The sequence below is a fragment of the Piliocolobus tephrosceles genome, chromosome 2, assembly GCF_002776525.5.
Source record: "Piliocolobus tephrosceles isolate RC106 chromosome 2, ASM277652v3, whole genome shotgun sequence".
In the NCBI taxonomy this organism is placed as follows: Eukaryota; Metazoa; Chordata; class Mammalia; order Primates; family Cercopithecidae; genus Piliocolobus; species Piliocolobus tephrosceles.
In genome coordinates, this window is record NC_045435.1 from 192,339,868 (window position 1) to 192,411,956 (window position 72,089).

General features: G+C 43.1%; 2 protein-coding genes across 4 annotated transcripts; one reads left to right on the forward strand and one right to left on the reverse strand.

Annotated features, from left to right (window-relative positions):
- Positions 1-6,652: 6,652 nt before the first annotated feature.
- Positions 6,653-27,367, reverse strand: FBXO45 (F-box protein 45). The gene is made up of 3 exons (XM_023214817.2): positions 26,726-27,367; positions 16,430-16,786; positions 6,653-9,784 (listed from the first exon to the last, which is right to left on the reverse strand). Exons 1-3 carry the CDS (start codon positions 27,032-27,034, stop codon positions 9,599-9,601), a joined length of 852 nt encoding a protein of 283 aa, XP_023070585.1. The 5' UTR covers positions 27,035-27,367; the 3' UTR covers positions 6,653-9,598.
- WDR53 (WD repeat domain 53) lies at positions 27,342-42,108 on the forward strand. Of its 3 annotated transcripts, XM_023214814.2 has the most exons (3): positions 27,342-27,497; positions 34,811-35,306; positions 41,478-42,108. In XM_023214814.2, exons 2-3 carry the CDS (start codon positions 34,827-34,829, stop codon positions 42,072-42,074), a joined length of 1,077 nt encoding a protein of 358 aa, XP_023070582.2. In that variant the 5' UTR covers positions 27,342-27,497; positions 34,811-34,826; the 3' UTR covers positions 42,075-42,108. The 3 variants fall into 3 exon arrangements, with proteins under 3 accessions (XP_023070582.2, XP_023070583.2, XP_023070584.1); XM_023214815.2 differs by lacking the exon at positions 34,811-35,306 and having other exon boundaries at positions 27,348-27,497; XM_023214816.3 differs by lacking the exon at positions 41,478-42,108 and having other exon boundaries at positions 27,442-27,497; positions 34,811-35,852.
- The last annotated feature ends 29,981 nt before the right edge of the window (positions 42,109-72,089 follow it).

The following is a 72,089-nucleotide window of genomic DNA, read 5'->3' on the forward strand; positions in this document are numbered from 1 at the left end:
TCTTTTAAATGACTGCCTCACTTGAGCTCGCTCAGGGCATAGAAAGACTCACAGACAGACAGTCGCCTCAGGTGCTCACTCTGGCGCTGCCATCATCTTGCTTTTGGTCTCTAGAGCTAGAGCTCTTTTTTCTCATACAATTTTCCTGGTTATAAACCAGAGATTTTTGCCTGGCACGGTGGCTCACGCCTGTCATCCCAGCACTTTGGGAGGCCTAGGCGGGTGGATCATAAGGTCAGGAGTTCGAGACCAACCTGACCAACATGGTGAACTCCTGTCTCTACTAAAAACACAAAAATTAGCCAGGCGTAGTGGTGGGTGCCTGTAATCCCAACCATTCAGGAGGCTGAGGCAGGAGAATCGCTTGCACCCAGGAGGCAAAGGTTCCAGTGAGCCGAGATCGTGCCACTGCATTCCAACCTAGGCGACAGAGTGAGACTCCATCTTGAAATGAAATGAAACGAAACGAAACGAAATGAACCAGAGATTTTTGCCTCCACTTGAGGCTGCTCAAATGTCACTCCTGAATGGTGGTCTCCTAGTTCAGGGGAGAAGTACCTGGAGACTTAAAAACAAACAAAAGGCCAGGCACGGTGGCTCACGCCTATAATCCCAGCACTTTGGGAGGCCGAGGCAGGCAGATCATGAGGTCAGGAGATCGAGACCATCCTGGCTAACATGGTGAAACCCCGTCTCTACTAAAAATACAAAAAATTAGCTGGGCGTGGTGGTGGCGCCTGTAGTCCCAGCTACTCGGGAGGCTGAGGCAGGAGAATGGCGTGAACCCGGGAGGCGGAGGTTGCAGTGAGTCAAGATCGCGCCACTGCACTCCAGCCTGGGCGACAGGGTGAGACTCTGTCTCAAAAAAAACCAAAAACAAACAAACAAACAAAACTCCACTCTACTACCCCATGGAATTTAATTCGCCAGGGCATCTTATTTATTTATTTATTTTGAGATGGAGTTTCGCTCTTGTTGCCCAGGCTGGAGTGCAATGGTGTGATCTCGGCTCACTGCAACCTCCGCCTCCCGGGTTCAAGTGATTCTCCTGCCTGAGCCTCCCAAGTAGGTGGGATTACAGGCACGCACCACCACGCTCGGTTAATTTTTGTATTTTTAGTAGAGACGGGGTTTCTCCATGTTGGTCAGGCTGGTCTCGAACTCCCAACCTCAGGTGATTCACCCGCCTTGGCCTCCCAAAGTGCTGAGATTACAGGTATGAGCCACTGCGCCCGGCTGCATCTTATCTTTTAAAAGCTTCCCAGATATAGGTTATCTTGACTGTGATGGATATATACATACATCAAAGCTTATCAAATTGTGTACTGTAAATATGTATAGCTTACTTGATGTCAGTTATTATCTCAAGAAAGCTGACTTAAAGAAGTAAAAAGCTCCCCAGGTGATTCTAGTGGGCAGCCCAAAATGGGAATCACTGAGCTAGGTCAGCCTCAGAACAGCCCCAGAAAGGAAGACATCTGCTCAGGAATCATGTCCCACCCAGCAGCCCCAGCAGGACTTAGAACGCACGAGTCCTGCACTACTGATCCAGTGGTCTCGCCTCAAGACCAAAATGATAGAACGTTGCTGAGCTTCTCTCAAAATTAAAAAGAGGCACCTAAAATTTTTGAACTGTGGCCGGGCGCGGTGACTCACGCCTGTAATCCCAGCACTTTGTGAGGCCGAGGTGGGCGGATCACGAAGTCAAGAGATCAAGACCATCCTGGCTAACACGGTGAAATTCCATCTCTACTAAAAATACAAAAATTAGCCAGGCGTCGTGGTGGCGCCTGTAGTCCCAGCTACTCAAGAGGCTGAGGCAGGAGAATGGCTGGAACCCGGGAGGTGGAGGTTGCAGTGAGCTGAGATTGCGCCACTGCACTCCAGCCTGGGCGACAGAGCAAGACCCTGTCTCCAAAAAAAAAAAAAAAGAAAAAAGAAAACATTGAACTGCTAGGATTGTTATTCAGAGGTGTAGGGTGAGAAAAAAAAAAATCCCCAAACAACAAAACAAACACCCCAGCAGCCTTCAGTTGGTGGAGTCATGGTTTAGAAGGCGGCTGGTTGTCCTTTCAGGGTACTGCAGGCCCACCTCCCCTCACTCTGCCTGCTGGATTGTGGAGCCTGCACAGCCAGGGAGGAAAGCGACACACCAGCAGCTCTCTTGCTTGTCAAGCTGGCTGCCAATCTCCGTAACTCCAAACTCACTAGTTCCAACTGCCTGTTCAGTGCTTCCACCTCCAATTCAACATGTTCAAAACTGAACTCATTACGCTCACTCCCCATTTTTTTTTTTTACTTTTTATCTTTTTTTTTTTTTTTTTTCAGACAAGAGTCTCACTCTGTCACCCAGGTTGGAGTGCAGCAGCGCAATTTCGGCTCACTGCAACATCCGCCTCCCAGGCTCAAGTGATCCTCCTGTCTCAGCCTCCCAAGTAGCTAGGATTACAGGCACCCGCCACCACAACCAGCTGATTTTTGTATTTTTAGTAGTGGGGGGGGGGGGGGGTTCACCATGTTGGCCAGGCTGGTCTCGAACTCCTGGCCTCAGGTGATCTGCCCACCTCAGCCTCCCAAAGTGTTGGGATTACAGGCGTGAGCCACCACGCCCGGCCCCTCACCTCCCAATCTGTTATTGTTTTTTTTTTTTTTGAGACAGTCTCACTCTGTCGCCCAGGCTGGAGTGCAGTGGCGCGATCTCAGCTCACTCCTTTTCAGTGCCCTTTCTTAGTAACAGCACCATTATTCTCTCAAATGTCTGCACCAAAGTGTCTTACTCTTGACATACAAATGGTGTCCAAATGTCCTCCTGAATTATCTTAAATACATTCCACCTCCATCTTTAGTCACCTTAGTTTAGGTTCTCATCATTTTCTGCCTAGATCTCCTGACTCCCACCTTTCAGATATTGCTTTTTGTAGCTAATCATGCCCTTGCTGAAAACCTTTGAATGGCTTCCCCATGAAAAAACAGACAAAACCCAAACGATTTAGTATGGCAATTATAATCCAGACGCAATTTCCCTGTTCCATGCCCTCCCCCACCTCTCGTCCAGCATGGTTCCAGACACAGCGGACCTATCTGTGCCTCTGTATCACAGCACATCCTATTCCACTTGCCTGGAACAGTGGATTTATCTTCATTAGCTCCCACCTACTTATCTTCTAAGCTCAGCTTAAACATCGCCCCAGGTGAACTGCTCCCTCTCTGCGCCACCCTGGACCTCACCTGTAATTTCATTGAAGTCGTTAACCCAGTTTCCCCGGCAGTGTTTCCACATTTGCTTTCACAGAAGCTTGTCAGCAACTTCGTTTTTTCCTTCTTATCTTTCCATCTCTAGTACCTGGTAAAAGCCTGGTGGTATATGATGGATGTTAGAAAATAATTTGATAAATTATCTTTCCTGCCTTTTTCATTCTTTCTACATTACCAATGGATGACTAGTAGCTGGGTGGGCAGGAAGATCTTTCAAAATTTCAGAAGCTCAGCTATGGCCACATAAAACCAAGAGTGGCCTGCGGGGTCACTGTTAGCTCCACGGCTCCATCAGCACTGAAGTTCCCGTAGGCTGTGCTCAGAAGGGCCTGCGCTGGGCTTTGCCACGTCTCTGCCCAGAGCAGCGTCTTTACGGCCAACACGTCTTTTGTGATAAAAGTGTCCATGCTGTCCTGGGCAATTCGATCAACTATACCACTCTTGGCCTATCGAGGGGTTAGCGATGTCATCGACAAATCATTCCAACCTTAAGCCTCCTTTCCTTCAAAGGGGAGGAGGACCAACAAAGGGGCACAGATGAATCATATGCCCTTTAAACATGGGTTGGGAACAGCGAGCAAGTTAGCTCCATTAAATAAACAAAGGTATCTGGTCTATTCCCACTACAATAGGCCTCTAATGAATCTAACTTGAGACACTAGAATTTTAATACAGTATTTCAGGGAGACTTTCTCAGGGGAGCTATGACCTCAAAACCATTACTTGATTTTATCCCCATTTTATTTCTAGAGCAAAGAGGGCACAAATATAATACGGTGTACAAGTATCATATCATATCCTAGACAGGACTTGACCTCCCTAATCTTTTCTTAATGTTTTCCTGCCTTAAAAGAAACAGAAATTAAGTACTATCAACAGGGTGACCTAAGGAAACTCCCTAAATGATTCCTACTTCTTGAGCCACTCATCATGAAATCCTACATACAAAAGCTGAATTCACAATCTTGCATCTTAAAGGGCTACTTCTTTCAGCAAACTATATTCTGAAGACTAGAGAACATGTTGCTCTCAACGGTATTTTAAAGAACACATTAAATAAGCAGCAAACAGTTCGGGGGAGGATCCAAAAAAGAAATCAGGACAACAGACTGGTAGAGCTGTCTCCGGCGTCTCTTTCCACTAAACAAAGAGGCAAATACAGAACATTGACACCTATTTTTCTTTTACAAAATTTAAATGCTTTGGGTCGGGCACGGTGGCTCACGTCTGTAATCCCAGTGCTTTAGGAGGCTGAGGCACACGGATCACCTGAGGCGGAGGCTGCAGTGAGCCGAGATCACATCAACTGCTTTCCAGCCTGGGTAATAGAGCAAGACATTGTTTCAAAAAAAAAAAAAAAAAAAAAAAAATTAAAATGCTTTGTATGAACTTTAACATATTAGGCAAACTTTTAGCAACATAATCAACTGATTCTCTTTTAAGCTTTTGGATCACAGGAGCCATTTATTCAGCCAGTTCAGGAACAGCATGCCTGTCTCTTATAATTCTTGGCGAACAACTGCATTATCCAACAAATGTCAGCAGGGGGGTGGGGTGGGGGGGGGCGGTAGAAGCAATTGGGAAATAAGACCCTAGTGAATTACTGTTCCCTGTCCACTTTCCATTCTAAACATGGGGAATGTGGATTCTATTATCAGAGCCATGGAATTTATAGATAAATTCCATCACCACCTTTGGCTATTAAGGCACACCCCAATTTTTCTTTCTGACCAATGTGTGACAAATTTCTTTAAATGTAAGCAATCACAGGTGGTTAATGTTTAACTTTTTATTAAGAAACTAAGGCAAAACAACAGAATTCCAAAAAAATAAAGATACAGAATTCTATTTTAAATTCTAAACAAATATCAAAATCAGAGTTTACCAGTATTTTCGAGTAGAGGGAATGGCTAAATACATTCGCAGTAATTACTTCTTCCTTACTAGCCTCAAGTTTGCACCCCTTTCCTTCCTGCTTCACTGGGACTAGAACATGGAATTTCTCATTCATCTTTCGCTACTGTAATTTTTGCTTCTATAGTCTAAAACTTCAGAGGAGCTTTTGTCTCTCTCTGTAGTTCTTTCTCTGTTTCTTCAGCAAATATGTGAGCACCTGCCTATTGGGCTTACGTGTTGTGGGTACAAAGATGAGTACGTCAGAGATCCTGTCCCAGTTTAGGGGTGATATGACACCAATAAATAATCAATAAATAATTTTAAACAATGTATAAATAAATACAGCACGAGTCAACTATAGATATATAAAACGAGGGAAATTTCAAGGAGAGATTACATTCAGCTAGAGAAACGGAGGAATGTTTTTGAGGACAGCATTTGGGTGGGGTGTGGCCTGTCCCTAATAAAGGCTTCGACGTGGTCCTGATTATCTACCACAATCCCAATTGTGGAACTGTGGTGGTCTCCATTTCTGGAAAGTAATCTTTTCAATGCTAACCTTTAAAACTCCTTAAATTTCTGGCCCGGCACGGTGGCTTACGATTGTAATCCCAGCACTTTGGGAGGCGAGGCGGGTGGATGGCTTGAGGCCAGGAGTTCAAGACCAGCCTGGCCAACATAGCAAAACCCCCTCTACTAAAAATACAAAGATTAGGGCCAGGCGCAGTGGCTCACACCTGTAATCCCAGCACTTTGGGAGGCTTAGGCGGGTGGATCACAAGGTCAGGAGTTCGAGACCAGCCTGGCCTACCTGGTGAAACCCCATCTCTACTAAAAACACAAAAATTAGCCAGGCGTGGTGCTGGGTGCCTATAATCCCAGCTACTCGGGAGGCTGAGGCGGGAGAATCGCTGGAACCCGGGAGACAGAGGTTGCAGTGAGCCAAGGTCGTGCACTCCAGCCTGAGTGACTCTGTCTCCAAAAAAGAAACACACACACCACTCCCTTTCTATCTCTTCAAACTACTCACTTCTTCAAAATAACAACAAAAATTAATAATAATATTAATATGACAATCTACAGAGTTTGGGGGCTTAAAAGTTAAAGCTGGGTGCGGTGGCATACACCTGTAATCCCAGCTACTTGGGAGGCTGAGGCAGGAAGATTGCTTGAGCCCAGGAGTTCAAGACCAGCCTAGGCAACAGAGTGAGACCCTGTCTCCAAAAACAAACAAAAGTTCATTACACAATACTTTCTTTAAGGTTTAGAGATCTGCTATTTTCGAAACTCTTTCTCCAGTCAAATCATTCTAAAAGGCAGAAAATGCCTGATCACTGAACAATGATTTCAAATATTAACTGGGTAAATCTTACTTTCTTTAGGTGTCTTACCGAATCCGTATCTACACTTTATGTGAATGAGGCAGATGAAATAAATGGCTTAACATTCAAGTCAAATAATGAAAAAATAATGGCAACTATGAAATGACATTAACCACAAATTCCTTGTATGAAAAGATTTAATGAATTATGAGCCATTGACCATTACAAACTTTAAGCCTTAATATTTCTTCTTTCCTATGTAAAACCAGGTAATTAAAACAGCCTGTCTCAAGTATGACAGAATAGTAGGAATAATAGTAACATCTGCTTCCACATTTGCATGCTTCGTTCATGAACCAAAGAAAGTGCTCCATGTTTCCCAAGTCAACAAAGTCCAGTCAGTTACACCCTCCCTGATCACACTATGAACTGAAATAGAACACTCCTTTGACTTTTAACAGCACTTTCCATCCACAGCACAAGCACCTGCCCATTATTTACTCCTTTACCCTCAATATCCTTGTGAGGTAGTGAAGGGAGGGAGCAAGGATTTTTTTTTTCTATTTTGCAGATAAGAAAACTCAAGGTGAATTTTAGAACAATGGTTCTCAACCTTGGCAGCATATCGAAATGACCAGAAAGTTATAAAAATCCTTATGACCAGCTCATATTCCAGACCAACATCAGAATCTTGGCATATGGAACCCAAAGCATCGACACGTCTTCAAACACTCCAAAGTGACTGCAAAGTGTATACAGCCAACGTTGAGAACCACTGGTTTGAATGATTTATACTCAATCTTCAGGCACAACTGTCTTCTACCTAAATGCTCTTCTCAGCACCAATGACAAAGACATTCCATTTCCTTGAACATTGTAGCAGTTTAATATTTTGTAGAGCTACTACTGGTTTTTAGTGACAAATTTACATAAATGAAGGCTCTTCATTACGCAGATGCTCATGCTATTAACCTCAATTGCATGTGATTTGCAAATGGGATATTCTGGAATTTAAACCTTTGAGACAAGAATGGCTTGTTGTTAAATATTGAGGCAATTATTTCATTCTAGGTCCAATATGCAATAACCATGTGTTTCGGTTTTCCACTCAGCACCTTCAAAACTGTTGCAAATGAATGTTTACCAAGACAAAAGAGACAATTATAAACCAAACTCTCAACAAAAGCTCTTGGAATGGCCACATCACAACCTGAAAAAGAAACAAGTACTTAAAGGACTTGATCACTTTCTAACAAGTCCATCTTCATCCTGAACCACTTCTCATTTAATCAAATTTTAAACTTTGCTGAACTGAGTTGTTCTACACTAAGAAAAATAAATTTCTATACCATCTATATTCTCTAATACGTTTAACATATAATTCCACTCAATACAAGGAGGTTTCTTCTTAACCTGGACATCAAAAAGAATCTTTAACAGATTTCTTCTTTTCAAGCAATGTATCAAATACACAATAAATACTTGTAAACTTTTCTGGTGGCAACAATCAATCTTTGTTCTATGGCTGAGATCCTTTGCTTCATAGGAGTATTGACAATCTTAACTCCCAAGGAGCAACCCAAGAATCCCGGCCAGCTGCCTGGTGTCCCTAATTGATTTAAAACAAAATACACATACAGCAAGAACTCAGAAGTACAGAGATTTTGCTTGCCTTTGCCAATTCCTATGTATCTAAAACCATACAATTTATACTTTCATACAGAAAGATGTCTGTTTCTTTTCTAACAAAAGAAAAACTCTCAGCTCATGTGGGTTGGATTATTAATTCAAAAGCATTTTAGTGATGAGAAAAAAGATTTGTAAGTCAAAATAGGAGTTAATGTTAAACTCTTCTACAGTGAAACCTTCAAATATTGCCAACCTGAAGTTTTCAGCACAAGGTGTCATATTTCAAGTCCCATGGGGGCAATTATCTATGAGATTAAGAATATTCTTAACCTGTTTCAGGTGGGTAAGTAAACATTTTCTTTATAGCCCCAATAACGAGTTTGAGGCTTAGATTAGTTGCATGATGTAAACAATATGAAATTAATTTTTTTGATAATATCTACAGCATTTATAAGGCTACAAAATAAAAGGACCATTAATCAATTCTTTTTTTCTAGGCTCTAGGACAAATATTTGTGGCCAACAAGAGCAAATGACAATGTTATGAGACACTTTCTTAGAAGGCCAGAAATAAAACTGGATACCAAAAGATACACATTACTATTATGTTGAGATCATCCTTACTGACATATGTATAATTAGAAATAGATTTGCCTTCCTTCAATCTTTAGCCAGGAGATTGAGAGATCTTTACGATAATTTTGATAGTAAAAACAAAAACAAACCAGACTCTAACAGCTATGGGAACTGGAAGCCAAAAATAATACAAATGAGTCAATACAACACATCTCCTCTTAAAATCCTCTTCTTTGTAGTTAACCTAGCTGTCCCCAAATGTTATTCCAATTTTGTAACCATGTAGTGGTTTTTAAGAAATTAGAACTAGAACAAAGCAACCTGTTTGTCCTTTTTGTTTTTTTTACAGTTTTTTTTTACACACATATTGTATATACAACTTTTAAAATAGCTGCACAATTTTATATCTCACTTTTAGAGAAGTGCAGTCCAGGCAGACCATGCTTCTCAATATATTAAAAATATTAAATAAAACCCAACCAGTTTCATACTTTTCTAATAGTCAAGCTGGCCAGAAAAAAAGGGACTGGAGAAAGAACAGGCAGTTGTAAAATGGGATCAGTCTTCACAAACACACTACTTAAAAATCTTGCTATTTCCTTATCTTATCCCTTTGACAGCATCTCTACAATCTCACCTTTCAAGTTGGAAATAACACATTGCTAACTTGGAGACAACATCGGTTGCAACATGCATATGTCAACTGCCCACTCAACCAACTGCAACCCTGAGGATTTTTCTGGCCCAGTAGAAAGAGGAAACACGAAGATAATCTCTGCTGTAGAGCTGCTTCTCCAGTTTACAACAACTTCATGTGTTTTCAGGATGTTTCTTGGACATGCACGTATGACAGCCACTTCATGGTTCTACTTCCCATAAGCAGATCTCTCCTCCATTCTGTCATCACAAGAAAGCCACTGTCATCCGTCCAGAGGTTTTCCAAGGTAAACCAAAGTCACTTCTGTGTTGCCATATACAGCAGAAACTGCTGGGTATAAGCAGACCTTTGGAAGTCCTCTAAAGGCAACCCCCAGGAACTCATATCCACGTTCAAAAGCTAAAGTCTTATCTTCCATGTCCAAGATGACTCGAATTCTTTCTCCTATCTGCAAACAGACATCAAAAGGTTAGAAGAAACTCTGCCAAGGGCATACCTAGAAGACACAAGACACAAATCAAGAATTTGAAAATATTAAGAATATTATCCTGAAAGCTATCTAGAAAAATCACAAGGGAAGCTTTCTAGTCAGGGAGAAACATCTACAAAAAAAGGACACACATCTGGTCAGGCATGGTGGCTCATGCTTGTAATCCCAGCACTTCGGGAGGCGGAGGCGGGAGGATTGCTTGAGCCCAGGAGTTCAAGACCAGCCTGGAAAACATGCTGAAAACCCATCTTTACTAAAAATACAAAAATTAGCTGGGTGTGGTGGCGCAAAGCCGGTATTACACCACTGCCCACTACACTCCAGCCTGGGTAACAAATCACAAATGCTTACTTTGATAGTTTTGTTTTTAAGACTCACATGGAATCTACATTTAATTACTAACAATTTCAATGTTCCACCTGAACACTCTCTAGATTGATTTTATTCACTTTGTTTAAAGGTTTTTCTTAAGGTGAACACTAAAATCTATAACTTGGCATATTTTATCAGAAAGAACAATCTGAATCAGCCTCTCAAATTACTATACTATACATACAATGAATTTTTTTTTTTTTGAGACCGAGTCTCGCTCTGTCACCCAGGCTGGGGTGCAGTGGCGTGATCTTGGCTCACTGCAAGCTCCGCCTCCCGGGTTTACGCCATTCTCCTGCCTCAGCCTCCCCAGTAGCTGGGACTACAGGTGCCCGCCACCACGCCCGGCTAATTTTTTGTATTTTTAGTAGAGATGGGGTTTCACCGTGTTAGCCAGGATGGTCTCGATCTCCTGACCTCGTGATCTGCCCGCCTCAGCCTCCCAAAGTGCTGGGATTACAGACGTGAGCCACCGTGCCCAGCCATACAATGCAATATCATTCAGCCATAAACAGAAATGAAATTTTGATATATGCTACAACATAGATCCTGAAAATATTATGCTAAGTGAAATGAGCCAGACGCAAAAGGCTAAATGGTATGATTCTATTTACATAAAGTATTTAGAACAGTCAAATACACATAGTTGTAGAATAGAGTTTACCAGGGATGGGGAATGAAGGAAACAGGGAATGAACATAATAGAGATTACAATGGGGTGAGGAAAAAGTTTTGGGTATAGATAGAGGTGATGGTTACACAACGTGTGAATGTATTTAATGCCACTGAATTGTATACTTACAAATGGTTAAAATAATAAATATGTATGCTTCACCACAATTTTAAGAATCACCATAGTAAGACACATAGTTTTTATTTTATTTTTTTAATTTTGAGACAGAGTCTCGCTGTCTCCCAGGCTGGAGTGCAGTGGCGTGATCTCGGCTCACTGCAAGCTCCACCTCCCGGGTTCACGCCATTCTCCTGCCTCAGCCTCCCGAGTAGCTGGGACTACAGGCGCCAGCCACCTCGCCCAGCTAGTTTTTTTGTATTTTTAGTAGAGACGGGGTTTCACTGCGTTAGCCAGAGTGGTCTCGATTTCCTGACCTCATGATCCGCCCACCTCAGCCTCCCAAAGTGCTGGGATTACAGGCATGAGCCACCACGCCCAGCCTGACACAGCTTTTAAAGTTTACAGAGCAGTTCCACATATAATGTGGAATCACGAATAATCCAATCTGGCTACAAATTCTAACGCAGCATATAGAATAGGCTTATTAAATAGTCAATTTGTGGGTCCCAACTCTGAAACACCTGTTATAAAAACAGCAGCACTGATTATTAAACGCAACTGGAAGCAGAATATATCCAGATTTTTCCCATTTGGAAAAGTAAGCAAAAAAAAAAAAAAAAAAAGATGTTTCATTTTTATAGTTTGCATTTATAAAAGGATGTTGCATCTACAAAATTGCAAAGAGAAAGTCCTAATGTTTGCAATCAAAATTTAATTCTTCCTGATTATGATAACCCCTGCTACTGTCATTTACTTTCCTTCACTGTGTTTCCTGTTAACAGTAACTGACAACATCTGCTTTTTTCCTCCCTTTGCCCACCTCACAGATTAATCCATTTTATGGATCTAAGAACCTCCAAATCATCATCACCACCACCACCACGCATACCAACAAAATATTAACAACAAAGTAGAAATGAAAAGCTCATTCTGTTGGGTATTTGTTTTGTGTCTTATTTGTATTATCCCATTTAATCCTCACACTAATCCTAGGAATAAACCCTATTTTACAGAAGTTGAAACTAAGTAACAATTACTCCTGGTGAAATTTGCAAATTTGCTTCACCTTTGAGCATAGAGCATACACGAAGCACAGGGTGGAGAAAGCAGAAGTCTTACCATCTTTAGGTGTCAGGGGTGAATCTTGGGAGATAGCAGAGCAGCTGGAAACTTAAGAGGAGGAACTCCAGAAGCAACAGAACCACAGAAAGGATGAACCCCAAAATCTGAGAATTAACTGCCCAAATCCCCGAGTGACCACTATATTACAAAGGCACAAGGTAAACCCCCAGGACTGAAAAAGCAGCAAAGCTGAAAAAACGGAGCAGACATTAGCTGCTACACATCACAAAAGACGGAGTTTATAGTTTGAGTAGAGGCAAGTTAACTGCCTATTAAATCAAGAAAACCTACACTTTTCCGAATAAAGCAGTCTCTAGAAGCAAAACGTTCAGGAGTCACTGCTACATGTTATCTACACGTCTAGGTTTCAATAAAAAAAATTACTAGATATGAAAAGAAACAGGAAAGTGTGAGTCACATTTAGGGGGAAAAAGAGCAATCAATAGAAGCTGAACCCAAGTGGGCCTAAGTGTTGGATTTGGCAAAGACTTCAAAGCAGCTATTATAAATATGTCCAAATAATTTTTTAAAAATATAATATAAATAAACAAGGAATCTCTATAGAGAAAAGGAAATTTGCTCTAAAAAAGAACCAGGCCGGGTGCAGTGGCTCACACCTGTAATCCCAGCACTTTCACTTTGGGAGGCCGAGGCGGGCGGATCACGAGGTCAAGAGATCGAGACCATCCTGGCCAACATGGTGAAACCCCGTCTCTACCAAAAATACAAAAATTAGCTGGGCATGGTGGCACGTGCTTGTAATCCCAGCTACTCGGGTGGCTGAGGCAGAATCGCTTGAACCCGGGAGTCGGCGGTGGCAGTGATCCCAGACTGTGCCACTGTACTCCAGTCTGGCACCAGAGCGAGACTCTGTCTCAAAAAAAAAAAAAGAAAAAGAAAAAAAAAAAAAAAAGAAATTCTAAAGCTGAAGTGTACAATAAGCAAAATTTACTAGCCCAGCTCAATAGCAGAGGTGAGATGGCAAAAGAAAAAAATTTATAACCTTGAATACAGAACAACACAAATTATCTAACTTAGGTCAAGCACAGTGGTTCACACCTGTAATCTCAGCACTTTGGGAGGCTGAGGCAGGCAGCTGCTTGAGCTCAAGAGTTTGAGACCAGCCTGGGCAAAATGGCAAAACCCTGTCTCTACAAAAATACAAATATTAGTCGGGCATTGGTGGGGAGCACCTGTAGTCCCAGCTACTCTGGAGGCTGAAGTGGGAGGATCGCTTGAGCCTGGGAGGCAGGTTTCAGTGAGCGAAGATCATCGCGCCACTGCACCACTGCACCACTCCAGCCGGGGTGTCAGGGCAAGACCCTATCTCAAAAAAAAAAAAAAAAAAAAGAAAAGAAAAGAAATTATCTAATGCAAAGATTAGAGAGAAACAAGGTTGGGGAAAAAAAAGAACACAGCTTCAGAGGCAGAATAAGGACAACATCAAGCAGTCCAACACTTACATTAAAGGTAAATGAACTAAACACTTAAAAGTCAGAGACCGAAGCCGGGCACAGTAGCTCACGCCTGTAATCCCAGCACTTTGGGAGGTCGAGGCGGGTGGATCACTTGAGGTCGGGAGTTTGAGACCAGCCTGACCAACATGGAGAAACCCCGTCTCACTGGGCACGGTGGTTCATGCTTGTAATCCCAGGACTTTGGGAGGCTGAGGTGGGCGGATCACGAGGTCAGGAGTTCGAGACCAGTCTGGCCAACATGATGACACCCTGTCTCTACTAAAAATACAAAAATTAGCTGGGTGAGGTGGCGCATGCCTGTAATCCCAGCTACCCAGGCGGCTGAGGCGGGAGAACTGCTTGAACCGGGACTCGGGAGGCAGAGGTTGCGGTGAGCCAAGATCACGCCATTGCACTCCAGCCTGGGCAATAAGAGTGAAACTCTGTCTCAAAAAAAAGAAACCCCATCCTCTACTAAAAAATATAAAATATAAAATTAGCCAGATGTGGTGGACATGCCTCTAATCCCAGCTACTCGGGAGGCTGAGGCAGGAGAATCACTTGAACCTGGGAGGCGGAGGTTGCAGTAAGCCAAGATTGTGCCATTGCACTCCAGCCTGGGAACAAGAGTGAAACTCCGTCTCAAAAAAAAAAAGTCAGAGACAGAGACTGGGTTAGATAAAAATCAAGATCCAACTATATGCTGTGTAGGAGCTCCACTTTAAATACAGACAGATTGACAGAGGATTACTAGAGTCAAAGGAGGTCATTTCATAATAAAAGAATAAATCAGGCAGGGAGATATAACAATTAGAAATGTATATGCACCAGTAGTAACAGAGCTCCAAAATACATGAAGCAAACACTGACAGAACTAAAAGAGGAAAGAGACAAATTAGTAAGCATAGATGGAGATTTCAATACTCCTCTCAGTAATGATAGAAGGGGTAAAAACAATCAGTAACACCATATAAGACTTAAATATTATCAGTCGACTTCACCTAATTCTCATTTACAGAATATTCCATTCAACAAAATATACATTTTTTCAAGCACACATGGGACACTCATCAAGAAAGACCACATATTAGAATAAAACAAATCTCAATAAATTTAAAAGGACTGAAACCACAGAGCATGTTCTCTGAAAAACACAGACTTAAGTAAGGACTTTCACTTACAAAATCATTACAAGGGTAAGTGATAGGACTTTCTTTTTAGTGATAAAGTCTATACACCCTTCTTATAGTATCTGCAGAGCCTAAAAGGATAGTGAGGAAACATTCTATGAAAAAAAAATCCTTCCAGCTTTTATACCTCAGGAAATGGGATGTATTTTTGGTTCTTCTGGTTTAGTATGCCTGACTTGAGGTCATTACTGAGGCTGGAACTTTCATGCCACATGTGGCTCTGAAATATGCAGCCTATAGTTCTTTAAAGACTTCCAGTTTCTTATCAGATTATTGTATATTACACCCTGCTGAGTCTATAGTAATAAATATGGCTTTTACAAATAGGAACTATAATTTTAACTTGAGTCAAATGAGTATGCCTTAAGCCTAAGATGAAAAGAATAAAAAATACAGCAGTTTGCCTGAATCTGCCTGTCTCTACAGAAATCACTGATGCCTCCAGGGGCTCTGAATCCGCAGACAGAGGGTATGTGTGCATGTGCATGCACAGAGATGTATCTACTGGGGTAAGGAGCCTAGAAAAAGATTTGGAAGTGCCATGATACAGGAAAGATGACCATCTAGAGCAGGGGTATTCTATCTTTTGGCTTCCCTGGACCACACTGGAAGAATTGTTTTGGACCACACATAAAGTATACTAACACTAAAGATAGCCAGTCAGCTTTAAAAAAAAAAAAAATCGCAAAAAACTCTCATAATGTTTTAAGAAAGTTTATGAATTTGCATTGGGTGGCAATCAAAGCCATCGTGACTACATGCAGGCTGTGGGTTGGACAAGCTTGATACAGAGCATGAACCGGCAAACTACGGCCCCTGGACCAAATCTGTCCTGCAGCCCATAAACAAGGTCTGTGGAATACAGCCACGTTCATTCATTTACATATTATCGATGACTCCTTTTGTACATAGAGTTGCAAGTTGTGACAGATCCTTACCTTGAAAATGACATCAAAAAAAAAAAAAAAAAAGTTGTGACAGAGACCATATGGACTGCAAAGACGAAAATATTTACTACCTGGCCCTTACCAAAAGGTTTGCCAACCCCTGATCTGGAGCAAAGATAGGCTGCTTAACTTGTATTAGGAAACAAATATTGAGATAGATCATTTACATATTTATTTAAAAACGGTCAAAAAAATCTCCTTGAGGCCAGGCGTGGTGGCTCACGCCTGTAATTCCAGCACTTTGGGAGGCTAAGGCGGGTGAATCACGAGGTCAGGAGTTCAAGACCAGTCTGGCCAGGATGGTTAAACCCCATCTCTATGAAAAATACAAAAATTAGCCAGGCATGATGGCAGGTGCCTGTAATCTCAACTACTCGGGAGGCTGAGGCAGAGAATTGCTTGAACCTGGGAGGCAGAGGTTGTAGTGAGCTGAGGTCATGCCACTGCACTCCAGCCTGGGCGACAGAGCGAGATTCTTTAAAAAAAAAAAAAGAGTATTTTCCCGCATAGCCAAAATCAAAATATAACACCCAACAAAATTAACTATAACCTCCTAACATTAAAAACAAAACAAAACTTGAAGTCTTGGTATTTGAAAAAATAAAAAAATAATAAAAATGAAAAAAAGACAAATAAAACTGCTATACGAAAATTTGAAAATGTAAAACAAATTAAGGCATGATTTGACAAAGGCCCATACTTGAGAAAAGCCCGTTTCTCACCTGATATTTCGGTGCATTGTTGCACTGTGGAAAACTGCCATTGACTTCTCCATTATGTAGGAGATTATTGTCCACCAGATTCCAGCCCCAGCTCTGGTCATCACTGCCCAGCAATGCCACGTAACCTTGGCACTGCATGGGGGCCCGTTTCGTGGCAATTCCAATCACTGCCACAGTGCCCAGAGGGCCCTCCCACCACACCTCCCATGCATGGCGGCCCTCACTGAAACCAATCTTGGTCCTTGCACCATCAGTGCTCTGAGCAATGGGGTTTCGATGTAAAGTGAAGCCATTCTTCTTAATGTAGACATTCCTGGAGCAGTCATTAGTGCTGAAGGCATGTTGAAAAGCACGTATCTAAAAAGATGAAAAACAGACCAAATAAATAACAATGTTATTTTTCTTAAATATTAAAAACTTCAGGCTGTATGTTTTTAAATAATGAAGTTACATATTTTAAAATAACACAAGTATTTCCAAATAATGGCTAAAGTTTCAGGATGGGATACTAACAGAATAAATAACATTAAAAGTAACTGCCAAACGTTTCATCACTGACCAAAATTTTAAATTGTAGTATTTCCTCAAACAGACTTCTTAAAACATCAAAAGATACCAAAAAAAAAAAAAAACAAAAACAAAAACAAAAAAAACCTTATATCTTAGAGATAATACTGAAACGTTTACGGATAAAATAATGATATCTGGGGGAATTGCTTTGAAATATCCAGAGATAGAGTGGTAAAGTGTGCAGTATAAACATGAAACTAGACTGGCCATAAATTAATCATTGGCAAAGCTTGGTGATGGGTAAAAGGAAGTTCATCAAACTATTTTCTCTACTTCTGTTTATATTTGATATTTTTATATCAAAAAGTTGAGACGTACAGTTTTCTTTTTTTTTTTTTTTTTTTTTTGAGACGGAGTCTCGCTCTGTCACCCAGGCTGGAGTGCTGTGGCCGGATCCCAGCTCACTGCAAGCTCCGCCTCCCGGGTTCACGCCATTCTCCTGCCTCAGCCTCCCAGGTAGCTGGGACTACAGGCGCCGCCACCTCACCCGGCTAGTTTTTTGTAGTTTTTAGTAGAGACGGGGTTTCACTGTGTTAGCCAGGATGGTCTCGATCTCCTGACCTCGTGATCCGCCCGTCTCGGCCTCCCAAAGTGCTGGGATTACAGGTTTGAGCCACCACGCCCGGCCGAGACGTACAGTTTTCATATGGGCAAAGATGTCATCAAAAATAATTATATTTTACATAAAATAGAAACTTTAATCATAGCAACTCTAAAGTTTATGAAAAAGTTTAGTAAACACAAACTACTTTAGATCCTCAGCCTACTTGCTGGGTATGACTTACACAATAAAAAAAAAAATCACCAATCTCATTTTACCAAATCAAATAATCACTTAGATAGCATCTAAGTTCAAGTACTAGAATTTATAAAGAGAAGCTATCAATAAGACAACTTAGTTGACTCTTCAGCAAAAACAAAGGTTTACACTTCCAAAATAAAGAGGGTATGAAAATAGCTCTTCTATACAAACAATAACAATTTCTCATGAACATTTTTAAACTTTTAGTTTGTGTATTTTAAATTTTTTTCAGACAAGGTCTCTGTCACCCAGACTGGAGTGCAGTGGTACAATCGTAGCACACTGCAGCCTTGAACTCCTGGGCTCGAGTGATCTCCCATCTCAGCCTCCCAAGTAGCTGGGGTTATGGGTTCGAGTCACTACGCCTGCCTGGTTTGTATGTTTTTAAAAAATCCCTTCTTTACTTTAGCCAAACTACCAAGCAGAGGAAGGCTGGGACCTATGCTTCGGTGAACCTGAGAAATCAACTCCAGTCACAGAAGCTCAGCATTTAGGAAGACCCTTAAAGACCACCTAGTCCTTCTCAGGGATTTCAACGCGAGTGAGTGCGAGAGGCCCAAAGAGAGGCCAAGTAGCCGGTTCCCTCACCACCTGTTCATCTGCCACTCGCTGGCACTCTACTGCTTCACTGTACTGCAGGGCACAGATGTTAAAAAGGACTGTTTCCAATATCCCATGCATTCACAAGGAGGCTGTAAAACTGAAGCATCCCCAATGTTTTTCCTATCTGCTCGTATTATAAAATACTTCAAGGCACTTATAAAGACCAAAACATAAGATTCAGTGAAGGGGCTGGACGCGGTGGCTCACCCCTGCAATCCCAGCACTTTGGGAAGGCAAGGTGGGCAGATCGCTTGAACTTGGAGTTCAAGACTAGCCTGGGCAACGCGGCGAAAGTCCAACTCTAGTAAAAATACAAAAAATTAGCGGGGCATGGTGGTGCACGCTTGTAATCCCAGCTAGTTGGGAGGCTGAGGCACAAGCAATGCTTGAGCCCAGGAGGCAGAGGATGCAGTGAGCCGAAATCGCAGCACTGCACTCCAGTCTGGGCGACAAAGCAAGACCCTGTCTCAAAAAAAAAAAAAAAGAAAGAAAAGGAGATTAAATGGGGGAAGGAACATGTCCCCAAAATAGCAAATACTATCTAAATAACTCGAGAGTAATATCAATAATTCACCATAAAATAATCAGTATTTCCTCATGCCTACTCCCCAATTCTTATAAATTCCAATTGCACACTGACACTATTGACAGCCTCTTCCTCAAACTTTTTTTTTTTTTTTTTTTTTTGAGACAGAGTCTCGCTCTGTCACCTAGGCTAGAGTGCAGTGGCTCAATCACAGCTCACTGCAGCCTCTGCCTCCTGGGTACAAGCGATTCTCCTGTCTCAGCCTCCCCCAAGTAAATGGGATTACAGATGTGCACCACCACACCTGGCTAATTTTTGAATTTTTAGTAGAGACAGGGTTTCACCATGTTGGCCAGGCTGGTCTCAAACTCCTGACCTCAGGTCATCCGCCTGCCTCAGCCTCCCCAAGTGCTGGGATTACAGGCGTGAGCCACCACACCTGGCCCTCTCTTCCTCGAACTTCTATGACATCTTCCCATTTCCCTGGATTGATCCTGTATCATTTCCTTTTTTGGTGACCACCCTTCCTCCGCCACCACCACCAAATTCTCCAAACTCAGTTCTCAACTCTCTATCTGAATTATTTCCAGACCTCTCTTTCTAAAACAGCACCTTTACTACATCTCATCCCAGTTCTATAACCTTTGGTAGTTCCATACTTGGTACCATTACCAACTGCAAATTCTTCTGCCTGGCTTTCAAAGCCCTCCAAATCTGATTCTTCCTACTTCTCTTTCTACCTTGATGATGTTCTTCTTGCTTACAGTATTATATGTGTTTTCTTCTCCCACACATTCTCTAACACCCCCTCTATTAAGCTATTTTTTTTTTGAGAAGAAGTCTCACGCTCTGTCGCCCAGGCTGGAGTGAGCGGCGCAATCTCAGCTTACTGCAAGCTCCGCCTCCCGGGTTCACGCCATTCTCCTGCCTCAGCCTCCCGAGCCTCCTGAGTAGCTGGGACTACAGGGGCCCGCCACCACGCCTGGCTAATTTTTCCTATTTTTAGTAGAGATGGGGTTTCCCTGTGTCAGCCAGGATGGTCTCGATCTCCTGACCCCGTGATTCGCCCACCTTGGCCTCCCAAAGTGCTGTGATTACAGGCATGAGCCACGGCGCCTGGCCTACTAAGCTATTCTTAACCAGGGCCACCCAATTCCCTTTGTTTCTCCCTCTGCTGAGTGCTTACCCACCACTTTCTGTACCGCGTCACAATTTAGTAGCTCTTACTTTCTAACACATCTTTAACCACTGATTCTAGTGAAAAATAACTTGCAAAAAAATCTAATCTAATCTAAATTGATCAAACCTCTATGGGAAACAGACGACAGTAGAACATGTCAAGCAACACCATGATAATGAAATCAGCAAAATCGAGCTGAGAGTAAACAACCTGGTTTCCTCAACAAATAAGATGGGAGGTTGGGGAGATGGTGAGTGAATATGTAGACTACAACAGCTTTAAGAGACATACCAACCTTTGCCATGGGACCCTTATATAGATCTTGATTATATAAAACATAAGTTTAAAATGCACCTTTTTTTTTTTTTTTTTTAAGATGGGAGTCTTGCTCTGTTGCCCAGGCTGGAGTGCAGTGGCCAGATCTTAGCTCACTGCAAGCTCCGCCTCCCAGGTTTACGCCATTCTCCTGCCTCAGTCTCCCAAGTAGCTGGGACTACAGGTGCCCGCCACCTCGCCCAGCTAGTTTTTTGTATTTTTTAGTAGAGACGGGGTTTCACCGTGTTAGCCAGGATGGTCTCGATCTCCTGACCTCGTGATCCGCCCGTCTCGGCCTCCCAAAGTGCTGGGATTACAGGCTTGAGCCACCGTGCCCGGCCTAAAATGCAGCATTTAACATTTATGAGACAACTGGCAATTTGAACACTGAATTTTTGATATTAAGGAATTAATGTAAATTTATATTTAGATGTGATAAGCATATTGTGATTACATTGTCTTTATTTTTTAGAAACAGATACTGGAAACTTCATACGAAATGGGAAAACAGGCCAGGCATGGTGGCTCACACCTGTAATCCCAGCACTTTGGGAGGCCGAGGCGGGCAGATCACAAGGTCAAGAGATCGAGACTGTCCTGGCTAACATGGTGAAACCCTGTCTCTACTAAATATACCAAAATCAGCTGGATGTAGTGGCAGGTGCCTGTAGTCCCAGCTACTTGGGAGGCTGAGGCAGGAGAATCGCTTGAACCCAGGAGGCGGAGGTTGCAGTGAGCTGAAATCGCGCCACTGCACTCCAGCCTGGGTGACAGAGCGAGACTCCGTCTAAAAAAAAAAAAAAAGGGAAAATAAAGACCAAATTAATAAATTAAAAACAATCCATAGCCTCACAGTCCCATGCACAACCTGGATTTTGTTATGGCAAAAGCAGCATGAAGACCTAGCTTAAAATCTAAGTCTGAACTTTACAGAATTCTCATCAGATGCCAAATATGACTGAAATAATGCTACGGGGTAATATGTAAAACATGAACTTAAAAAAAAAAAAAAAACTAAACAGATTAACAAACTCCACTTTCCTGTTTTATGCTATCCTAAACCTTTTCCTGTCCTTCTCTGTTATCCAGGCTCCTGGAAAAATCCATTTGACGCCTCCATCTTCCTCATCCCATTCACGCAGTCAGCTGTCCACCTATGTATATTGTTTTCTACAACAGCTCTCCAGCCATCTCCTTCTCTCCTCTACGTACCTGTTCCGGTCTGAAGTATCTCTGGTGTAGGCACTAACCCCTGCCCTCTCCAACTCATCTAAGGCCTAGTTCTTTTAAAGTATAGCCTTTGTCACTCTGCTGTTCAAACTTCTATGGTTTACAACTGTCCAGTACAAAACCCAAACTATAGACTGAAGGCTATATTTCAAGGCCCTCCATGATATATCTAGTCCCATAACATAGCTTTATAATATTTCCCTCTATCCTTTCATTCAATCTAACTGTATTATTTTATATATTTAGCACAGATCTTTCCTCTAAGCTCCAACCTCCAACAGCTGCCTATTTGAAATCTCTGTCTCAAAAATACTGTAAATGCTGCTATCCCAAAACTGAACTCATTGCCATTTCTTCAAAACTTAGCCCACCAGCCTGGGCAATATTATGAGACCACATCTCTACAAATAAAAATTAAAGGGCCGGGCGCGGTGGCTCAAGCCTGTAATCCCAGCATTTTGGGAGGCCGAGACGGGAGGATCACGAGGTCAAGAGATCGAGACCATCCTGGCTAACACAGTGAAACCCCGTCTCTACTAAAAAAAAATTTAAAAAACTAGCCGGGCGAGGTGGCAGCGCCTGTAGTCCCATCTACTTGGGAGGCTGAGACAGGAGAATGGCGTGAACCCAGGAGGCGGAGCTTGCAGTGAGCCGAGATCACGCCACTGCATTCCAGCCTGGGCGACAGAGTGAGACTCCATCTCAAAAAAAAAAAATTAAAAATTAGCTGGGCATGGTGACACATGCCTGCAGTCCCACCTACACAGGAGGCTGAAGTGGGAGGATTGCTGGAGCCCAGGAGTTCAAGGCTGCATGTAGTGCTCTATGATCATCCCACTGCACTCCAGCCAGGCCAACAGAGCAAGACTTCATCTCAAAAAAAAACAAAAAAAATCTAGATCAAATGATCTCTACATTATGTGAGCCAAATTCTAGGATTCATCCTTACCACTTCCCTCTTCCTCATCCCTATTTCAAATCTATTGCCAAGTTCTGTAGATTTTTACTTACTAAATCTGTCCATTTCCATCTCCTCTACTACCTACTTCCTAATTGGCCTACCATATTTCAACCTGTTTTCCATACTAAAGTCAGAAATAATCTCTTAAAATGCAAAATAAGGCCGGGCGCGTGGGCTCACGCCTGTAATCCCAGCACTTTGGGAGGCCAAGGCGGGCGGATCACGAGGTCAGGAGATCGAGGCCATCCTGGCTAAGACGGTGAAACCCCGTCTCTACAAAAAAATACAAAAAACTAGAAGGGCGAGGTGGCGGCGCCTGTAGTTCCAGCTACTCGGGAGGCTGAGGCAGGAGAATGGCGTGAACCCGGGAGGCGGAGCTTGCAGTGAGCTGAGATCCGGCCACTGCACTCCAGCCTGGGCGACAGAGCCGGACTCTGTCTCAAAAAAAAAAAAAAAAAAAAAAAAGCAAAATAATAATTTTCAATCCCCACACCTCAAACCCTTCTTGCTTAAAACTCAAAATGGCTTCCCTATACTTTGGGCCCAGTTCACTTCTTCCACCTCTTTTTTTTTTTTTTTTTTAAGGCGGCTTGTGGCTCTCTCGTCCAGGCGGGGGCGCTGTGGCCGGATCTCGGCTCACTTCAAGCGCCGTCTCCCAGGTTCACGCCATTCTCCTACCTCAGCCTCCGGAGTAGCGGGGACTACAGGTGCGGCCACCACGCCCGGCTAGTTTTTTTTTTTTTTGTATTTTTTAGTAGAGACGGGGTTTCACCGTGTTAGCCAGGATGGTCTCGATCTCCTGACCTTGTGATCCGCCCGTCTCGGCCTCCAGCATCACCTTTGCTCTGTGCTCCAGCCACACTGACGTATTTTCCGTCCCTCACACACATAAGGTTCCCTCCTGGAAGGCCGTTCTCTCTCCCCTTGGCCTACTTATCATCCTTCAGATCTCAGTACATGGATCCCTTCGTCTGAGAAAGCCTTCCCTCACCTCTCTCACCTAGGTTAAATCCTCCACTACTGACAATCAGAGCACTAGGTATCCTTCCTTCATACCACTATACCAGATGCAGGTTTACGTCTGTGTGATTATTTGATTAATATCCATTTCCCCTACTAGACTGTAAGCTCCATAAGGCAAGACATCCATAAGAGTCTGTGTTTCTTTTATCTGCCATTGCTTCTGCAAAACTGAGCACAGTGCCTGGCACTCATTTTTTTAAATAAAAATATATGCTGTACAAACCTTTTACTTTCCTCTTGTACTGCTTCTGTTCAGATACTTCCTCTTCCTAAAATATTCAACTCCTTCTCATCTTTAAAATTCAGCTCAAATATAACCTCAACCTCAAATCTTCTCCAATCCTCCACTCAATTTGTAAATTTCTCCTTTCACTGAACTTCTAGTATACTTTTTTATGTGTGTAATAGTAAGGAGCAGTTTTTACCACATTAACAGTTCTTTCCATACATTTTTTCCTCCTCTACTAGACTGAAAGACTTTCCTGCTAGACTATTTGACTCCTTTTGAATTAATCTTTTATCCTGAAAATATTCAAGAAAAGTCCTACAATGTGTGAATGAACAGTGATTCACACTGTTATAGAATACACATTATAGAATACAACATCTATAATGCACATAGCAGAAAGGCAAAGTATTAAAAACCTCAGAAACCTAAAATATCTCTGGAAAGATACAAATCGTAAGACAGGTTGCATACCTGGAGAGGAACTGGGTAGCAGGGGGACAAGGATGAAAGGAAAACATTTTGCTTGACATTATTTTGCTTCTATTGAAGCTTGACTCACAGGACACATTATCTATTACATATATGATTCTTGAATCATGTGAACATTTCTATTACAAGTCAATTACCAAAACAACAACTCCTAGTTGAGGCTGGGTGCAGTGGCACATGCCTGTAACCCCAGCACTTTGGAAGGCTGAGGTGGGAAGATCGCTTGAGCCCAGGAGTTTGAGACCAGCCAGGCAACAAGGTGAGACCCGTGTCTGTAAAAAATAAAAAAGTAGCCAGTGTGGTGGCACATGCCTGTAGTTCCAGCTACTTGGGAGGCTGAGCTAAGATCACTTGAGCTCAGGAGGTCGAGGCCGCAGTGAGCTATGATTGCGCCACTGCACTCCAGCCTAGGAGACAGAGTGAGACCCTGTCTCAAAAACAACAACAAAAACTCCTAGTTTAACATAAGTAAAAACAATAAGCTTTATGGAAAAATAAAAACTGAATAAAATTTATGAAACCTACACATTTACCAAAGTAGGACAAAATTCTAAGAATCTGCATTTACCTATATAAATTACAACCAGTATCCACTGAATAGCCAACATGCACAAATAGTCCTAGTAAATTATTGTTATTTCGCTTAATAGAAAAACAACTTGAGGCCGGGCGCGGTGGCTCACGCCTGTAATCCCAGCACTTTGGGAGGCTGAGGCTGGCGGATCAGGAGGTCAGGAGATCGAGACCATCCTGGATAGCACAGCGAAACCCCGTCTCTACTATAAATACAAAAAATTAGCTGGGCGTGGTGGCGGGCGCCTGTAGTCCCAGCTGCTCGGGAGGCTGAGGCAGGAGAATGGCGTGAATCCGGGAGGCGGAGCTTGCAGTGAGCCGAGATCGCACCACTGCACTCCAGCCTGGGCGACAGAGCAAGACTCCGTCCCCCAAAAAAAGAGAAAGAAAAAAGAAAAGAGAAACAACTTGATAGTTGACATATTTAATGGCAATGTTCCCTATCTTCTATAACTAAAACCAGTTTTACTATAGAAGTATAAATTTTACATGCTTCAGATGAAAAAAAATTTTTTACTTCTTACTCCGACCCCTATTGGCAAGCTAATATTAAAAAAGGATGTTATCCCGTGGTGGCTCACGCCTGTAATCCCAGCACTTTCGGAGACCGAGGCGGACGGATCACCTGAGGTCGGGAGTTCGAGGCCAGCGTAACCTACATGGAGAAACCCCATCTCTATTAAAAATACAAAATTAGCCGAGTGTGGTGGCACATGCCTGTAACCCCAGCTACTCGGGAGGCTGAGGCAGGAGAATCGCTTGAACCCGGGAGGCAGAGGTTGCAGTGAGCCGAGATCACGCCATTACACTCTGTCTCAAAAAAAAAAAAAAGGATGTTACCCTTTTAGTTACTAATGCATTTATTATGTTTACTACATTGCAATCAGACTTTATCTTCTTATATGATCTTGGTTGACTGCTATACTGAACAGCTGTTAACCATTAAGCTGAACCCAAGGCCAAGACCCTTTGTTTATATGGCCTGAGAATCCTTTCAGCCCTACCACAACCTGTTCTTGACATTTTTATTTTGTACATGAAGGCGGGCGGAATATGCACAAGAATCTAGGAGAAAAAAAAAGGACGCAGCGAAACTGTAATCAGCACCTTAGATGACAAACAGAAGAAGAGAGACGCCATCCATGTGGAACTATTAAAAAGTTAGCAAGGAAACAGCCAACAACAGTAGGACACAGCGGTGTGTTAAGTGGTGCTCGTGGATGTTCTATAAAGGCCTGTATCTTTAAGTGAGCAGGATGACTACGACTACACCCACTTGTGAGCCTCAAATATAGTGGAGGGAACTAAAGAGAACTTGGGGGAAAATAATGAAAAAAAAAAGGTTAAAAATCGGAGTTTGGAAAAGATGAGATAAACGTGGAGTGAAAGCAAACTAGAAACTTAGAAACTAAGCCCCTGTTAAGGTAGCGGGGATGATTTAATATAATGAAGTCTATTTGGAGGCCAGGGAGAAAATTAGGATGAGGGCATTAAAAGGTACAACAGTGGTGGTCTGTCTTTAACGGGGAAAGCTGTCAAAAGTTGAATGAGTGATGCAAACTACCTAGTTGTTTGAAAAGTGGATCACGGAAGTGGGGTGGGTTAGGGAGCAGAACTTCGATCCAAAGAAAAGAGAATCTTTATGTTGGGGGGAGGTGAGGAAGGTACTGACTGGAGCCGTGGAAAGGCGGGCTGGTGAGGCGACGCGTCTGACTCAGAAGCTTGGATGAGAAACACCGGGAACGACGCCGGGGAGCGGGACTGGGGGCAGCGGTGCGGCCCGGGGCTCTCTCACCTTGGCCTTGTAGCTGGGCAGGTTGCAGAGGATGTCCGTGCGCAGAGCCTCTTCTGCCAGGCTGCGGGCGCACAGGCTCCGCCACACCTCGCTGTTCTCATCGCCGTGCAGGCAGCGGTACCAGTGCTTGCACACCAGGGCGCAGCTCCGCAGCTCGGACAGCTCCAGGTAAGAGAACACCAACTCCAGCACCCGGCTGGGCAGCCGGCCCCCGGCCCCAGAGCCCGAGCCTGCGCCCGCGCCCGCGCCGCCGCCGCTACAGCCAGCACCGCCCGAGGCTGCCCCAGCCCCCGGGGCCGGCGCCGCCATCGCCTCACCAGCCGGCCCGAGGGCCGCCGCCGCCGCCGCTTCCCGCCGTCTCTGCTCGGAAGGCCAAGCCTCGCCCTGAGACCGGAGCGGCTCGCTCACCGCCCCTTTCAGTGCCAACCGCCTGCGCCTCCACCACTCCCGCCCCTGCCCGGGGGCGTCCGCCGCGCGCCCCGCCTCACTGAGGGCAGACGCACCGGCTGCACGGGCGTCCTCCGCCCCTCCCCCGCGGCTCAGCGCGGGCGCCGAAACCGCCCGACTCGCCCGGCCTCTCCGCCGCGCGCCAGTGGCTCCGCCATGCGGGTTGAGGGCACGAAGCAAGGGCGCACGCCCAGCTCGTTCGCGGGTCCTCTCGGCCCCGGATGTGACTGTTTGGCTGCGCCGCCTCGCGCCTTACGCTCGACGGGATTGGGCGCCGGCGGGTGAGGTCATCACTGGGCGCCGAGGAGGGGAGCGGGAAGAGCAGGTATGAGGCTGGCGCCGGTGGCTTCGATGCTGCTTTCCAGTGCCTTTTCCTCTTTCTGGTCTGGTGGCTCCGCGTCTGCTCTCCTGGGCCCCTTTTCCTGTGACGATTCCCTGTGTCAGTTAGGTCCTTGCTTCAGACTCCAACTCAACGCATGAAACTTTTCTTTCCTTGCTTGCCGGTTCCTAGCTCCCCCACCTTTTTGTGTAGCTTGGGCGGCGGAGGCCGTGTTTACCTGGTCAGGCCCTCTCGTTCTCCCTAAATATCGGCAGTTAGCCCAACGTCTGTGCCTGTGTGCCTTCGGAAAGTAAGGTGGCTGCGACTGAACACCCCCGCGCCCAAACCTTCGAGTGCCATTGCGTGCTAATTAACTGCTTCCGTCTTTTGGACAAGGTGTGGTCTTGACTGGAGCCACCGCTTAGTAAACAGATGAAGGCAATGTAGTTTTAGTCAATTAAACATTCCAATAGGGAGAACGACGTGGAGGCCATAATTATAGATGGATTCTTGGAAGGGGAAGAATTTCAGCATCCCAGCCTGGGCAACATTGCGAGACCGTGTCGCTACAAAAAATAGAAAAATTAGCCGAGGGTGGTGGCGTGCGCCTCTGGTCCCAGCTACTTGGGAGGCTGAGCCCGGGAGGTCGAGGCTGCGGTGAACCATAATCGACTGCTGTGCTCCAGCCTGGGCGACAGAGTGAGCTCCTACCTCAGACACACACACACACAAGAATTTCAGCATTATTTGATTATACTACGATTTCTTAGGTGGCCCCAAAAGTTTTCCGACAGCCTTTAAAGAATGCTTAGTAAGAGAATAATAATAACCATCATTTGAGTCACGGTGTGAACCAGGCACTATACTAGGTCATTTACGCAGATTTTTATATACATAATTCTCAAAACAACTCCATGAGGTAAGTAATTAAAATAATAAAGTTCACAGACTCCCTTAGTCAACTCCAATGTCTTGGAACCTTTATGTAGTAAGAAATCTTTTCTGAAGCTTCTTGCTATATCCATTTCTTAGTCTCTAGTAAAAGCAAAGGAACGGCAGCTACCTTCCCTACCCTCTGATACATGGTGTTTGATTATTACTCACCTGTCCGTTCTCCTTATATGTCTTTTTCACCAAGTCCAGTAACCCTAATTCTTTTCATTCTTACCAATGCCAGCGCCACAGCCCTTCAGTCATTTTGGTTGCTATCCAGCGTCTCCACATCAAGTCCAACTTTAGAAACCCCAAGCCTGTAAAGAAAAGTTGACCTATGCTGACTATGGTGATGGTGACTCTCTCTCACTAATTTCTTTTAAGTTTTCGAGGATAAGCAGAGTTGATCCACCTGAAAAAGAGATAATGAACTAGACAGAATGAACAGCCTTAAAGGCACAGACATTTGAAAGGGACTGGTGGTATGACTGGTGCAGAGTGTTTCGAGATCATTCAGTTTTAAAGACTGGCCTTTATCCTGTCACAGTACAGCCATTCTGGGGTCTGGAGTATGGTGGCTGTTTCTCACAGCTCCACTAGGCAGTGCCCCGGTGTTGGACCCTGTGTGGTGCTCTCACCCAACAATTCCCTTCTGCGCTGTCCTAGCAGAGATTCTCCATGAGGGTTCTGCCACTGTAGCACACCTCTGCTTGAACATTCAAGTGTAGAACCTTTGAAGGATCCGATGTTTTTCTGGTGCTAATCTAGCCCAGTCGCTGAGGTGACTTTCAGCAGCAAACCTTCTCCTAAGTGCCCCAGGTAGAATTTCAAAGTAAAAGATTACCCTTCTCAGCCCCTCCTTTTCTTTTTTACAAATCTTTCACGTGCTCATCACCCACCCCACCAAGCCCCTTCCCCATGTTCAGTACTCATTCTGCGCTCTGGCTGATGAGAACTGCCAGCTGCGGCGCTTCACCCTTTTAAAAAGTGCTCTCGGCCAGGCGCCGTGGCTCACGCCTGTAATCCCAGCACTTTGGGAGGCTGAGGCGGGCAGATCACCTGAAGTCAGGAGTTCGAGACCAGCCTGGCCAACATGGTGAAACCCTGTCTCTACTAAACATACAAAAATTAGCCGGTCGTGGTGGCGCGTGCCTGTAATCCCAGCTACTCAGGAGGCTGAGGCACAAGAATCGCTGGGACCCGGGAGGCGGAGGTTGCAATGAAATTGCACCATTGCACTCTAGCCTGGACAACAAGAGCGAAACTCTGTCTCAAAAAAAAAAAAAATTGCTCTCAAAATAACTCACCTGGCAGGGCACGGTGCCTCATGCCTGTAATCCCAGCACTTTGGGAGGCCGAGGTGGGCGGATTGCTTGAGCTCAGGAGTTACACCAGCTTGGGCAACATGGTGAAATCCTGTCTCTACAAAAAATACAATTAATTAGCTGGGCGTGTGGCACATGCCTGTAATCCCAGCTACCTGGGAGACTGAGGTGGGCGGATCCCTTGAGCCCAGAAGGTGGAGGTTGCAGTGAGCAGAGATTGGGCCACTGCACTTCAGTATGGGTAACAGAGGGAGACCCTGTCTCAAAAAAAAAAAAACAAAACAAGAAAAACTCACCTTTCCCTCACCACTCTATATGATTTCATTAGGTATTAGAAGGAAGTGATCTATTATCTGATTAAAGTAATTTACAATAGTATATGATTAACTGCTGTGCTTGACGCTTTAGGCAACTCTATAGGAAAAGAGAAGCTTGTTAACTTGATACATAAATGTGGGGATGGTGACAGTTCACCTCTTTCTGCCAGGCTTTTCCAGTTGCAGTCAGAAAAGCAAGAAACAGTGGCTTGCCAACTCATTTCTGAAAAATTGTTTTGATTTAACCCAACTTTAATTACATTTTTTCCCACTACCCTTCTATCACAGCAATCTGATTGTTTAACTTTTTGATAGTGTTCTTCGGTGTGTTTCAAATAACAACAAATCATTTTAATTTTATAGACTAAGTAAATGATTTTGGAGGGTCTAGTTGAATCACTGATCAATGCTTTGCATGATAAATCTTGATTGACTAAATTAATAACCACAGAGTGTATGGATTTCTGGGGCTTTCCAAACTTCCCCGGCTCCTTCTTTTTTTTTTTTTTTTTTTTTTTTTGAGACAGAGCCTCACTCTCACCCAGGCTGGAGTGCAGTGCACAATCTCATCTCACCACTGCAACCTCCACTTCCCAGGTTCAAGCAGTTCTCCTGCCTCAGCCTCCCAAGTAGCTGGGATTACAGGCACACACCACCACGCCCAGCTCATTTTTATATTTTTAGTAGAGACAGGTTTTCTCCATCTTGGCCAGGGTGGTCTTAAACTCCTATCCTCAAGTGATCCGCCCACCCCAGCCTCCCAAAGTGCTAGGATTGCAGGCATGAACCACCACGCTCAGCCTCCCCCACCCTTTTTTTTTTTTTTTTTAACATTCCCAGTAATAGCTATTTATTTTTATTTTTCTGACTGGATGAACAATCAGTAAATATTATCTATGTGATTTGGAGAGCAGGAGTTTAGTATGTAGCGTTTAATAAGATAGAGCTGTTCTTGGGGTCTTGTGAGACTAATAGAACAAGAGTTACTACTGGTTCCATTGTGGAAAAATTTATAGGAACCGTAGTCTTTATAATACTCCCTTTAGGGACAAAATTCATTTATTGCCTATCTTCTCATACTTTGGAGTAAAACTTAACAAAATGAACCTTGAAGATTGAGTTAATCTTTTCTAGAAAAGAGTTAAATTAGAAAACCTGCTAAAACTTTTGTCTATCGGTCAACATTTATTTGGCTCTCCTGTGGGTAGATTTGTAATGGAGAAAGAGGAGCATTAGAAACCCTGCCTCATTCTTGTTTCAGAGAAAACCTAAAATCCCAGCTGGGATCCAAAACCTGTAGGCACACAAATAGCAAATCTTCATGCTCTAGAGTATAGACCTCCTGACTTCAAAGTTGATTCATCATAGCAATGGTCTGGCTGATGAGAACTGCCAGCTGCGGCACTTCACCCTTTTAAAAAATGCTCTCGGCCAGGCGCCGTGGCTCACGCCTGTAATCCCAGCACTTTGGGAGGCTGAGGCGGGCAGATCACCTGAAGTCAGGAGTTCGAGACCAGCCTGGCCTCGAAGAAGAGGCTGGGAAAGAAATGATCGACATTCTAAAGATTTGAAAGCATTGGCTGGGTGCAGTGGCTCATGCCTATGATCCCAGCACTTTGAAAGGCTGAGATGGGAGGATCACTTGAGCCCAGGAGTTCGAGAGCAGCCTGGGGAATGTGGGGAAACCTCATCTCTACAAAAAAATATAAAAAATTAGGTGGGTTTGGTGGCGAGAGCCTGTAGTCTCAGCTAACCAGGAGGCTAAGGTGGGAGGATCACTTGAGGCTGGGGAGGTCAAGGCCTGCATGACAGAGCAAGACCTTGTCTCAAAAAAGAAAAAAAAATTGAAATCGTTAAAACAAAATTGTAACTTAAATTGACTTTTCAATATTCAATTCAAATTTGTAGAATAGCATCTTTATCATGAGATAAGTCAGTATTACAGTTCCTCAGCCTAAATACTATCAGTGCCTTTCATTTAAAACCTTGGTTTATCTGGAACTTTTGGCAACAGTCTTCGTTATAGCATATTTACCTGCTGCTGGTTCAGTACTTGTCAGCAAAAATCAAACCACCAGGGCTCCCTGTTTTTACCTCCCTCTGAGTCATTTCCTCTCCAGTCCTCTCCTTTAAATATTGCTTCAGTCTCCAATTAGTTTTTTCTGTATATTAATTGAGTGCTTCTGCTTGAAAACAAAGTTTAATTTTGTCTTTTTTCCATTTTATTTTTATGAACATTTCTATATTTGATTTTTGTGACCACGTTTCTGTTACCTTGATTACTAATAGATCAGTGATTTTTTTTGCAGTCTAATTAGTGATCCTGTGTGTGACTAAAAGTAGGGGGAGGCTGGGTGCGGTGGCTCATGCCTATAATCCCAGCACTTTGGGAGGCTGAGGTGGGTGGATCACTTAAGGTCAGAAGTTCAAGACCAGCCTGGCCAACATGGTGAAACCCTGTCTCTACTAACAATGCAAACATTAGCCTGGCATGGTGGCGGGCGCCTGTAATCTCAGCTACTTGGGAGGCTGAGGCAGGAGAATCGCTTAAACATAGGAGGCAGAGGCAGAGGTTGCAGTGAGCTGAAATTGCGCCATTGCACTCCAACCTGGTGACAGAGCAAGACTCTGTCTCCAAAAACAAAAACAAAAAAGCTATGTGTTGGGAATGGAAACTTTGGGCAGAGTGCCAGATTATTTTAAATGATTTTTCCAAATAAGGAAATTTATCTCTGTACCATTGGGCTAAATTCCAGTATCTTACCTGGAAATAGCACAGCAGCTCTGGGGTCTGGCACTCGGCTAAGTTCTCCTTTCACTTATGAAATTAAAAATTAAATTTGTCCAGATAGATTTGTTTGCTTCCTTTTGTCTTGACCAGGATTAGAGTTGTATAAATTGCCCTGATTCCTTTTTTGCCTTGACCAGCAGGCAGGCAAGGCAGGCCAGTATTATGTGGCATTTCCAGTGTGTCTGTATCTGGGATTCCTAGAGGATCAGAAATCTAAATTTTGCACTGTTGTGTAAATGCAGGCAGATGATAATATGATTAAACATATGTGAGTACATTTTAAAGCACTGATGACTTACTAGTAATTTTTGGTCATTTTCTGTTTCTTCAAAGATTAATAACAAAACTGTTGTCAGGTGGAGTTGTTAGAAAAGGACCTTCATTATTTAAATATTTGGAACCTGGGCAACGTAGGGAGACCCCCCCCCCCCCACTTTGCAAAAAAAAATTAAATAAAATAAAAATTAGCCAGGCATTGTGGTGCACATAAGTGGTCTGAGCTACTCAGGAGACTGAGGTGGGAGGATTGCTTAGGCCTGGGAGGTCGAGGCTGCAGTGAGCCACTATTGTGCCACTGCACTCCACCTGGGTGACAGAGTAAAACCCTGTCTCAAAATTAAAGAAAAACATTTGGGATCCCTTACAAATCCTAAGAGTCAAGTGACCTTGGGAAAATTATTTAACATTTCTGAGACTCGGTTTTATTATCCCTAAAATGGAATAATACCTATCAAAAGGGTTGTTTTGAGAATAAAATTAGATAACCTACTGAATAAGTGTCTGGTGGGGAGACCCAAGGGCCTGCCATTTTCACCAGTTCCCCAGGTGGTTATTAGTGTAATACAGATTCTGCAATTCCATTGTACATCAGGATCACCTGGAGGACTTACTAAAACACATTGCGGCCAGGTACAGTGGCTCACGCCTATAATCCCAACACTTTGGGAGGCCGAGGCAGGTGGATTACTTAAGTCTGGAGTTTGAGACCGGCCTGGTCAACATGGTGAAACCCCATCTCTACTAAAAATACAAAAATTAGCCAGGCTTGTTGGCGGGTGCCTGTTATCTCAGCTACCCGGGAGGCTGAGGCAGGAGAATTGCTGGAAACCGGGAGGCGGAGGTTTCAGTGAGCTGAGATTGTCCATTGCACTCCAGCCCGGACCAACAGCAGCGAGACTCCATCTCAGAGAACAAAACAACAACAACAAAAGCACATTGCTTGGTCTCACCCCCAGAGTTTCAGATTCAGTAGATCTAGGGTTGGGTCTGACAATTTGCATTTCTGACAAGTTCCTAGGTGATGCTGATGCTGCCAGTCTGGGGACCACACTTTGAGAATACTGGTGTAGTACATGTGATGCCACTTTGGACCAGCCTAATAAAAACAGAAAAAGTAACAATAGGAATACTTATTGAGTACGCATTATGTACCAGGCACCATTATGTGTGATTTACATATATTATGATCCTATGAAATGAGTGTTGTTATTATCCTCATTTTATAGAGAAGAAAAGTGAGTGACAGAGAGGTTCAGTAATTTGCCCGGTCACCTAGCTACTACAGAGCTGGAGAGCCTAGCTACAGAGCTCATCATCTAAAACATTATTCAGATAAGAGGTATAACCTGATGATTTTGCAGCCCTCTCTTTAATAGAATTTTTCCTAACTTAAAATATTTAGTGTTTATTCTTCTGTGGGTTCCATATCAAAGACTGGAGGACCAGCCTTACCTAGACCCCTGATGGCAAAGGAAGCCCACTGAAGCATTTGCCAGCCAGGATACAACCCTGTGTTCAGCTAGGCTTTTGGAGACTTGATCTTTAAGTGTCGTCTTTTTTTTTTTTTAATTTAGTTTTTTTAAGATGTCTTTATGAAATACTGTTGATTACATCTGTCTCCTACCATCGAGTCGATGCATAAAACATGAGATTACAGTTGTTTCCCCTTCACAGAGTCTTCGGGACCACTATGGCAGTCAAGTGGACTGGTGGCCATTCTTCTCCTGTCCTCTGCCTAAATGCAAGTAAAGAAGGGCTGCTGGCTTCCGGAGCGGAGGGTGGAGATCTCACGGCTTGGGGTGAAGATGGAACTCCACTAGGACACATGCGGTTCCAAGGGGCTGATGATGTTACCAGCGTCTTATTTTCTCCCTCCTGCCCCGCCCAGCTCTACGCCTCACATGGAGAAACCATTAGTGTACTGGATGTCAGGTCCCTCAAAGATTCCTTGGACCATTTTCATGTGAATGAAGAAGAAATCAATTGTCTTTCATTGAATCAAACTGAAAACCTGCTGGCTTCTGCTGATGACTCTGGGGCAATCAAAATCCTAGACTTGGAAAACAAGAAGGTTATCAGATCCTTGAAGAGACATTCCAATATCTGCTCTTCTGTGGCTTTTCGACCTCAGAGGCCTCAGAGCCTGGTGTCATGTGGGCTGGATATGCAGGTGATGCTTTTGCACAGAGTACTTGGAGAATTTCTGAGTGGGATTTGCTAACAGAATCAAATTATTGATCACACCAAATACCTTTGCTTTTTCTGTTTTCTACTAACATATCCATTTATGAACGATGAGCCTTATTTCTACATTTAATGCTAGTCTGATAAAATCTAGTAGAATTTATTCACAAAGTAATCGTTAATCCTTTACTCTTCCTTTCTCTGTACTGTAAGATACTCCTAAAACCTGAAAATTCAAATATTTGGTTGTAAACATCTGTTTAAACAAACAACGGTGAGTACTAAAGGCAGAGTTGGTCCACCCATTCTCTATAAACTCGTTTAAACAAAAAGAGGGGTCTGTTTTTACTTTAAAGTTCTGGGGTACATTAACTGAAATATTGTGTATTGGTGATCAGGATCAAAGCACCGTATTAAATGCTGAGTTTTGAAAGGAGCATCACGGCTGGGCGTGGTGGCTCACACCTGTAATCCCAGCACTTTGGGAGGCCGAGGCGGGCCGATCACTTGAGGTCAGGAGTTCAAGACCAGCCTGGCCAACATGGTGAAACCCCGTCTCTACTAAACATACAAAAATTAGCCAGGCATGCTGGCGGGTGTCTGCAATCCCAGCTACTTGGGAGCCTGAGGCAGAATTGCTTGAACCCGGGAGGCAGAGGTTGCAATCAGCTGAGATCTCGCCACTGTACTCCAGCCTGGGAAACAGAATGAGACTCTGTCTCAAAAAGAAAAAAAGGAAAAAGGAGCATCACAAATTGCCCAAATCCAGAGGAAGTCCATCAGGAAAGCAGATGTATCTAGAAACCCCATTATGTAGAGAACTGGAGGTGTTTAATTCTTAGTTTTCTTGAGGGGAAAAAATGGAATATGCTGGTCTTCGTAAGAGAAGTCATGGGAAAGCAGATTTGGGCTTAATGTAAACGTTTTCAAATAGCTTGAACGTTCCCATGGCAGGATGTGCTTCCTCTTGAGAGTAAATCTCATCACTGGAGTGAGAGTCATCACAGTTTCTCTCTGTTGAGCACTTAGTTCTTGTCAGTGCTTTGTGTATATTTGTTTTAATTCTAATCACACCCTCCTAGTTATTTTTTTTTTTTATAAATAAAGAAACTGAAATTCACATTAGGTATCTACATAGCCACCTGACTGGGATTCAAACCTCAATCTCTCTGGCTCCTAAGGCTATGTTTTTTCTCTAGGATGACAGCTATTCAAGCAGAGTATCATCAGTAATGTCACAGAAAAGTTTCTTGGTTTGGGATGAGGTGGCTTCTAGAGAGAGAACTATTGAGAATGACCTGTGTCCAGCACTGTTTAGGCATTTAATCTCTGTTCTCAGTTGCATACAGTATCTTCTAAGATTCTGTGTTCTTTTTAATAGCATCAGAAGTTTTGACTTCCACCCTCTTGGCTAGTGGTCTTTACGTCTCCCTCCCCAACCCTGCATCCCCCTTATAATTTAAGAATGATGAGACTGTTTTTGTTGTCACCATGCTGTTCCCCTCTCCTGCAAGCTACCAGTATTCAGTAGGCAAAATCAGTGGCTGTCCTGCAATGCTGGGATATCTCCAAACAATAAATAATTGTCTCCCAAAAAACATCGATAGTGCCTGGGTTGAGACTCACTCTACATGTATGGGGTATAGTGACCCTGCAACCCCTACCTTCCTTCTCCACTCCTAGGTTTTGACCAAGCCCTTTATAAATCTCATACATCCTCCACCCTGGTGGTAATAATCTGCCCTTATGGTTGTAAAGAAAGAGCTATACAACCAGGTGGACATGTTTTAAGTAGGCAGATTGTACAGTGTGTCTGAGTAGTCGTTCTGTCATCCTTCAGCTATACCAGTTTTCCATCAGTAGCTCGTTAATTCACCACTAGGCATGGCAATAGACAATTAGGTATGCAAAAGTGATGTGTACTTTTCAGATTAGATAAGGAATGGGCATTCAGAATTTACTCTCTTGCCCCCAGTTCCAGGTAAGGCGTTTTAGTGGCAGGCACTTGCTAGTGAACAGCCCAGGAAACAAGTATTTTGAAAAAGGGAGGCTCAGGTAATTTCTAATTTTGATTTGCCTGGTAAAATTGCTGAACGTTTGTGGTAGATTTGTTTCTACGCTGGGTTGTGATGTAACAGCCGTACAACCATGCTTTTGAGAAATTATTTCCTTAACTGAAGTTGAAACTCTATAATTTTTTCCACAGTTTTCTTCCTAAAACCTGTTCATCTAGTATTATCCTAAACTTTAAGGATAGCCAGTCTATGGGGGAGCCCAAGAATGTAGGCATAATAATAGTGGAAGGGAGTTCTGACTCTTTTGAGTTCCTTCTCTCTGAGCAAACAGATTTTATCTCAAGGCAGTAATTGAATGATTGCCATGTTCAGCATACCTATCTTTGTTCTTATGTAACAGTAATTATACAATTACTTCTTTTGACTTAGGTTTGAATAATTAGGCAGGGCCAGGTGTGGTAGCTTACGTGCCTGAGGGCTCATGCCTGGGATCCCAGCACTTTGGGAGGACAAGGCAGGCAGATCGTTTGAGCCCAGGAGTTCGAGACCAGCCTGGGCAACATGGCAAAACCCTATCTCTACAAAAAATTACAAAAATTAGCCAGGTGTGCTAGCATGCACCTATGGTCCCATCTACTTGGGAAGTTGACGTGGGAGGATCACCTGAGCCCAGGGAGGTCGAGGTTGTAGGTAACCGTGATCTTGCCACTGCACTCCAGCCTGGGTGACAAAGTGAAACCCTGTCTCAAAAAAAATAAAATAGGTAAAGCACATTCAAAGAGGCAAGGAACTTAAAAGCAAAGTGTGGTTCGTTAAGACACTTGAGACTGCTTAATTTTTTATTTAATAGGTACAAAGTAATATTTATATATGTGAGGTGTAAAGAATAACATTAGGCTGGGCGCAGTGGCTCATGCCTTTAATCCTAGCACTTTGGGAGGCCATGGGAGGTGGATTGCTTGAGCTCAGGAGTTTGTGACCAGCCTGGGCAACATAGCAAAACCACGTCTCTACAAAAGATAGAAAAATTAACCAGGAGCATGGTGAGCGCCTGTAGTCCCAGCTACTTGGGGGACTGAGATGGGAGAATTGCTTGAGCCCGGGAGGTTGAGGTTGCAGTGAGCCAAGATTGTGCCTCCGCACTCCAGTCTAGGTGACAGAGTGAGACCTTGTCTCAAGAAAAAAAAAAAAAATTAAATAAATACCTGTATACCTACCATTCAACTATACTTTTTTTCTTGAAAGACTTAGAAAATTAAAACTGTCATATTTCTGTAGCATACATGTTGATTTTCTTTCCCTGCCCCTTTCTGCATCTGAAAACAGATGATTCAAAGGTTTGTTATTCTTTCTCAATTTTGTAAGACCAAAATATCAACACTTACAGACCAGAATGATGGAGAAGGCTCTTTTGTTTGTTTTTGAGACAGGGTCTTTGTCATCCAGGCTGGAGTGCAGTGGTACAATTATAGCTCGCCGCAGCCTCGTACTCCCTCAAGTGATCCTCCCACCTCATCCTCCTGTGTAGCTGGGACTGCAGCCACAAGCCATCACACCCAGCTAATTTTTTTTATTTTTGCTAGAGAGGAGGGCTGGCTCCCTATGTTCCCCAGGCTAGTCTTGAACTCCTGGGCTCAAGCAGTCCTTCTGCTTTGACCTCCCAAAGTGCTGGGATTATAGGCATGAGCCACTGTACCTGGCCTTAAGAGGCTCTTTATCTTGAAGATGAGTCTTTTATATGGAAAGAAACGTTTTTGTAAAAGGGGGATTTTTTTTTGAAAAGTCACTTTGTTACTATTACATTCACTTCTGAACATTTGCTGCTTCCCCACTTTTTCTCCCTTCGATGTTTTACAGAACCATAAGCCCCAAACCCTTTCATTCTTTTCTTTCAGTATCTCTAGCTCTCATGCTTAGGATGATAACTGCTTGAACAGCTGGTTGAGAAATTAAGTGTGAAACACCTCGGAGTCTTTAGCTGCTTGGAAAAGTGAAGAAGCGCAAAGGGAACGTCCAGACAGAAACAGTCTGGACTCCTCAATACATGGAAATGATTCTAGACTTGGTAGAATCTGGGATGGCTGTTAACACATTTAGATGATTTAAGTCAAATACAAAGGTGGTTCAGCTGCTGAAACACTTTGGGTGCAGTTTGTGTTTGAATGTCTTTGGAGGACAGAAAATATAGTCCATTCATAAGGACTGTATGAGAAAGAACTGGGGCTATCTGCCAATACAGTGAAGCTAGCAGATTCTAGAATGTCCATTTTCCTTGTGTGTATGTATATATATATTTTGAGATGGAGTCTTGCTCTGTTGGCCAGGCTGGAGTGCAGTGGTGTGATCTCGGCTCACTGCAAGCTCCGCCTCAGATTCACACCGTTCTCCTGCCTCAGCCTCCCGAGTAGCTGGGACTACACGTGCCCGCCACCATACCCAGCTAATTTTTTATATTTTTAGTAGAAACGGGGTTTCACAGTGTTAGCCAGGATGGTCTGGATCTCCTGACCTCGTGATCCGCCCACCTCGGCCTCCCACAGTGCTGGGATTACAAGTGTGAGCCACTGCACCCAGCCGTGTTTAGATTTTTTAATAGAAACTGTTTTTGAGCGTTGTGGCTGATGTGTTAATCCCATCACTTTGGGAGGTGGAGGTGAGCGGATTGCTTGAGCCTAGCAGTTGGAGACCAGCCTGGGCAACATAGCAAAAACCCTGTCTCTACAAAAAAATACAAAAATTAGCTGGGTGTGGTAGCGTGCGCCTGTAGTCCCATCTACTTGGGAGGCTGAGGTGGAGGGATCACTTGAACCCGAGAGGTGAAGGCTGCAGTGAGTCATGGTCGTGCCACTGCACTCTAGCCTGGGTGATAAAGTGAGACCCTATTTAAAAAAAAACAAAAACAATTTTCATATCAAGTTTCAGCACTCCTTCCTGTTATATTTTCTAATATTTATTTGTTTTACTTTAGCTTATTTTAATTTGTTAGTACTTTAACTTCACCCAAATAGTGATTGTTTGTCACATAGTATAATGTTATAAACCCAATTCAAAGAGATTTTCATCTAAGAGAAGCAGAATATAAGTGTTACTAGATGTCACTGCTTTTGAAACTAAGCCAATAAGAATAATCACAAGGGAAGTTACCTTGAATAGGAAACCAAATTCTTAATAGCATCAGCAATGCTAATCTTGCCAATTCAGATCTATGCTTTTCCTGTCCAAACAAGGTCATGCTTTTTCCAGTGTCTATTAAAATTATGATTTATAATTCAGGGATGATGGTAAACTACATGGTAAAACAGCTGTCTGTTCGCTTTGAAAGTAATAAGAGTATTTTTCTTTGCAAAATGGTTGATACAGGAAAAGAATGAATCACTAGATGATAATGTAAAACCCATTCACAAAGCTTATTTAAAAAAAAAAAACAGGTCGGGAACAACGACGAAAAGCCAAATGAAATTAATACCAGGATGTCATATTAATCAACAGACACATTTGGAATTTCTCCTCTTTCTCAGCCATTATGCTAGGCATTAGCAAAGACTAATTAAGTCTCAAGAAACTGATAAGCTAGTAGAATATGTCAGTTAATAGAATAGAAACTAGATACAGGAAAGAGAAGCAGGCTGAAATAGGAAAGCCTTCTTGGAGGCACCGGGACTGAGCTTAAAGCCCCTCGGATGGGTAATTGGGTGATGTGAAAGGAAAGGAAAGGCATTCCAGATAGAAACCATTTCAGTGATACCCAGATTGAGTTTATTTACTTGATAGGCCTTTTTACCTATAACCAGCATAGACTAAAACTAGCAAATTTCATAACGCTTGGTTTCACTTGAAGAGATGAGAGCAGAAAAACCTTTAGAAACCTGCTTAACAATTACACTTTGATGGGGTTTATTAATCAAAAATTACTCAGGATCTTGTTTAATTCTACCTTACTGCAATCTAGATTTAGTCCCGGGGCAGCATTCCACTGGCATGTTATGGCAGCATTTGATTATTTTTTTTGTACTGCTGGGAACCTACCTTACTGCTCATTGTCAGACCACTTTAACGATTGTATTAGAAGCTGAATAAGCACACGGTAGTTGAGCAAATTGACTAGCGTTTTATATGACTGTGTAATTTCTTCTTACGTAAAGGTGATGCTGTGGAGTCTTCAAAAAGCCCGACCACTCTGGATTACAAATTTACAGGAGGATGAAACAGAAGAAATGGAAGGCCCACAGTCACCTGGTCAGCTCTTAAACCCTGCCCTAGCCCACTCCATCTCTGTGGCTTCATGTGGTAATATTTTTAGTTGTGGTGCAGAAGATGGTAAGGTTCGAATCTTTCGGGTGATGGGAGTTAAGTGTGAACAGGAACTGGGATTTAAGGGCCACACTTTAGGGGTATCCCAGGTCTGCTTTCTCCCAGAATCCTATTTGCTGCTTACTGGAGGGAATGATGGGAAGATCATGTTGTGGGATGCAAACAGTGAAGTTGAGAAGAAACAGAAGAGTCCTACAAAACGTACCCACAGGAAGAAACCTAAAAGAGGAACTTGCACCAAGCAGGGTGGAAATACTGACGCTTCAGTAACGGATGAGGAAGAACATGGCAACATTTTACCAAAGCTAAATATTGAACATGGAGAAAAAGTGAATTGGCTCTTGGGTACAAAAATAAAGGGACACCAAAATATATTAGTAGCTGATCAAACTAGTTGTATATCTGTATATCCCTTAAATGAATTTTAAATCCAATAAAAACATTTGAAGAATTGTGGCAAAACTGTTTTTCAGATTTAAAAAAAGATCCTGGTTCTTTATCTAAGCTGTTTGTTATATGTAAAATCATACTCTTTTGCTGTACAAATTTTAAGATATTTGAACAAAAGACAATTGGATACTTTATATAGTAAGTGATATATTAAAATTTGGAGGAAGAGAATGAATATTCATTGTGTACCATGTACCAGCCATTTTACATATATTTAATTTCTTGTTCTGAATCAATGAAGTTTTTTTCCCCATTTTAGTGCCACAGGAGTTAAGACTTAGAGATGTTATGTAACTTAAAGATCCAGGAAGATTGCAGGCACAATGACTTGTCTGGAAAGGACCTTGTTACGCTGCCTACCCTAGGGAAGCCCACGTCCTGGTCCAAATCGGTCACCATATTAGTTACTTCTGGCCGTGTGCAGTGGCTCATGCCTGTAATCCCAGCACCTTGGGAGGCCAATGCGGGCGGATCATCTGAGGTCAGGAGTTAGAAACCAGCCTGGCCAACATGGCAAAAATCCATCTCTACTAAAAATACAAAAATTAGCTGGGCCTGGTGGCACGTGCCTGTAATCCAAGCTACTCAGGAGGCTGAGATAGGAGAGTCGCTTGAACCCAGAAGGTGGAGGTTGCAGTGAGCCAAGATCACACCACTGCACTCTAGCCTAGGCAACAGAACGACTCTGTAAATACATAAATAAATAAATAACATTAGTTATTTCTGATCCCAGGATGTCATGAGGAGCGTTACCCCATTGGAAGAGGAAACCTGTTCTTGTTCTGTGTAAAGCCCAAATTGCTTTGCTGACGATTACCTTTTGCTGTGTTTCTAAAAAAAAAAAAAAGCGTTCTAGGGTCAAATTAGTTTAGGGTGTTATGCAGCAATCCAGGTCATGATGCTGGTGGAGTGAGAATAAATTGCAGTTATTAATGAGCAGAAATTCTGACTAAGCAGAAGATAGAATAGAGGCCTAGATAGGGTGTCAAGAGTTAGGTTCCTTTTCATTGAGGCCTGGATTGCTGTCTTCTCTGCATGTTCTTTCAGCGTTCACTCATACTGCCTACTCTTATATTTAAAGTTTTTTTAATTTTAATTTAATTTTTTTTATAGAGAGGAGCCTTGCTATGTTGGCCAGACTGGTCTCAAACTCCTGGCCTCAAGCGATCCTCCTGTCTTAGCCTCCCAAAGTGCTGGGATTACAGGTGTGAGCCACCGTACCTACAGTCAAAGCTTTGAAGAGATCATCTGATTGGTTACCATTATTCTTGTTTGTAGAGATCTCTTTTTCATAAGTTCAGTTTTAGTCAGGACTCCTGTTGCAGGTGACAGAAACCAAATTCAAATTGGCTTAACAGAATAAAAAGGAATGTATTGGCTCCCATAACTGAGAAGTCCAAGAATAGGTGCATACTGCTGGGGTGGCTTCGCTGGCAGGGTACGCAAAAGAAAGCACCCCAGCCTAAATTTACAGAGAACCAGGATATCATTTTGAATATAGCTTAGTTCTAATACTCAACTGGCCACTCAAGGTGACAAATAGGAACCTCAGTGGTCACCCCTCGGAAGCAAGCTTTCAATGTCCCCCACCTGTGGAAGGCTGAAAAACATCTCCCAAAGATAACAGGTTGTAATCACTGGAACATGTATTACTTATTACTATTAAATATAAATTTGAATTATTTAAAATATTGTGAATATGAGATTGCTATGTAATTATTAAACAATATTGATAATGATTATATTTAATGATAAGTAAATTTATAAACATTTGGCAGAAAGATCTTCACAGATCTGATTAATTTATGAATCTTAAAAGATTGTGTTAAAGAAAATACGGATACTTTGCAAATAACCTATGCACATTCTCCCATATGCATTAAATCATCTCGATTACTTATAATCCCTAATACAATGGAAATGCTATATAAATAGTATTGTTTTTTATTTGAATTATTTTTTATCATTGTATAGATGTGTCCCGTTGTTTTTCCTTCCCTGAATACATTTGAGCCACGGTTGGTTGACTCCACGGAGTGTGGAGCCCATGAGTACCGAGGGGTAACTACGTGCTTTTCTGTTTTTATTAGAGTGTAAGATACTTGAAGGCAAAGACTACCTACCCTCTTTCACTTCAGAGTATATTCTGTGGCCTGTCCTAGGCTCCCCAGCCAACACAAACAGTACTCATAAGATATTAAATGAACCAAAGGAGACCCAGAAAGTTCAAATGTGAAAAAAATGTGCATAGAAAAAAGCCTGAAGGGAACTGGTAGCAGGATTGCCTGGCAACTAAACCCAACCCTTTGCTTGTTCTTCAGGTTATTTTTAGTTTAGTTATTATTTATTTATTTATTTGAGATGAAGTCTTGCTTTGTCACCCAGGCTGGAGTGCAGTGGCGTGATCTCAGCTCACTGCAACCTCCACCTCCCAGGTTCAAGCAATTCTCCTGCCTCAGCCTTTTGAGTAGCTAGGATTACAGACACCTGCCACTACACCCAGCTAATTTTTGTATTTTTAGTAGAGACTCAGTTTTGCCATGTTGCCCAGGCTGGTCTCAAACTCCTGACCTCAGGTGATTCCCACCTCGGCCTCTCAAAGGGATGGGATTACAGGCGTGAGCCTCCACACCCAGCCTCTTCAAGTTATTTTTAACACCAGCTATCGGGACTACACATTCTCCTAACCAATGCTCAACTCACAGACACCTAAACGTGTTCATTTCACATTTCTATTTCCTTTTTCTTTTCTTTTTTTTTTTTTTGAGACAGTCTCACTGTCACCCAGGCTGGAGTGCAGTGGCATGATCTTGGCTCACTGCAACCTCTGCCTCCTGGGTTCAAGCAGTTCTCGTGCCTCAGTCTCCCAAGTAGCTGGGATTACAGGTGTTCGCCACCAAGCCCAGCTAATTTATTTGTATTTTTAGTAGAGATGGGGTTTCACCATGTTGGCCAGGCTTGTCTTGAACTCCTGACCTCAAGTAATCCACCCACCTCGGACTCCCAAAGTGTTGGGATTACAGGTATGAGCCACTGTGCCTGGCCAATTTTTGTATTTTTAGTAGAGGTGGGGTTTCACCATGTTGGCCAGGCTAGTCTTGAACTCCTGACCTCAGGTGATCCGCCCACCTTGGCCTACCAAATTATTTCACATTTCATGTACCCTCTATAAATTACAAACAGTTTGTGGTCCTGGATACACAAACCTGAGGCCGATACTGTGCCACCCAACCACTCCTTGCCAAGGGCAGAAGTACTTTCAGGATTAATCAGTTACATTCTGGCAGAATCATGTGTAGTTCTGGTGACATCAGCCCTGACCGGCTCTCCTTCGACCACAGTTTTGCTATTTACAAGCAAAGAATTAGTGAAAAACAGTAATGCACAGCACATATGTTTTTTATGTATGTGTGTGTGTCTTGTTTGCTGAACTATTTGAAAATGAGATACCTTGACACTTTGTACTAGTCTGTTTTCATGCTGCTGATAAAGACATACCCGAGTCTGGATAATTTACCAGGAAAAAAGTTTAATGGACTTACAGATCCATGTGGTTGGGGAGGCCTCACAATCATGGTGCAAAGCAAAGAGGAGCAAGTCATGTCTTACATGGATGGCAGCAGGCAACGAGAGAGAGCTTGTGCAGGGAAACTTCCCCTTATAGAACCATCAGATCTTGTGAGACTTACTCACTATCATGCAAACAGCACAGGAAAGACCTGTCCCCATGATTTAATTACCTCCCACTGGGTCCCTCCCACAACATGTGAGAATTCAAGATGAAATCTGGGTAAAGACACAGCCAAACCATATCATTCCACCCTTAGCCCCTCCCAAATCTTATGTCCTCACATTTCAAACCCAATCATGCTTTCCCAACAGTCCCCCAAAGTCTTAACTCATTTCAGCATTAACTAAAAAATCCACAGTCCAAAGTCTCACCTGAGACAAGGCAAGTCCCTTCCTCTATGAGCCTGTAAAATCAAAAGAAGTTAGTTACTTCCTAGATACAATGGAGGTAAAGGCATTGGGTAAATACAACTGTTCCATATGGGAGAAACTGGCCAAAACAAAGGGGCTACAGGCCCCATGCAAGTCCAAAATCCAGCAGGGCAGTCAAGTCTTAAAGCTCCAAAGTGATCTCTTTTGACTGTCTCACATCCAGGTCACACTGATGCAAGAGGTGGGTTCCCATGGTCTTGGGCAGCTCTGCCCCTGTGTGCTTTGCAGGGTGCAGCCTCCCAGCTGCTTTCACAGGCTGGTGTTGAGTATCTGTGGCTTTTCCAGGTGAATGATGCAAGCTGTTGGAGCTACCATTTTGGGGTCTGGAGGATGGTGGCCCTCTTCTCACAGCTCCACTAGAGAGTGCCCCAGTAGAGACTCTGTGTGGAGACTCTGACCCCACATTTCCCTTCCACACTACCCTAGCAGAGGTTCTCCATGAGGGCCCTGCCCCTGCAGCAAACTTTTGCCTGGACATCTAGGTGTGTCCATACATCTTCTGAAATCTAGGCAGAGGTTCCCAAACCTCAGTTCTTGACTTCTGTGCACTCACAGGCTCAACGCTATGTGGAAGCTGCCAAGGCTTGGGGCTTGGACTCTCTGAAGCCACAGCCCAAGCTCTGTGTTGGCCCCTTTTAGCGATGGCTGGATTGGCTGGGACACAGGGCACCAAGTCCCTAGACTGCACACAGCATGGGGACCCTGGCCCTGATCCACTAAACCATTTTTTCCTCCTAGGCCTTAGGACCTGTGATGGGAGGGGCTTCCTTGAAGACTTCTGACGTGCCCTGGAGACATTTTCCCCATTGTCTTGTGGATTAACATTTGGGTCCTTCTTACTTATGCAAGTTTCTGCAGCTGGCTTGAATTTCTCCTCAGAAAATGAGATTTTCTTTCCTATTGCATTGTCAGGCTGCAAATTTTCCAAACTTTTATTCTGTTTCCCTTTAAAAACTGAATGCTGGCCAGGTGTGGTGGCTCACGCCTATAATCCCAGCACTTTGGGAGGCCGAGGCAGGCAGATCACGAGATCAGGAGATGGAGACCATCCTGGCTAACATGGTGAAACCCCATCTCTACTACAAATACAAAAACAAAATTAGCCGGGCATGGTGGTGGGCGCCTATAGTCCCAGCTACTCGGGAGGCTGAGGCAGGAACTCGGGAGGCTGAGGCAGGAGAATGGCATGAACCCTGGAGGTGGAGCTTGCAGTGAGCTGAGATGCGGCCACTGCACTCCAGCCTGGGCAACAGAGCGAGATTCCATATCAAAAAAACAAAGAAACAAAAAACCTGAATGCCTTTAACAGCACCAAAGTTACTTCTTTAATGCTTTGCTGCTTAGAAATTTCTTCTGCCAGATACCCTAAATCATCTCTCTCAAGTTCAAAGTTCCACAAAGCTCTAAGGCTGGGGCAAAATGCCACCAGTCTCTTTGCTAAAACATGGCAAGAGTCACCTTTACTCCAGTTCCCAACAAGTTCCTCATCTTCATCTGAGACCACTTCAGCCTCGATTTCATTGTCTGTATCATTATAAGCATTTTGGTAAAAGCCATTCAACAGGTCTCTAGGGAGTTCCAAACTTTTCCACGTTTTCCTGTCTTCTGAGCCCCCAAAACTGTTCCAACCTCTGCCTGTTACCCAGTTCCAAAGTCACTTTCACATTTTCAGGTTATCTTTTCAATACCACTCTACTGGTACCAACTTACTGTATTAGTTCGTTTTCAGGCTGCTGATAAAGACATACACAAAACTTGGTAATTTATACAGGAAAAAGGATTTAATGGACATACAGTTCCACATGGCTGGGAGGCTTCACAATCATGGTGGAAGGCAAGGAGGAGCAAATCACGTCTTAAATGGATGACAGCAGGTAAAGAGAGAGCTCGTGCAGGGAAACTCCCCCTTATAGTACTAGTGGAAACAAGAATATAACAGCCTCCCCACGTGCTGTTACAGGCATGAGCTACCATGCCCAGCCAGAACAAACTTAAATTCAACAATTAAGTATTTTTGGATTTTAAAACTGCCTTATTGAGTTATAGTTCACATGCCATACAATTTATCCACTTGATGTATACAAATCTACTTCTCTACAAAGTTCACAGAAAAAATAAAGTATAAAAGTCAGTGGTTTTTTTTTTGTTTGTTTTTTTTAGACCTAGTTTCAGTCTGTCGCCAGGCTGGAGTGCAGTGGTGTGATCTTGGCCCACTGCAACCTCCGCCTCCCAGGTTCAAGTGATTCTCCTGCCTCAGCCTCCCGAGTAGCTGGGATTACAGGCGCCTGCCACAATGCCCAGCTAATTTTTGTATTTTTAGTAGAGACACTGGACAATTCAATGGTTTTTAATAAATTGAGAGGGTCCTGCTGGCATCACCACAAGCTAATTTTAGAATCCCCTTATAGAACCATCAGATCTCCTGAGACTCATTCACTGTCACGAGAACAGCACGGGAAAGACCTGCCCCATGATTCATTTACCTCCCACTGGGTCCCTCCCACAACATGGAATTCAAAATGAGATTTGGGTGGGGACACTCCAACCATATCACACTTAATCTCAAAACTTCAGCATGCGTATCCTAAAAATGGACATTTTCCGGTATAACCATAATACTGATATCATGTATGAGAAACTTAGCAATAACTCACATTCTTGGTCTTGACTAGCCATTATGCCTCATACCATCCTTACTGCACAAAAGCCCTGGTGACAGGAGAGAGTAGCAGCCAGAACTGGTCAGAAGACAAGCCCCTCAGCAGCCATGAGCAGGGCTTATGGAGGTGAGAGGCTGGGGACAAGAGAAAGCTGTAGCTCAGTCTGGAGTTTGAGCAGAGGCAGGCCTTCTTTCTAGTCAACGCTCTTCCTGTGGGATATCCCCAGTTGGGGAATACTGTCCCTTTCACTGAGCTAGAGTTCACTTAGAGACTAAGTTGCTAGGCCAGAGGGACATTATGGAATAACGTAGAGTCTCGGCTGGAGTGAACAAGATACGCTGCCATCACCACTACCACCTGGGTCATGTCCAGCCAGAGGAGCAAGATTGAATCTAGGCCCAGGAGAGCACGTAGGAAAAATACAGACCACCTCCTTAGTACTTGAGGAGAGCCTCTGCCATTCCCTTACTCTTGGTGAGGAAAGGGGCTGGGCTGTGGTTGAATAGAGCCTCTCCATAGCCATAAGAAATGCTTGAATCCAAAGTTTACTTGGGCATGATTTTCCTGTAATTCCAGCCAGTGAATAAAGAAGCATCCAGAGCGTGGAGTGATCAAGTAAATACAAGTCCTATTGATTTACAAATATTGACACAACCGGTCACAGGTATGTAGTGAGCTAAAAATTGAGTGCACTTTTTTTAGGTTTAGCTACTAAATACTTAGAATTTCTACAAAGTGCACTGTCAAATGTGTAACATCATGAATTTAATACACTGAAAAGTGTTTATAAGAATTGTATGCCTTCTGAGTTCACAGACTTTTTTATTTTTACTTTTTTGAGATGGAGTTTTGCTCTGTCACTCAGGCTGGAGTACAGTGGTGTGATCTTGGCTCACTGCAACCTCCGCCTCCTGGGCTCAAGTAATTCTCCTGCCTCAGCCTCCCAAGTGCCCACCACCACACCTGGCCAATTTTTGTACTTTTAGTAGAGACAGGGTTTCACCACATTGGTCAGGCTGTTCTTGAACTCCTGACCTCAGGGGATCCGCCCGCCTCTGTCTCCCAAAGTGCTGGGATTACAGGCGTGAGCCACCATGCCTGGCTTCGAAACAGAATTTTAAACACGCAGATGATGGCACATTCCTTCCTTCTTAACTATATCTTGACTCTTTCAAATAGATCTTTCAAAGCAGAAATTAAACCTCTGGGGAGATGTTTCTAATAAAAAAACACAGGATGGTATGCAGGAGAACTTGGAAGGCCACAGGATTGAAGTCTTCCTGTGCCAGGAGGGGCTTGGGGAGGCAGCAGTTCCATATTCTCACTGGTCAGGTGATTCCCATGCGTCAGGGGAACAAGAGATTGAAACTCAGGTCAGTAGGGATTCCCAGTGCTCTACAGGTTCTCCAGTATACTTTCTTTTTACTTAACTTGCTGTTGCTTTATGTAAGTGACCCATCAACGAAAATTACTAAACTAACTTACTAAACTTTTTTTTCTTAGTATGCCTACGTGTGTGTGTTGTGACTTTAGAAAAAACGTTAACAATGTCAGAGAGAAGACAGACAGCTGCTGTTTCACACACTGGAAATAATTGTTTTATAGTACTGGTGGAAACAAGAATATAACTTTAAGGAACAAAACTTTATTTTATTTTGAGACAGGGACTTGCTCTGTTGCCCAAGCTGGAGTGCATGGCATGATCATGGCTCACTGCAGCCTTGACCTCATAGGCTCAAGTGATCCTCCCACCTCAGCCTCCCCAAGTGCTGTTATAGGCATGAGCCACCATGCCCAGCCAGAACAATCTTTTAAATTCAACAATTTGGGGGGGGGGTGGATTTTAAAAACTGCTGTATTGAGGTATAATTCACATGCCATACCATTTACCCACTTAAAGTACACAAATCTACTTCTCTACAAAGTTCATAGAAAAAATAAAGTATACAAGTCAATGGTTTTTAATAAATTGAGAGTGTCCTGCAGCATCACCACAACCTAGTTTTAGAAAATTTCTCTCCCCTAGCCTAGGAAAACCCATTCCTACCAAAACAAACACACACACACACACACACACACAAAAATTAGCTGAGCGTGGTTGTGCGTGCCTGTGGTCCCAGCTACTTGGGAGGCTGAGGCAGGAGGATTGCTTGAGCCCAGGAGGCAGAGGATGCAGTGAGCCAAGATCGTGCCACTGCACTGCCAGCCTGGGCAACAGAGACAGACTGTCTCAAAACAAAACAAAAAAAATTCTCTTCTCCCAAAAAGAAACCTCACTGGAAACAATTGGAACCCATTAGCAATTACTTCCCATTTCACCTTATACCACCACTTCACCCCTACCCTAGGCAACTGTTACTCTGCTTTCTGTCTCTGTGGTTTGCCAACTCCAGACATTTCATATACTTTGACTCGTGTAACATGAGGTTTCTTCAGACTGGCTTCTTTCACTTAGTGTTATGTTTTCAAGATAATGTTTTAGCATGTGTCAGTGCTTCATTCCTTTTTATGGCTGAATAATATTCCATTGTACTTATATACTATACCACAATTTGTTTATCTTCTCAGTAGCTGATGATTATTTGGGCTGTTTCTGTTTTCGAGCTATTCTGAATAATGCTGCTATGAACAAGACCGATACCTAGGAGTGAAACTGATGGTCACATGGTAAATATGTGTCCATATTTTGAGGAGCTGCCAGATGGCTTTCCAAAGTGACTACACCATTTTACATTCCCAGCAGCCTGTCTTTTTTTAATTATAGTTTTCTGAGTGGGTATGAAGTAAAATCTTATTGTAGTTTCAATTTGCATTTCCCTAATTACTAATGATGTGCTGCATCCCTTCGTATGCTTGCAGGCTTACACGTTTATGGCAAACAAATTTTTAGCAAAGGTACTAAGGTTATTCAATGGGGGAAATCTTAGTCTTTCTAACAAGTATTGCTGGAACAATTGAAAGCCATATGCCAAAAAATGAACCTCAGCTGTTACATCATAAATAATGGATCATAAAACTAAAAATAAGAGCTAATGCTCTAAAATGTAGGAAACATAAAAGAAGATCTTTGTGACCTTGTATTCAGCAAAGATTTCTTAAGACACAAAAAACATGAACCATAAAAGAAAAAAATGGACAAATTGGACCTTATCAAAGTGGAAAGCTTTTGTTCTTCCAAAAAAAAACTATTAAGAAAATGAAAAGCTGGCTGGGCGTGGTGGCTCACACCTGTAATCCCAGCACTTTGGGAGGCCCAGACCAGTGGATAGCTTGACCTCAGGAGTTTGAGACCAGCCTAAGCAACATGGCAAAACCCTGTCTCTACAACAAATACAAAAATTAGCTGAGTGTGGTGGCTCATGCCTGTAGTCCCAGCTGCCCAAGAGGCTGAGGTGGGAGAATTGCTTAAGCCCAGGAGACGCAGAGTGCAGTGAGCCGAGATCGCGCCACTGCACTCCATCCTGGGTGACAGAGTGAGACCCTGTCTTAAAATAATAATAATAATCATAATCATAATAATAAATAAATTTTAAAAAAGAAAAAAAAAGAAAAGAAAAGAAAAGAAAAAAGGCAAACCACAAACTGGGAGAAAATATTTGTAGAACGTATACCTACTGCAGAACTTATATCCAGAATCTATACATATGGAACTCTTGCAACTTAAAAAGAAGCCAAAAAGCCTAATTTAAAAATGGGCAAAAGATTTGGACACCTCACCAATATGGATATATAAATGACCAACAAGTACATGAAAAGGTGCATGACATGAATAGTTATTAGGTAAATGCAAATTAAAACCACAATGTAATACCTGTATACACCCACTAGAATGGCTAAAATTTGAAGACTGACAATGTGGACAAGAATGCAGAGCAACTGGAGCTCTCATACATTGTTAGTAGGAACGCAAAATGGTACAGCCGCTTTGGAAAGCGGTTTGGCCACTTTTAAAGCTAAACCTATGCTTATAATATGACCTAGCAATTCTACTTTCAGGTATTTACTTAGGAAAAATAAAATACTATCACATTTGGGATTTTTAAGAAAAGAAAAAGAAACAATAAAAAAATTTTAAAAAGAAATGAAAAATATATTCACACAAAAATCTTGACCCCAATGTTTATAGCTACTTTATTCGTAATAGCCAAATTGGAAATAATCCAAATGTCCCTCAACTGTTTAACACCTCACAGCGTGTCCATGCAGTGGAATACTATTGAGCAATAAAAGGAATAGATTGTGGACACAGGCAAGAACATGGACAAATCTCAAAAGCATTATGGTATGTGAAAGAAGCAAGTATATGCCTAGCAGAGTAAATACTAATGATTCCATTTATATCCAAATACTATATGATTCCATTTATATGACATTCTAGAAAAGGCAAAACAGAAAGCCGCTCAGAGGTTTCCAGGGGTCAGAGGCAGGGTGTGGTGCTCACGCCTGTAATCCTAGCACTTTGGAAGGCCTAGGCAGGTGACTGTAAACATTTGTTAGAGCTCAGCAAGCTGTACTTTTTAAATTATTGAAATTCATTGTACATAAGTTATATCCCAAAACTAGTTTATTTTTATATTTTAAAATTAGAGATGGGGTCTTGCTATGTTGCCCAGGCTGGTCTTGAACTCCTGGCCTCAAGCAATCCTCTGGCCTCAGCCTCCCAAAGTGCTAGGATTATAAGTGTGAGCCACAGAATTGGGGCTGAAAACTAATTTTTTTAAAGGTTGCTTGCTATAAAGTGCAGTTTCAAGACAAGTATCTTGGTGCTTTTTCTGGACCTATTACTACCCCACATCTCTTGTACTAGAGCTTCAAGCTTTCACCACCATTATTGTTTATATTGTCTTGATTTACTTTAATTCTACCAATTTTTCACTTAAAATAATTTTTTTATTTTTTTTAAACAGAATCTGGCTCTGTCACCCAGGCTGAAGTGCAGTGGTGCGATCTCGGCTCACTGCAACCTCCATCTCCCCAGCAAGCAATTCTTCTGCCTCAGCTTCCCAAGTAGCTGGGATTACAGGCGTGCACCACCAGCCTGGCTAATTTTCATTGTGTTTTTTTGTCTGTTTGTTTGTTTGTTTTGAGACGGAGTTTTACTCTTGTTGCCCAGGCTAGAGTGAAATGGTGTGATTTCAGCTCACTGTACCCTTGGACTGTCCTGCCTCAGCCTCCTGAGTAGCGGGGATTACAGGCACACACCACTACACCTAGCTAATTTTTTGTATTTGCAGTAGAGACAGGGTTTCACCGTGTTGGCCAGGCTGGTCTTGAACTCCTGACCTCAGGTGATCCACTTACCTCAGTCTCCAAAAGTGCTGGGATTAGAGATGTGAGCTGCCATGCCCGCCTAAAATAAGGATTTTTAAAATTAGGCTTCACAACTTAAATTAATACTTTTTCCTTCTTTTCTTTGTCTCATTTGAAGTTATGATGTTAGAAATAAAAAAACAGGCTGGGTGTGGTGACTCACGCCTGTAATCCCAGCACTTTTGGAGGCCTAGGCAAGTGGATCACCTTAGGTCAGGAGTTTGAGACCAGCCTGGCCAACATGATGAAACCCTGTCTCTACTAAAAATACAAAAATTAGCCAGGCCTGGTGGTGCACGCCTGTAATCCCAGCTACTCAGGAGGCTGAGGCAGGAGAATTGCTGGAACCTGGGAGGCGAAGGTTGCAATGAGCTGAGACCACACCATTGTACTCCAGCCTAGGTGACAAGAGTGAAACTCCGTCTCCAAAAAAAAAAAAAAAAGAAATAATAATACAAGCTGGGCATGGTGGCACATGCCTGTAGTCCCAGCTACTCGGGAGGCTAAGACTGGAAGATGACTTGAGCCCAGGAGTTTGAGACCAGCCAGAGTTTTAACTGGGCATGTGTTAAACAGAAACACCTTGACTGGTTTTTCAGCAGACACAGTGCCCCCAGAGCTAACAGTCACTCAAAACAAGGCCCAGTAACCTCTTTCCCCCGTGTTCCACCATCAGTCCTCTATTCGTCACCGTGGTAGTAGAAGTGACAGGAAGAATGTATCTTCCATGTCATATCATGGAGTATCTGGGGTTTGAAAACAAACAATATCTGAAATTTTTAAAATAAATGACAGTAACATATATTCAGATTTTTTTCATCTAAAATTTATAAACTGAGAATGCATAAACCAAGTGATGGGTGTAATTCAATTAGATAAAAAATTTATGATTGAGTCATTTCTCTGCCCAAGGTATTATCAACTTGCCAAATGCAAAAGAACCTGCTGTAAAGAAGCTTTGTGAAATCTATGATGTGAGAGATGACTTAGTTTCAACAAATCAGCATCAGTCATCATAGTATGTTAATACTGTCAATTTAATTACTTGCAATTTGTTTTGTATTTAATATGTAGGTTTGTTTTGCTCTTATAGTTGCATAAGCGCTGTAAGCATAAGAATTTCACACCTGGCCAGGTGCGGTGGCTCACGCCTGTAATCCCAGCACTTTGGGAGGCTGAGGTGGACGGATCACGGGGTCAGGAGTTTGAGACCAGCCTGGCCAACATGGTGAAACCCCATCTCTACTAAAAATACAAAAGTTAGCTGGGCATGATGGCGAGCACCTATAATCCCAGCTACTCAGGAGACTGAGGCAAGAGAATCCTTGAACCCCAGAGGCAGAGGTTGCAGTGAGCCAAGATCATGCCACTGCACTCCAGCCTGGGTGACAGGGCAAGACTCCATCTCAAAAAAAAAAAAAAAAAGAAATTTACACCTGATATTGGGTTTGGACATATTTAAGCAGCATTATGCTAAAAACAATTTTAGTATAATAATTTGTAATCAATCTTGAAAGCATAATAGGTTTTTCTTTTAGAAGTATACAGTACTCGGCCGGGCGCGGTGGCTCAAGCCTGTAATTCCAGCACTTTGGGAGGCCGAGACGGGCGGATCACGAGGTCAGGAGATCGAGACCATCCTGGCTAACATGGTGAAACCCCGTCTCTACTAAAAAAAAATACAAAAAACTAGCCAGGTGAGGTGGCCAGCACCTGTAGTCCCATCTACCCAGGAGGCTGAGGCAGGAGAATGGCATAAACCTGGGAGGTGGAGTTTGCAGTGAGCTGAGATCTGGCCACTGCACTCCAGCCTGGGCAACAGAGCGAGACTCCGTCTCAAAAAAAAAAAAAGTATACAGTACTCATAGCCTGGACATGGTGGCTCACTCCTGTAATCCTAGCACTTTGGGAGACCAAGGCAGGCAGATCACTTGAGTCTAGGAGTTCGAGACCAACCTGGACAACATGGCAAAACCCTATCTCTACAAAAATACAAAAATTAGCCAGTTATGTAATTCCAGCTACTCAAGAGGCTGAGGTGGGAGGATCACTGGAGTCCAGGAGGTTGAGATTGCTGCGAGCGGAGATCACACCACTGTGTTCCAGCCTGGGTGACAGAATGAGACCGTGTCTCAAAGAAAAAAGAAAGAAATATACAATAATCAGCCCAGTATGCTGTCTCACACCTGTAATCCCAGCACTCTGAGAGGCTGAGACGGGAGGATCGCTTGAGCCCAGGAGTTCGAGGCTGCAGTGAGCTATGACTGTGCCACTGTATTCCAACCTGGACAAGACAAGGAGACCCTGTGGGAGAAGGAGGAGGAGGAGGAGGAGAACGGAGGAGAAACAGTACTCAAGCTTGAGTTCATAGACTTGTAGATAGTGTCCTAAAAATTCTCCTGAGGGGCTGCAGCATTTTGAGACCAGGACTCGGTTAATGGTGATACTGGGACATGTAGAGTAAGTAGAAGGGTTAGAACTGTTTGCTGGGGAAGCAGTTATTCTGATGGAGCACAAGGATGTTTCAGTATAAATTCTAAGGTAGCCGGGTGGCAAAGCTAGTGAAATTATCAGTAGGAGATACTGGAGTGGAAAACGGAGCCCAGGTTTCTGGCCTCAGTGGCTGGGTGGATCCCGATGCCATAAATCCAGGTGGGGAGCACAAGAGGGCGAGCACGTTTGACCACTCAGACGTCATCCGCGCTGCCTGGCTCTGACTGGCCGTCGGGTGCCACTGCCGCCAGTTCTCCAGGTAGCGCGTGGCTTCCGGTATTGGTCAGGGTTCTTGCCGGCGCGGCAGAGCCGCACTGGAGAGGCAGCGGCTGCCTGGAAAAGGCCGTTTGCCTTCCTCTTACCAGAGGAAGGCAGAGGCGGCACCGGGCAGAACTTCCTTCTCCTTCTCTTCAATGTCTTCCTCTTAGACTTGCTCTTTTTTAAATAACATACGCTAATTTTCTCATTGGTGTTGCTTATCTTCTCCAGAGAGGTGTTAGGTGTAGGGTTCTGAGAATTTCATTTTCCTTTCCCGCATTGCTCTGTGGAGGTTCAGCGCCCCCTAGCGACACAATCCACAATTTTCCTAGGTGGGCAGATAGAGAGATAATAGATAGATAGATAATAGATAGATACAGAGATAGATAGATAGATAGATAGACAGACAGACAATAGATAATAGATACATAGATACATAGATAGATAATAGATGGATACATAGATACATAGATAGATACATACATAGATAATAGATGGATACATAGGTACATACATAGATCATAGATAGATAGATAGATACATAGATAGATAGATAGATAGATACATAGATAGATAGATATAGTTTTTTTTTGAGAGGGAGTCTTGCCCTGTCACCCAGGCTGGAGTGCAGTGGCGTGATCTTGGCTCACTGCAACCTCCGCCTCCCGGGTTCAAGCAATTCTCCCGCTTCAGCCTCCCCAGTAGCTGGGATTACAGGCGCCCGCCACCACGCCCAGCTGATTGTTGTATTTTTAGTAGAGACGGGGTTTTACCATGTTGACCAGGCTGGTCTCAAACTCCTGACCTCAAGTGATCCACCCACCTTGGCCTCCCAAACTGCTGGGATTACAGGCGTGGGCCACTGCACCCCACCCAGAGATTTTGATATCCTCAATAATCAATTAACTTGACTAGTCACTACCTGAACTTTTTCAACTTTTTTCTTTTCTATGTAAGTTGGGCAATCATACATATCTTTTATCACCTATATTTCTTGTTAATAAACCCTTTATGGCTCTAAAGAACCATTATTATTTCAGTATTCAAATTTAAAATTTTTTTGCCCAAGTAGATGTCTTTACAATTAATCTATTTTAAGTTTCCAGGGCTGAGCACGGTGGCTCACGCCTGTAATCCCAGCACTTTGGGAGGACGAGGCGGGCAGATCACTTGAGACCAGGAGTTCAAGACCGTCCTGGCCAACATGGTGAAACCCTGTCTCTTCTAAAAATACAAAAATTAGCCCGGCATGATGGCTCACGCCTGTAGTTCCAGCTACTCAGGAGGCTGAGGCAGGACAACCGCTTGAACCCAGGAGGCAGAGTTTGCAACGAGCCAAGATCACGCCACTGCATGCCAGCCTGGGCTACAGGCAAGACTCTGTCTCAAAAAAAAAATTTTCTTTTTTCAAAAGTTTAAAAATTACTTTCTGGGCCGGGCGCAGTGGCTCACGCCTGTAATCCCAGCACTTTGGGAGGCCGAGATGGGTGGATCACGAGGTCAGGAGACAGGAGATCAAGATCATCCTGGCTAACACGGTGAAACCCCGTCTCTACTAAAAAAATACAAAACAAAAAAAAAAACCCAACTAGCCAGGCGAAGTGGCTGGCGCCTGTAGTCCCAGCTACTCAGGAGGCTGAGGCAGGAGAATGGCGTGAACCCGGGAGGCGGAGCTTGCAATGAGCTGAGATCCGGCCACTGCCCTCCAGCCTGGGCGTCAGAGCGAGACTCTGTCTCAAAAAAAAAAAAAAAAATTATTTTCTAAAAAATGTTATTTCCCAGGGTCATGGCATCTTTGTTTATGTTTATGAAACATCCTTCATCTCTGCTATCCCACTGTGTATTTCCATTGTCTCTTCCCATCACTGACTGTGGCCACTTCCCTCAAAGCTTATGTCTTCTGAGACCAGTGGTTCATAACGCTGGTTGCAAATCAGATTCACCTTTGTTGATTTAAAAACTATCTAGGCCGGACACAGTGGCTTACTGCCTGTAATCCCAGCACTTTGAGAGGCTGCGGCTGGCGGATCACTTGAGGTCAGGAGTTCCAGACCAGCCTGGCCAGCATGGTGAAACCCCATTGTCTCTACTAAAAGTAAAAAAATTAGCCAGGCATGGTGGCTGGCACCTGTAATCCCAGCTACTCGGGAGGCTCAGGGAGGAGAAACGCTTGAACCAGGAAGCGGAGCTTGCAGTGAGCCAAGATCATCCACTGTGCTCCAGCCTGGGTGACAGAGCAAGACCCTGTCTCAAAAAAAAATTAATTTAAAAATAAAAATAAAATTGGCCGGGCACGGTGGCTCACGCCTGTAATCCCAGCACTTTGGGAGGCCGAGGTGGGCAGATCACAAGGTTAGGAGATCAAGACCATCCTGGCCAGCACGGTGAAACCCCATCTCTACTAAAAATACAAAAATTAGCCAGGCCTGGTGGCGAACGCCTGTAGTCCCAGCTACTCAGGAGGCTGAGGCAGGAGAATGGCGTGAACCCGGGAGGCGGAGCTTGCAGTGAGCCGAGATCGCGCCACTGCACTCCAGCCTGGGCGACAGAGAGAGACTCCGTCTCAAAAAAAAATAAAGACAAAAATAAAAATAAAATTAAAACTATCTAGATGTCTGGATCCTATCTGCCAAAAAACTGATTAAATACCAATTACAGAATGAGTTTACAGTATCGTTTAGCATGTTGCAAATCACCTTATCCTTCCAGAATACTAACAAAATATGTATGAAATATTTTTTAAAATGAAATCTGTGCACTTATCAGAATGGTTAATATAAAAAATAGTCACAATACTAAATGCTGGTGAGTATGTGGAGAAACTGAGTCACTCTTACATTGGTGGTGAGAACGCACAGTGGTACAGATACTCTGGAAAACACTTTGGCAGTTTCTTACAAAACTAACCATGCTACTATCGTATTACCCATATTATCCAGCAATTGCAGTCCTGGGCATTTATTCCAGAAAAATATTGGACTCAGATATTTATAGCAGCTTTATTTGTGATAGCTCAAAACTGGAATCAGCACAGATTCTTTCCACAGGTAAATGGTTAAACAAATTATAGTACATCCATACTATGGAATACTACTCAGAATTAAAAGAATCAAACTATTGATGCATGCAACAACCTGAACGTTTAGATAGATTTTTGAATTTATTGCCTTGAATTTGTTTGTAATGTCAGCTTAGCTTTTTTGTTGTTGTTGTTGAGATGGAGTCTCACTGTGTCACCCAGGCTGGAGTGCAGTGGCGTGATCTTGGCTCACTGCAACCTCTGCCTCCTGGGTTCAAGTGATTCTCCTGCCTTAGCCTCCTGAGTAGCTAGGATTACAGGTGCCTGCCACCACACCCAGCTAATTCTTTGTATTTTTAGTAGAGACTGGGTTTCACCGTATTAGCCAGGATGGTATCGATCTCCTGACCTCGTGATCTGCCCACCTCATCCTCCCAAAATGCTGGGATTATAGGCATGAGCCACTGCACCCAGCCTATAATATCCTCTTAGCTTTTTGTCATCTGTTTACATGTATAATGATGTCCCCTTCTTCAATCCTGTTATTGGTTATCTGTGACTTCTCTTAATTATTAATCTTGTCAGGAGTTTTTCAGTATCAATAACCTCTTCAAAGAACCATCTAAAAATTATTTATTTGTTTATTTAGAGAGATGGTCTCACCCAGTTGCCAAGGCTGAAGTCCAGTGGCACAATCATAGCTCGCTGTAGCCTCAAACTCCTGGGCTCAGGTGATCCTCCTACTTCAGCCTCTTGGGTAGCTGGGACTACAAGTGCACACTGCCTCACTAGCTAATTTTTAATTTTTTGTAGATGGGATTTCCCTATGTTGCCCAGACTGGTCTCAAACTCTTGGCCTCAGGTGATCCTCCAACCTTAGCCTCCCAAAGCTCTGGGATTACAGGCTTGACCCACCAAGCCCCACCTAAATTTATTTTTTAATGACAAAAAATATATATTTATGGTACATAACATGATGTTTTGAAATATGTTTACATTGCGGAGTGGCCAAATCAAGCTTGCTAACATATACATTGTCTCACAAAAAAAAGTCTGCTTTTTCAAAAAATTCAACCCTCAAGTGGAACCAGAAAAGACATTTTATTTCTTTAGATATGTGGTCTTGGCATGTTGCCCATGCCAAGCTCAACTGATCCTCCTGCCTCAGCCTCCCAAGTAGTTGATACCACAGGCACATGCTACCATGGCCCAGCTTCTTACCATTTTTTTTTTTTTTTTTTTGATGAACTGTTGCGGGAAGTCAGGGACCCTGAATGGAGGGACCAACTGAAGCCATGGCAGAAGAAAATAAATTGTGAAGATTTCATAGACATTTATTAGTTCCCCAAATGAATAGTTTTATAATTTCTTATGCCTGTCTTTACTGCAATCTCTGAACATAAATTGTGAAGATTTCATGGACATTTATCACTTTCCCAATCAACACTCTTACAATTTCCTATGCCTGTTTTTACTTTAATATCTTAATCCTGTCATCTTCATAAGCTGAGGATGTATGTTGCCTCAGGACCCTGTGATGACTGCGTTAACTGCACAAATTGTTTGTAACACATGTATGTTTGAACAATATGAAATCTGGGCACCCTGAAAAAGAACAGAATAACAGCGATTTTCAGGGAACAAGGGAGATAACCATAAGGTCTGACTGCCTGTGGGGCCGGGCAAAACAGAGTCATATTTTTCTTATTGCAGAAAACAAGTAGGAGAAATATCAGTGAATTCTTTTCCCCGTAAGGAATAATACTGGGAAGGGAATGCATTCCCAGGGGGAGCCATGGACGGCCGCTCTGGGGGTGTCTGCCTTATGTGGTTGAAGATAAGGGATGAAATAATGCCCTGGTCTCCTGTGGTGTCCCCAGGCTTGCTAGGATTAGGAAATTCCAGCCTGGCGAATTCTAGTCAGACTGGTTCTCTGCTCTTGAACCCTTTTTCCTGTTAAGATGTTTATCATTGACAATGCATGCCCAGCGGGACATGAAACCTCATCAGTAATTCTAATTTCACCCTGGCCTTGTGACCTTGCTCTGCCTTTCTGCCCTTGTGATATTTTATTGCCATTTGAAGCATGTGATCTCTGTGACCCACTCCCTATTCATACTCCCCTCCCCTTTTGAAATCCCTAATAAAAACTTGCTGGTTTTGTGGTTCAGGCAGGCATCATGGAAACTGCTGACATGTGATGTCACCCTTGGAGGCCCAGCTGTAAAATTTCTCTCTCTTGTACTCTTTCTCTTTATTTCTCAGACCAGCCAACACTTAGGGAAAATAGAAAAGAACCTATGTTGAAATATTGGGAGCTGGTTCCCCCAGTAATGAACACACTTAAGAACTATTATCTTAGCAAATTTCAAGTATACAATACAGTATTATTAACTATAATCACTGTGCTGTGTATTAGATCTCCAGAACTTATTCATGTTATATTGAAAGTTTGTACCCTTTGGCCAACATCTCCCATCTCCCTGGCCCCCTAACCAACCCTGGCAACCGACATTCTACTCTGTCTCTGCTTCTGTAAGTTTCACTTTTTTCAATTCCTCATATAAGTGAGATCATGCAGTACTTGTCTTTCTATGCCTGACTTATTTCTCATAACATAACGTCCTCCAGAATCTTCCATCTTGTTGCAAATGACAGAATTTCCTTCTTTTTAAAGGCTGAATAGTATTCCATTGTGTAGATATACCACATTGCTTATGTACTTATTTTTTAATGTCATCCATGATGAGCATGTAGCACATTTTTTCAGCATATTGTTTTCCAAATTAATTAAAAAAAAGAATTTTGTAGAGATGAGGTCTCACTATGTTGCCTAGCCTGGTTTCAAACTCCTGGGCACAAGGGATCCTCCTGCCTCAGCCTTCCAAAATGCTAGGATTATAGGCATGAGCCACCATGCCTAGCATACCACATTTTAAAACTTCATTTGCTGATGGCTCCTTAAGTGGATTCTTTATCTTGGCTATTATGAATAATGCTGCAATGAGTGTGGCAGTGCAGGTGTCCCTTCGACACACTGAGTTCATTTCCTCCGGATATACACCTAGGATATATCATTGCTGGATCATATGGTAGTCCTGTTTTTAATTTTTTCAGAAACCTCCATACTGTTTTTCATAATGGCCATACTAATTTACATTCCCATCAATAGTGCACAGGGGTCAAAGAACCAATATTTGCCTTTGATAATTCTTTCTATTATTTCTTTCTATTTCATTAATTCCTGCTCTCATCTTTATTATTTCCTTCTGATTCTAATATCTTTAGGTTTAATCTGCTCTTTTTCTAACACCGTGAGATGAACACTTATCTCACTGATATGTTCAGCTTTTATTTTGCATGTATGCATTTGAGACTAAAATTTCTTCTAAGTATGGTTTTAGCTACCTCCTTATTGCTTTATATGTCACATTTTCATTGCTTTTCAATGAAACATTTAAATTTTTCATTGTATTTTCTTTTTTGAGACATGAATAATTTAGAAACATGGCAAAACACTTAAACTTTTTTCATGATGTTGGTAACAAGAGAATAGAATGAAGCCTGTAATCCCAGCACTTTGGGAGGCCGAGGCAGGCAGATCACCTGAGGTCAGGAGTTCACGAATAGGATGAAATTCCCATTATTAATTCTATTCAACATTCTGTTGAAGGTGTAGACATTACAAGACAAGAAAAAGAAATGAAAGACATAAGAATTGGAAAGGAAGAACTAAAACTGTCATTCACAGACAACATGATCGTGTTTGCAAAACATGAAAAGCATCTACAGGGCAGATGTGGTGACTCACGCCTGTAATTCCCGCACTTTGGGAGGAAAAGGTGGGTGCGTCACCTGAGGTCAGGAGTTCGAGACAAGCCTGGCCAACATGGTGAAACCCCGTCTCTACTAAAAATACAAAAATTAGTTGGGCATGGTAGCATGCGCCTGTAGTACCAGCTACTCAGGAGGCTGAGACAGGAGAATTGCTTGAATCCAGGAGGTGGAAGTTGCAGTGAGCTGAGATCATGCCACTGCACTCCAGCCTGGGTGACAGAGCTAGACTCCATCTCAAAAAAAAAAAAAAAAAGAAAAAAGAAAAAAAAAAAGAAAAAGAAAAAGAAAGAAGAAAAGCATCTATAGATGAATTACTAAAGTGAAAAATGGATTTAGTAAGGTTGCTGAATAAAAAGGTAAATATAGAAAAAATGGTGGTATTTCTTTATAACAGCAATAAGAAAAAAATTAAATACTACTTACAACAGCATCAAGAAACATCAAATACCTAGTAATAAATCTAATGGAAAACATGCAAAAACTCTACAGAGGAAATTACAAAACATGACCAAGAAAAATTAAAGAGACCCTAGAGATATATATCATATTCATGAATTAGAAGGCTAAATATATGAAGATGTCAATGTAATTCTACTCAACATCCAGCTTGTAGTGTTCTAAAAATTAGCAAGCTTATTGAAAATTTTATATGAAAATGCAAATGGCCCAGAATACCCAGATAACCTTGAAGAGCTTAGCCGGAGGACTCACACTGTATATTATTAAGACTTTTTAATGAAGCCAAAATAATTAAGATTGAGTGTGGTTTGGGCACAAGAATAAATAAGCAGACCAATCGAACAGAATAGAGGATAGAAATAGATGCTTACATGTATGGAAACTTGATTAATGACAAAAGTCCACTGCAGAGCAGTGAGGAAAGTCTTTATAATAAATGGGATTGAGTCAGTTGTATATCCATATGGAGAAGAAAAGAATCTTGACCCCTTTCTTCACATTAATCCAAAAATCTAAATTTTAGGCATATTACAAATATAAATGTAATAGGTAAAGTAGTGAAGCTTCTAAAAGGAAAAAAATGGCCGGGCGCGGTGGCTCAAGCCTGTAATTCCAGCACTTTGGGAGGCCGAGACGGGCGGATCACGAGGTCAGGAGATCGAGACCACCCTGGCTAACACAGTGAAACCCCGTCTCTACTAAAAAAATACAAAAAACTAGCCAGGCGAGGTGGCGGGCGCCTGTAGTCCCAGGCACTCGGGAGGCTGAGGCAGGAGAATGGCGTGAACCCAGGAGGCGGAGCTTGCAGTGAGCTGAGATCCGGCCACTGCACTCCAGCCTGGGTGACAGAGCGAGACTCCATCTCAAAAATAAAATAAAATAAATAAAAGGAAAAAAATATTTTCATGAAGTTGGGGTAGGAAAAATTTCATATATAGGACACCAAAATGAAAACATGATAAACTGGACTACATTAAAATTAAGAACATTAGCTCATGAAAACACACCATCAAGATGATGAAAAGAAAACCACAGAGTGGGCTGGGCACAGTGGCTAAAGCGTGTAATCCCAGCACTTTGGGAGGCCGAGGTGGGCGAATCACGAGGTCAAGAGATCGAGACCATCCTGGCCAACATGGTGAAACCCCATCTCTACTAGAAATACAAAAATTAGCTGGGCTTGGTGGTGTGTGCCTGTAGTCCCTGCTACTCAGGAGGCTGAGGTAGGAGAATCACTTGAACCTGGGAGGTGGAGGTTGCAATGAACCAAGACTGTGCCACTGCACTCTAGCCTGGGAGAGAGTGAAACTCCATCTCAAAAAAGAAAAGAAAAGAAAAGAAAAGAAAGCCACAGAGTGGACGAAAATATGTGCAGTAAGTATAACTGACAAAGGACTCTAATTCGGAACAATAACTCAATCAACTGATCAATAAATTAGTAAAATAGGCAGTCCAATAGAAAAATAAGCAGAAGATAGGAACAGGCCAGGAGATATCCAAAAGAACAATAAACATATGAAAATGTGATTGACTTCATTGGAAACCAGAGAGTGAAAATTAAAACACAGTCACCAGGATGGCTATTTTAAACACTGACAATACCAGTGTTGCTGAAACTATGGAGCAACTGGAACTCTCATACGCTGCACATGGAAATGAAAACAGTACAATCATCTTGCAAAACTAATTGGCAATATGTATAAACCTGACTATAAGCACATCCTATGGCTCAGCAATTTTATTTCTAAAGATACCCAACAGGTCCTGGCTAACACAGTGAAACCCCGTCTCTACTAAAAATACAAAAAATTAGCCGGGTGTGGTGGCGGGCGCCTGTAGTCCCAGCTACTTGGGAGGCTGAGGTGGGAGAATGGCGTGAACCTGGGAGGCGGAGCTTGCAGTGAGCCGAGATCACACCACTGCACTCCAGCCTGGGTGACAAAGTGAGACTCTGTCTCAAAAAAAAAAAAAAAAAAAATCGGATTAGAGTCTTTCCTGAGACACTCCTTACAGTCATGCTATGGGGAGAGGGGAGGCCTAGATTAGAGAGGAGAAGAGAGAGTCTGGCTCCACTATCCAGAAGGAGATCTACCTTCCTTCCTTCAATTTCCAGAATCACCTGGAGCTCCTGTGCTGTAATGGCAGTTTGAGGTATTGGAGCCAGGTGTTGAGCCCTGGGACTCATCAGTCCTGCTGGACCATCAGTGAGACTGGCTCTGAATGCAGTGACCTCCGTCTCTGGGAGCAGTTCGATCTCCAGTGGTCTCCATCACAGACGACAGGGTCGAGCTGGCTTCTTGCTCTTTGGGCATTCATTCTTAAAATGCCCGTACTTGCCACATCAGTAACAGCTAGTGGATGCACCTTAGGGATCCTGGACTTTGCAAGCTTGCAGTGCTGCCACTAGGGCCTCTGTTGTTGTCTTGTGCTTCCTCTGTTTTTCTTGGGCCTCCTCCTGATCCCTATTATCAAAGACCAAAGTGGCTATTCTCAGGAGGTTTTCTCAGGTGCTATTTGGTCCTATAGATTGCTTCCGTAGTTTCCTTCAAATATCTGTAGATGCCTGTGTGACAAACTTGTCCTTCGGGATGAGCTGTCCCTGAGCTAAATCAGGGGATAAAGAGGTGTGTTTCGTTAGTGTCTCTCTTAGCCTTTCCATAAAGGCTGTGGGATTCTCATCTGGTTTTTGGTCTATCATGGATAATTTAGAGTAATTCAGAGGTTTGGCTCTGGTTTTTTGTAGGCCTCTAATATGCACAGTCAAAGTGCTTCCTTTTCCATTCATCTACTGAGCTACTGTGGTTCCCATGAGGGTTGTCTACCAGAACTGCCTCTCTTCCCAGTGGAAATGGAGTTTCCACTTTTTTCTTCACCTTCCCTATTTCCTTTTTATCTCTTTGGTCTGCTGTAAGAGGCATGTTGCCCATCTCTGTAGGGTCCAACCCTACGGAGCTTAGTGAGCGGAGATGAGAGATCGTAAGAAATAAAGACACAAGACAAAGAGATAAAGAGAAAACAGCTGGGCTGGGGGACCACTAGCACCAAGACGCGGAGACCAGTAGTGGCCCCAAATGGCTGGGCACGCTGATATTTACTATATACAAGACAAGGGGACAGGGTAAGGAGGGTGAGTCGTCCAAGTGATTGATAAGGTCAAGCAAGTCATGTGATCATGGGACAGGGGGCCCTTCCCTTTTAGGTAGCTGAAGCGGAGAGGGAAGGCAGCATATGTCAGCATTTTCTTCTATGCACTTATAAGAAAGATCAAAGGTTTTACGACTTTCACTATTTCTTCTACCGCTATCTACTGCTAACTTCAAAGAGGAACCAGGAGTACGGGAGGAACATGAAAGTGGACAAGGAGAGTGACCACTGAAGCACAGCACCACAGGGAGGGGTTTAGGCCTCCAGATGACTGCGGGCAGGCCTGGATAATATCCAGCCTCCCACAAGAAGCTGGTGGAGCAGAGTGTTCCCTGACTTCTCCAAGGAAAGGGAGACTCCCTTTCACAGTCTGCTAAGTAACGGGTGTCTTCCCAGACACTGGCATTACTGCTTGACCAAGGAGCCCTCAAATGGCCCTTATACGGATGTGACAAAGGGCTCACCTCTTGCCTTCTAGGTCACTTCTCACAATGTCCTTTTAGCATGTGACCCTATACCTGCCGGTTATTCCTTGGTTATATTAGTAATACAACAAAGAGTAATATTAAAAGCTAATGATTAATGTTTATGCTAATGATTGATAATGTCCATGATCATCTCTATATCTAATTTGTATTATAAGTATTCTTATTCTAACTATTTTCTTTATTATACTGAAACAGTTTGTGCCTTCAGTCTCTTGCCTCGGCACCTAGGTAATCCTTCACCCACACATCTCCATATTTTTCTGCTGCCTGAAGAACTGACTGCTTTTCAGCTGCAGTGAGAATCTGACTTAGGAGCAACACGTGAGATCAAACACCTGAGTTAAATTTTGGAAAGTTTCTATATACCTATGGGGTCATCAGAAAATCAGCTTGTCTCCCTTTATTTGCTTAAGATCCTGTAGTGAGAAGGGAACATGAACCTTCACAGCACCATTTCCGTCAGGCTTTTCCTGCAGAACTAAGAGTGAAGTGGGTAAAGTGGGTGATATTGAAGATGGTGGAGCTGCAGGAGTGGAGGACATGATTGGAGGGAGTTCTGGATGAAGAGGATTAGAAGGGTTAGGACATTCAATAGCTGTCTCAGATTGCTCCTCTACAATCTGCTTTAGCTCTGGGGAATTATTCCCTATGGGTTTGCCTGCCACGGCTGCTAAAAGAACTGGGTCCATTGTACAAAGCTTGTAAAGATCTGGGTTGTCTTGAAGGGCAAAGAAAGCCTATACATAGGGGACCTCAGACCATTTGCCCTTCTGTCTGCAGAAAAGATCTAATTGTTGGATAATATTAAAAGCAAAGCCCCCTCCAGTGGGTTTGTCTGTCCCCAGGATGGTAAGAAGACCATGCCTTTGTGCAATAGAATATGAGTCGCTTTTTCTTCAAAGTCTCAGGGTTGAAGGAGTCCCAGCACTTTAGAATGCACTCGAGAGGAGTGCAGGTTATAGATGGTCTGTTTCCCATCTAGACAGAGAAGTGAGAAAAAAATCATCCTTTTAGTCTCCTTCCTTTCAGTGTGTGACCCAGCATGGAGAAGAAGACAGTGGGAGCGTCCCCCTGACTGTTTTCCCTCCTTGGTTCCTGGATCCCGGTACCTTGTTAAATGTGCTGCCCATGGTTGGAGGCGTGACCCTCCAAGCCATGGAACCAGAGAAACTAGAATATGGGATTAGTCATGCATACCTAGTTCTCTGTGTGTTGTTCCCCTTTTATTTTCTAGACTTGCGTGATCTGTGTGCCTCCCTGGAAAATGGATCTTGGGAAAAAACATGTAAAAGGCAAGGCTCCTTTAACAGAGGGAATGTGCTAGATTGGCTGCTATTATGGCCCATGCTAAAGCATTTACCCTTAGGAAATGGTTTGGGTTAACTTCTGGACTTAAAAATCCCCTTATTAATTAAGTACTCTTTTAATTGGAGCCAGAATAGGTGCCTTAAAGGGACTAAAGGACCTAATTGTGATTTTCCTGCTGATGGGACAGTATCAGGACTAAAATTTGGCTTCAGAGGACATTTTACTCCTAATTTTGGGGACAGAATTTTCCCATTCACAGAAGCAGCATAAAGAAAGCTGCAAAATGGAAAAATTGGGAAGCTACTGTGGACCAACAATATGTCTTATGGAGGGGATTTCTATTTCCACGAGGTGGCGCTGTTGGTTTAGAAATACCATGTGCTCGCGAGAGGACAAGTAGTGAGTGACCTCACTGTGGGGGAAGGGAGAGGCCCTCTGTTCCTAGAAGATGGCAAGATCGTGAGCTATATCCACGGTTACTACAGCATTTCCTGATCTTCCCTAACAGGATTACTTCCCTGGGCTGCAAAAATTCCATCCCATTTGACACACAGAGAAAATAAGAGACATAGTGATCACAGACAGAAAAAGAAGGGAAATTTTCCAATAGGCTAGCTGGAGATCCTTTACCAACACGTGGACAGGCTATTGGAGGCTGAGTCCAGTCCAGAAGCATTTGAATAATACAAGGGCGTGCACTGGCCAGAAATTCTCAATTGCTTCAGAACTTTTCCTGGCCTCACAGGATGGTTAGGTTTCCTCATGAAAGGAAGCTGGTTTGAAGCATGACCAATGTGCCCAATGACCTGTGGGTATTGGGGGGGTCTCCATGTTCTCCCCAGTAAGCCTGACATCCAAGTCTCTAAGAATGGCAGTCACACTAAACGTGTCTTTAACTGGCTGATGGATGCTTGTTATTGATTTGATTTGATTTTTAAATGGAGACCAAGAGCCTCAGAATGAAAGGACAAATTTTGAGTCCACTCCTCTAATCACTGCTCCATTGAATGTTGTACCTTGGGATTCCGGATGAGCCCCCAAAAATGATATGGCTCCATTATCTAGGGAAACACCCAGGGTATTTTGTCTTGTGCCAGGCTCCTTTGTCTCCAGCACTTTGGAAGGCTGATGCACGTGGATCACTTGAGGTCAGGAATTAGAGACCAGCCTGACCAACATGGCAAAACCCCGTCTCTACTAAAAATACAAAAACTAGCTGAGCGTGGTGATACGGCTCCATTATCTGGGGAAATACCCAGGGTCCTTTGTCACATGCCAAGAAAATTAGCAACACAGACACACATAGACTGGATTAAGAAGTGGAAAGTTCAATAGGCAAGAAGGAAGAGAACAGCTCCCCCAAACAGAGGGAGGAGGGCTCCAAATGGAATAACCTCCTTTAGCAGAAACAGTTGGTTATGTCAGGACGGCTCGAGGAGGTGGTGTCTGATTTTCACAGAGCCCAGGGGATTGGTTTGACTAGGTGTGGCTATGTGAATGCCACACAGGTGAACAGGCAGTTTCAGAGATGCATATGGGAAGGGATGGGGGATGCTGTTAGATATGTATAGGTGAAGATATGGGGGGTGCTGTTAGAGATGCATAGAAGAAGGTATGGGGGAGGGTGCTGTAGAGCTTCCACACCCTCTCTGTGACACCACAGGAGCTCATCAAACCTCATTGTCGAAGAGTTTCTATGGAACTTAATCGCCAGCTCACTCACTCCAATTCCTAGAGGTTGGTGAGTGGCTCTGAAAGTTCCAACCTATAATCACTTGGTCTTACTAGTGACCAGTCCCATCTGGAGGCTAATCTAGTTGCACTACCCTAAATCACCTCATTAGCATAAACTCACATGTGATCAAAAGGGGCTCATTATGAATAACAAAGGACACTCATATCACTCAGGAAATTCCCAGGGTTTTAGGAGCTTTGTGACTGAAATGCGGACAAAGACCAAATATATTTCATATTATACTACAATATCACTGCTAGATTCATCTTTTCTTTTCTTTTCTTTTTTTTTTTTTTTTTTTGAGATGGAGTCTCGCTGTGTCACCCAGGCTGGAGTGCAGTGGCACAATTGCTGTCTCCACTCACTGCAACCTCTACCTCCTGGGTTCAAGTGATTCTTCTATCTCAGACTCCCAAGTAGCTGGGACTACAGGTGTGTGCCACCACGCCCAGCTAATTTTTGTATTTTTAGTAGAGATGGGGTTTTGCCATGTTGCCCAGGCTGTTCTCGAATTCCTGACCTCAAGTGATCTGCCCGCCTTGGCCTCCCAAAGTGTTGGGATTACAGGTGTGAGCCACTGCGCCCGGCCCTGGATTAATCTTCTAGAACCAACGGCTCACATCTGTCCAAACTACTTACCAGGCTAGCTAGAAGCATCCCCTCTCTTGTAATCCTTATGTGCTGTCTCCCTGCGAGCATGCCCCTTGAGGACAAGGATTTTTGCCTTACTTATCACTATATTACCAGTGCCTGGAATAGTGCTGCTCATCCATTCGTAGGTTTTATCCATTCGGTTAATATCTGTGATGTTCAGTAAATATTGAATAAGTGAATAAATTATTCAATGAAAGAACAAATACGTGACATCGCTCTTACCAGTTTAAATGGTGTGGTTATTTTCTTTTTCTTATATGAATCTTTTGCTCAAAACATACCTATTCATTGTTTCCTGAACACATTATTTACTTTGCCACCTCTGTGATTTTGCTCACCAATGTCTCCAGTTTGTAACACCCTTAACGCTCTTCTCTGATAATCAAAGACCTTGACCTTTAAGGCCAAGGGAAGTACCACCTTCAGTGTGAGCATTTCCCCAACGACCCATGATTTCAGTGACTTAGTCTCCCATCTTCTATTTTTTTTATGGTCTCTATGTACTTAGCACACATCCCATATACATTTTCTATTTAAGGATATATTCTATCTTCCCAATTCGATTTTAAATCTCATGAAAACAGGAGTCCTATTTTATTTCCGTATTTATATTCAGTTCCTAATCT

Bases quoted from the DNA above. Each gene is read 5' to 3' on its own strand.
- FBXO45 (XM_023214817.2), bottom strand. From the start codon at position 27,034: ATGGCGGCGCCGGCCCCGGGGGCTGGGGCAGCCTCGGGCGGTGCTGGC. The intron at 16,787-26,725 runs GTGAGAGAGCCC...TCATCTTTTTAG, and splicing joins TGCCCAGCTACAAGGCCAAG to ATACGTGCTTTTCAACATGC. The intron at 9,785-16,429 runs GTGAGAAACGGG...GTCTGTTTGCAG, and splicing joins ACAATGCACCGAAATATCAG to ATAGGAGAAAGAATTCGAGT.
- WDR53 (XM_023214814.2), top strand. From the start codon at position 34,827: ATGGCAGTCAAGTGGACTGGTGGCCATTCTTCTCCTGTCCTCTGCCTA. The intron at 35,307-41,477 runs GTGATGCTTTTG...TCTTACGTAAAG, and splicing joins CATGTGGGCTGGATATGCAG to GTGATGCTGTGGAGTCTTCA.